The sequence below is a fragment of the Salvia splendens genome, chromosome 1, assembly GCF_004379255.2.
Source record: "Salvia splendens isolate huo1 chromosome 1, SspV2, whole genome shotgun sequence".
Classification (NCBI taxonomy): domain Eukaryota; kingdom Viridiplantae; phylum Streptophyta; class Magnoliopsida; order Lamiales; family Lamiaceae; genus Salvia; species Salvia splendens.
Genome location: NC_056032.1, coordinates 12,949,897 through 13,016,345, shown reverse-complemented (window position 1 = coordinate 13,016,345; position 66,449 = coordinate 12,949,897). Strand labels below are relative to the sequence as shown.

Here is a 66,449-nt window from a genome sequence, read left to right as displayed (position 1 = left end):
ATTCAAGACTCAGTTCTTGTGACCTTTTCATTTCTAACACTTGTTATCAACAAAATCTCTTACTTGGGTTAAGTGAGAATTTTAAAGAGTTGTGAATATACTACTCCCTCCGTTTCATCATAGTTGAGGCAAAACTTTTCGGCACGGAGTTTAAGAAAGAGATGTTGAATGTGTTAAATAAATAGATAAAAAGTAAGAGAGGGAAAAAAATAGAGAGAATAAAGTAGAAAAGTGAATAAAGTAGAGTGAATAAAGTAAGAGAGAGTAAAGTAAAAAGAGAAAAAAGTTACTATATAGAGAAATGACTCAACTATGAGGGAACTTCCCAAAATGTAAAAATGACTCAACTATGGAGAAACGGAGGGAGTACTTACTAGTGCAACAGTTACTTAGCACACTCTCTCTTTATACCTTTAATGACTCTAACTGGATCTCACACATTAATTTATGAGAAGATGATGATTTGGAAATATATAGATGAGATGAGGTGTGTTATATTCCTAACTCTATCTTAAATTGCTAACTACAACTAAATAATAGGCATTAGATCACTAAACTAAGGTACAATATCATTCCTCCACAAAATATCAATATGATGCACAAAAAAATGTCAATTAAATGTATTAATGTCAATTAACAAAAAGTTAGTTATAACCCACTTTAAAAAAATATCTCAAAACTTTAAATGATTATAACTATCTCAATTTATATTATTTTTTTCACAAAATATATCAAATTAAAGATAATTTTATAAGGATTCTAACGAGATCTTACTTGCATATGTCTGATGTCAATTTTTTTTTGAATTTTCGTATTTTTACATATAAGATAAATGTAAATGTATGTATCGAAATATGTCAATATAATATATATACAATGTCAATGCCAAATTGTATTGACATATTCAAATAATCACATTGATATTTTTTATATACTATATTGGCATTTTATTCAAAACCCTAAATTTGGTCATTCTTCTAATCTATTTAAATATAGACCACTAGAGATTTCTGGAAATCCTATGGATTTAAATTAGTTGTAGTTAGCAATTAGGGGATGAGTTAACAATTGATCACACCCCGATGAGATTGTATGATAATTGATAAGTAACATAGTAATAAACAGTTAATTCTGCTACTCTACTATTCAAAATTCTCAAGAAATAAAAACAAAGCTTCATCAATTTTCTTGAAATCATAATAAGAATATTACATTGTTAATTAAATTGTTGGGCTATTTGGGCCAATTCTTGCGTTTCGGTTGGATTCCTACGTATAACGACGAGATGGAGAAAATATAATATTGACATAAAATATTCAAAGAATATTTACTGTCCAGTTTCCAATATCTACAAATCATTTTTTGGTTATATTAAGATAGAAAGAAAAGAGGATAATATAAATTAATTAACATGGTAGGTGGGTCGATCAACAAAATAATGATAATCTAGCTGGAATAATTTAGAGAGCAATTCATTCCCCTGTCGTAGTTTTAGTATAAACAAGTAGTATTGCGTAACATGAAATTTATTCAATAAACGCGTAAAGACAAAAATACTAGATGAACATATTTTTTGGGGTAGCCGGCCGCTTTTTAAAGCTTGTTATTTTCTATGACATCACATGATAACTGTCATAACCACCCATGATCACATCATATATGACTTACACAACCAATTATGTTATGACAATCATACTATACCACACAAAATACTCATAAAATAATACCCTCAAAAACTGTAATCAACCAAATGCAATGAAAAATCTTTGCATCATCTTGATTCTGAGAATTGTTCTTGTAAAGCTTATTTGCATAAAGAATCATATAGAATTGGAATAAATTCAATACTCTCTATTAAGTAAGGATCACACTCAATGCAATCAGATATCAGTGTTCCATTTCATCATCTATATTGAAAAGCTTGTTGAATATAGCATCTTTGATAGCAGTTTCACCACATGAGAAGAGATAATATTCCATCCTCAATAGAAAGGGAAAACAAGAGAGTAACGTTGCAGTGATGGGGGCTTCGTGTTTGCAAGAGCTGAAGCCGTGAACTAAGATGACCTTGTAGTCGGCTGCGGCTGCCTCTTTGGGGACTCCATGCTCTTTCTATGACATGTGCCCCGCCCTTCGTGCCACACAGCCGAGGGGCTGGTGGGCGCGGCGCAAGGCACGGTAAGCCCATGCTATGAACCCCATCAACAATACCACTATGATCTTCCAAGACATGGCTGAAAATAGGAAAAGCACATCTTTCCAGAATCTTGATGTTCCTTTTTTGAACAATATTAGGTATCTAGTACTCTTAGTAGTAGCGTAGAAATATATTGAGCTTTTTTTTTTGTTATAATCAAATGGAGTAAGTATTTACATATTCAAATTATATCAATAATCTGGGTGGCTATTATTTCAAGCTAGATATATCAAAACTAACTAAAAATTATGTTTATGTGTGGTAGGTGTTTAAATGTTGAGTTATCTAAAAGACTATAATTTTTTGTGGCCTGGGCTTAGTATTTTAAATTATTATGATATGGTATACTGTTAAAATAATCTGTAACTTCGAATTAAAAGTTAATCATTCAACTTAGGTTATTTTTCAGGTCCAGGCCCAATAACCCGCCTAAAAAAGGAAATAGTATAAAAATAGAACCAGGCCCAAAAAAATAAAAGTTTAAAAAATTCGCCCACCGTGGGGCTCGAACCCACGACCACAAGGTTAAGAGCCTTGCGCTCTACCAACTGAGCTAGACGGGCTATGTTGACTCTTTATATTCGTTATTTAGGAATATACTAGATGCTAGGTACTCTTTCTAAATCGTTAGCATCATGAAATGGACTGGCCGTTTACATATAGACATTCAAACTGAAACATTACATATGATTATGGGCATATCAATCTCTATTTCTGTCGCTACAAAGTAATTATTGAAATTATATGATTGATTTTTTTATTACTATCCTTCATAGTTAAATGTTAATTATATTACTATCTTTAATCATATAATTAGTGAAGAAAATTTTCACACTTTCAGAATTTATAAAATGGGGGTGGCGCTGGGGATCTCCATAATAGAAAGAAAAGGTTCATAATAAAAATTCTACCATTATCATTTAACATTAATATTATTGTGAAAGTTAAAACATGGATGGAATGGTTGTGATTTTGTATTGATATGAAAGCAAAATTGCATTACTGTTTTACAATGGATCCTTTACAAAGATAGATTTCCTTGGTTTTACGCAAAAAGTGCTTCTAATACATCATCTTGAGCACTTTTCAAAGCTAAGAACATATGCCCAGTATTTTGCATCTCATGATATTTAATCCAATGAAGCTTTTTAGCAATGTAGCGTTGTAGGGTGACTGGGACCAACCCGTCTTGGTCGCCCTGCCACATATGGACTGATCCTTCGCCATCGGGAAAGGATCATTGATCTCCATAGGGTCAAATTCCCAGGCCCCAAATGCCACAATCATGTCACGGTGAAGTGACTCGTACACGCCTTGCTGTGTCGGATACTCCTACTCATATTAACACAATAAATCTCAACATTCGCATTAAAAAAATCAAAAGACTACTTAAATAGGATGGAAAGAAAGAAAAATACCATGTCAATTGAACTTGGATCAAGTTTGGACAAAATTTCAAGATCTGGTGCTGAAAAATTAGCCCTTCCAGCTATCACACTATTGGGAGGAAACCAAACCATTTCTGAGTGTTCCACCAGTAGACAAGCCAGGGGGCGTATCGTGCCACACGAGACGCCCACTGGTCCTCCGGTAATTCTTGACGGAACAATGCTTTCGCTAACTTGGGAGGAAAACTAGGCCATCGGTAGTTGATCACCGGAGCTAGCAGCGCAGCTCCGGCCAGCCTGATACAATATCACGTGAAACAAGTCCTAATACATCATCAAAAATCACTTTGCTTAGATCAAATCTAACCTATGAGGTATGTATTTGAGGCATCCCCAAACAAGTTGTCCCCCCATGGAACATCCTACCACATAAAACTTAGGACCAAAACCTAACTCATCACCAAGCTCTGCTATGTCCAAAGCAATACTCTTCGGGTCAGGGTCGCTCTCCCCGTAGCCAGGCTTATCAAACACCACCACGTGTACGCCTAGTTTCTCGACCAGCTCCTGCAAAACACACACTCATATTGAACTAGGCAGAAAAGAAACTAGAGATGGCTACTAAATGGCCCCTTTTTTTCAGTAATACCGATTTGCCAAAGGCATCATCATTTTTGCAAGAGCCAAAGCCATGAATCAAGATCACGTTTTGGCCCTCTCTTTAGGGACTCCATACTCTTTGTAGGACAAGAACCTCCCATCTTGAAGCTTGATTCTCGGACCAGTGCAGCCGTGGACGAGCAGTGGAGGGGGGCGGATGGCCTTGTATGCCCACGCTAGAAACGCCAATACCAAGCACACGAGATTCTTTACTTGTAGTATGATTTAATATTTATGTATATCGATCCTATCAAGAAAACTGAAATTTGACTAGTATCTAATGTTGCGTGGAGATTTAAACTATATGCACTATAATATTGGAAGAAATCAAATAGTAACGTTTTAGACGAATTATTAAACTTCAAACATATATATTCAAGATCTTATTAATGCTGGACTAATATCAGAGCAGCAAGAAGAATTTCGAGAAACAGGGCATACCATGAGCAAAAACTGATCGAATTAAAGTAAATACAAACACACACTACACAGAGTGAGCAAGAATACCTTACGTGAAACTAGAAGAAGGAAAAATGAGTTGTGTAGTGGAATGATTAAATGAAGAAAAGCTAAGATACTTGGAAATTCTTTAAGTATATGAGGCCAAAAACATGCGGTTGGGATAAGATGAAGCTTGTCAACACAACATATATAGGTCCCGGATGGCCTAGATGTTTTTTGCTCATTAATAAGGTGGTAAATATTTCAACGACTATTACTTATATTTTTGTTTTCAAATTAATCACATGCATATATTAAATTGACCGCGAATTACCTACCCTATGAACGAGTCATTTTGTTTTGTATAGATATAGTAGAATTTTGGTTGTACAAGAATTAAAAAGGCCTTGTTGGTAAAGTATCATGTTGCTAATCGCTTGGAAAGGAAATAATGCGGATTCAGCTTTGAATTGATCAGTCATGGTATGGAGTATGGACCACACACACAACTTGTGAACGTAAGATTTTACTTGAACAAGAAAATTGATGTATTATAATATTCCGATTGAATATGACAGTGCGATGCTGTCCCATTTAATTATAATACCCCACTAAATTCTGCTCCTGGGGATAGATCGACTGGAATTTTATATGTTGGGAGCAAATACACGTTCATCTTCTCTAAAAAATTGTCACGTTGGCATGAACTAGATGAGAGTTTGAGCACCACCAACAAGTTCTTGAACGTTGATATTTAGTCTGATATTTCACCCACACCACACAGTGACTATAAGAAATAAAAAAAGAAAAAAAAAATAAAGAAGAAAGAAGACCATGAGCTTGAATACTTGTTAGTGGTGGATTCAGAATTAATTTTTTGAGGAACAGAATAAAATTTAAGTATAATATTCCTATATATTTTACACCTCCAGATATACCAAAACAATATTTGAGATAGTAAGCAAGTTGTTATAATCACCCTCCATTACTCACGTCATTATTAAATGTAATTTAATATGGGGGTTTGATCCGCATGATTGTGACATAACATTATTGATAATTCATAATTTTAAAACATTTCCAATCACACATTAAACCCAACAATATTCAAGAAAATTCATAAAGGAAAACTGAACACGCACGTGAAATTAAATTAATCAAAGTCTTAATTTTGCATTAGTATCGATAAAGATTTTTTTTACCGTGTAACTTGTAAGTATTATGTATGTGACTATGTTTTATAATAGTAGTGAAAACGGTTGTTTTAAATTTACTTATGTAAATAAAACCTTTTATTTCTCAAAATTACCACACAAATAAATAAAATCTTTTTATTAGTCTAATTTTATTAAAAAGTGGAGTACATAATAACAATCTTGATATTTTCCCCCAAAACTATCCTTTTATATATGTAGAGATACGATATCTATAAGCACAATGTTATTATTCCGCAAATCAACAAATGATGACAGGCATGTGATTTTCTCAAGTTTTATTATGAGTTGATTTCTAAAAGATATATAATCTGATCCCTTCCAGACTATTGAACAATTCAATTCGTATATTACCGAAATTAAAACCATTATTGAACAAGTCTCATGCACATAACCATGATCATCCTGCATATCTTAATTAACGATAGTTGATTGCATTTGAGAAGTTTGATTTTCTAGATAGTGACCTGACAAATAATTTTAGAAATCGCAAATCTAATTGACAGTGTAATATGCCTAATTTATTGACCATGCCCCTTTCAAGAAAATGACAGGTGATTTTTTTATTACAGTATTTTAAATAAAAAGAGGGTGAAGTAAATGGTACAGATTTGTCAACTATTACATCAAATGTTAATTACCAAAGATCTGTATACCTGCATTGACATTTGCATGATTTTCAATATAGTAATGAACGGAAGATTTGATGCACGCGTAGCAGTGAATACACCCATTTTTAATGTTATTAGGTGAAACAGCAAGCTTCAAACTTTGTGGATTCAGTCTCGAACCCGTTTATAAGCGCGCGCATGCACACACGCACGCACACATTGATCAAGAGTTCAGATCAAATTTTGTAATTAAGCCTGGCCTAAACCAAACGCAACCTGGTTAATACTACAAAAGATAGGAAAAGAGATAACAAAACCTACATAAAAGATGCAAGGGTGTCACCAAGCTATTCATACATACCAAACCAAATGAAAAAAGCTCAATCAATCCTAAAGAATGATCAAAATGCCAGCCAAGGATGCACCAACAAAGGGAACATATAGGATTCACCATAACAATCACTTGTTGATTCACACTTTACGCATTCATGAGGAGGTGGTGTTGGGAAATAAACACAGAAAATCATGAGAAGACAAATAATTGTTTACTCAATTTAATACGATGTGTATCCACGCTAGGGGACTATGTCGAGCCAAGCCAGGAGTTTCACTATGTAATTTCAGGATGCAATTTACAGTGAGAGAGCAACTCTATATATTAGAAACATAGAGAACTCGAATTCTAGTCACTAGAAAAACTTCCCAAAGAAAATGTATATCATAAGGACACAAATCATAGCACAGTAAGAAACATATTGGCCGTATTTATTTCCTTGTTCCATATAAACAGGTGGAACAAGAGAATGGACACTTATAGGTCTGTCACCATCTGCACACAAGTTACCTATGCATTTTAGTTCCTAGCCACAAATTGGCCTTATACCTTCACTGTATCAAAACTTAACATCATCAATCAACTAGATACCATTATTTTTTATGTAACCACTACTAACTGTATCAATGTTACTTCTAAAGAGGAGTTCCATTCCTTTCTGAACTCAATAAACCATTCATTTTATCCAGATTAAACATAACACATGTGGATAATATGACACATGTTCTCATATATCCTAAGCATATGAGGAGTTCTATTCTTCTACCTCTGATCAACCAAAAAATGGCCAAAGGATTTGAAGATGGCTAACATTATGATATAAGAAGAAGGCCAGGAAATAAGTAGCACATAAACCATGATCCTTGACACCATAAACCACTACAATGGCTACCAATGCAAACACTTGCACATTACCTCCTCAACAAATTTAATAAACTACATACTTTCAATGCAAAACAGAAGCAAATTAAGCAAAATTAAGCAAATGATTTCAACCACCAATGCATTACATTATCCGGCATATCAAACCACCATTCAGCAATCACAAAGTAAACAAATTTTCCTTCACACCTTAAACAAAAATGCCGACCATATTCCCATACCATATATGTAAAAGTTAGCATCCCTGCTAAGCTAAGCTTGATACGCAAACAACATATATGATTCAATGTTGTACAATGTTCCCTCGCAACTAGAAAATCACAAGCAGCGAAAAAAGCATGTAAATCAGGAAGCAAGCATACGCTATCAGCCCTCGATGCTCATCCCCGCAGTTGGCTAGCTCAACGACCAATCCGGTGCAGACACGAGTCGACCAGATCACGAACACCCCCGTAATCACCATAATCGCCATCCCGCCTTGCGGCAAGAACAGGGACACCGCCGACAACATCACGATGGGCAGCATACAGTACCCAATCAGACTGAGACACTTGTACATGTCCAAATTCCCGTTTCTGCCCGCCAGCATATTGAACACGGCGTACAGGAACATCGATGCCATCGTCACCCAGCCGAGTATGATTCCGAAATGCAGTTTTCCGGCGAGGAGCTGGAACAATCCGAAGGCCATCAGGAAGAGGAACGGGCCTGACAGATCGGCGTCTTCGTGGAGGTAGTGATTGATCCGGAACGGATTGAGAATCGATAGGGTTTTTTGGTAGATTTGCTTGGTGTTGATGCCGAGTTCTTCGAGGAGCGGCGGCTCGTCGTCGAATCCGGTGCCGCCGACGCCACCGATCGTGGAGGGGAATTGAGGCGCGGCGGAAAAGGAGGTGGACGCGGCGGCGGAGTTGACATCGAAGGAGAGGAAGGGGAGACCAGCGTTCGAAGATCTGGGGGGCTGGAAGGGAGCGGTGGGGAGGCGCCTCTGCTGGGGGCCGGACGCGGCGGTAGCCGGATTACCGCCGGAAGGGAAAACAACCGGAGGCACGTTGAATTCCTTCGACATGGATCGGAATTGGAGATCTGGCGAGAGACGCTCTTGATTTGTATAGCCTCTTTTGTGGTGAAGAAATGAAAGATGATTCTTCGAGATTGTGGATTCAGATGTTAATAAGGGGAAATTAGGGCTTATTCGTAGAATTAAATAGAAGGCACCGGATTTTATTGACTTCTAAATATTTACTAGTATTATTTTTATTTTATAAATTGATTTAAGTTATTAATACTGTTTTATCTCTTCAAGCTGTTTACACCTTCAGCTAAGAGAAATGGCGGCCGTCACTCGATTTCATCTTCTCCAACCATCTACGCTCCTCAAATCGTCTTCGATCCTCTTCAGATATCACCATGCTACTCCGTTCTTCACTATCTCAGCAAATAACAACGCCGATCTCCGCCAATTCCGCCGCGGACTCGGTGACCGTAATTTATCCACCATTCCGCCGCTTAGGTGTAATTCCGAGGTCTCTGCATCCTTTTTTTCATTAATAAATAAAATTTATCTGTTTCATTTTTTCATATGCGTAGTTGTAATTTGAAAGTCGAAGTTGTGATTGCAGAATAGTAGTTCAAGTACTGAATCGAGATTCGAGCCACTCGATAGTCAGCGATCTTCTGGACTACCTTAATGAATCCTGGACTCATTTTCATGCTACTGGTATCATATTTTCTGGTTCTGAGATTGTGCATTCTTCGCATGATTTCTGTTTAATTGTCGAAATAACTTCTTAGTTCGTTTTCCTAAATACTAATCCCCTGAAAGTTTGTCTCATTTTTCTATTTCTGTCCGTCCTATAAAATTTGTCTCATTTTACTTTTTACTATTTTTAGTAATGGACCTCATATTTCACTAACGCATTCCTACTAACATTTTATGTATATAAAAGTAGCACTCATTACATTTCTTAAAACCGTGCCGGGTCAAAGTGGGACAATAGAGGGAGTCCTATGTGTTAAAAAGGTGTTCCTTTTCCTTTGCACTCTCCTTTTTCAAATCTAATATTGTTTGCGGCTGGGTTGAGTAATATGTGAATATCCATGTTAAAATTCCATCGTGCTCATTAATATGACTAAGCTTACAAGATACTTACTGACAAAAACAAAAGGATGTGATTTCTAAATATTGTTCATATTTATGTGCTGGGTATGGTTTTTTGGATGAAGAGTTAGTTCATAGTGGCTTTGTGCCATATAACAACAATGGAGGCAAATGTTACTGGTACTTGTAAATCACAGCAGGAAATAGTTCGTTGCTTAGTTCTTCAATAGGTCAAAGTCACTTGGTTTTTACATTATTCTAATGATTCATAATCTCCTTCCATGCAACATATATTTGTTTGCAATGAACTATGAAAATCATAAAAGCAAACCTGATGACAGAGTATATTTGGATAGATTGTATTTGTAATTGTCATGCAAAAGAAAGAAGTTCCTAGTGTGACGATGTGCAGAGTATAATTTTAAGAAGCATCTACTTGATTCTAAGGAAGATTTCAAATTAGCATAGAATCAACTGTCAGGTAGTTGTTCCGATTGTTGGGTTTAATCTAGATTTATTTTTCCTTTTATCATAACATAGTCTGTGTTGAGGGCACAAACAACTCAATACATTCTCTGGAGAAGTGTCTAATTGTAAGATTAATTTTCTTGTTTAGAGCTAGTATGTCACCCTCATTCATCTTTTTAATAGCTGAAGCAAAAAGACAACTAGTTGCTGCTGGATTTCATTTGCTGAATGAGAATGAAGATTGGGAACTGAAACCTGGTGGTCGCTATTTTTTTACGCGAAACATGTCATCTTTAGTTGCCTTTGCAATTGGGGAAAAGTGAGTAAATCGCATCTTGATTTTTCTGCATAACTAAAGCAGAGTGGATCACAGTCATGCCAATTATTCTGTGCCTTTGTATCTTTTAATGTTGAATGCTTTTCTTCTACACTTCAAATCATTTGGTTTCTTCTTTCTTTGCCTTGTAGTGAGTATACCTTTTGCTCTCCATCCTACAAAATCAGAATTTTAGTTGATGAAATGCCTATGTTAGTGTTGCAGCTATTCAATTGGCAATGGATTTCATGTCATTGCTGCTCATACAGATAGCCCATGTCTAAAACTGAAGCCAAAGTCTGCTTCATCTAAATCTGGTTATCTTATGGTCAATGTACAGACTTATGGTGGTGGTTTATGGCACACTTGGTTTGATAGAGACCTAAGCCTGGCTGGAAGGGTTATTGTTAGAGCTGAGGATGGTTCCTTTTCGCATAAGCTAGTTAAGATAAAGAGGCCTTTGCTGCGAGTGCCTGCACTTGCTATCCATCTTGACAGGTCTGTTGTTTTATCCTAATAATCAACCATATTGAAGGCTTTGTTCCTTCGGACTTTCCTGTTGTGTGTAGCTGTAATGATCGTTTTTTGACTGTTAGGACAGTAAATACAGATGGTTTCAAACCAAACCTCGAGACTCAGCTCAACCCACTTTTGGCAACAGAAGCTGATAAAATATCCGAGGAAAAAAGTGACGCATCTTCAAAAGCTGCTCACCACCAACTGCTTATGCAGGTATCTATATCTCAGATCCGGTTTTTCTATCATGTGTTGCAGAATATCCAAGAATTATATATTTTTCTTTTTTTTGCAGATCTTGACAGAAGAGCTAGGCTGTCAGGTTGAGGATATTGCTAACATAGAACTAAATGTCTGCGACACTCAACCCAGCTGTCTTGGAGGTGCTAACGATGAGTTTATATTTTCTGGAAGATTGGATAATCTGGCTTCAAGTTTTTGTGCATTGAGAGCTCTCATTGATGCATGTGCCTCACCTGATGATTTGCTTAATGAGCATGCAATTCGAATGGTTGCCTTGTTTGACAATGAGGAGGTAATTGCTGCAATTGGTTCTTTATGTAAAAGCATTGGAGTTGGATGCTGTTTGACAGATCCACATTGGTATTTGTTCTCATTGTTGATGAAAAGATGTTGCCTGTATTATCGAATGAAGGGACTCAATATGATACTTAGGATCTCTCATAGTTTTCCATTTCCTACTTCCTTGAAAAATTTACACCATGTCAGTAGTACTACTAAATTTCTGCATGAGAAGCATTCCTCTATCACTGCTCACACTGACATACATGGGATTCTGAACCTTCTTACCACGTTCCACTTCCAACAGGATGATCGTCACACTCTTTTTGATACTTCTCCTACCTAAGATATCACGTACTTAAAAGTTATGTTCCATAGGTCTTGTACACTAATTTTTTAAGTGAAGGTGTTGAAGTTTCATAAAGGTCAGTGGAAAATCTCTTACTCCCTACGTTCCACCATAGTTGAGTCGTTTTTCCATTTTGGGATGTTCCACCATAGATGATTCATTTCCGTATATAGTAATAATTAACACATTTTCTTTCTCCTACTTTTTTCTTTGTACTATATTCTCTTTCCTACTTTATTTTCTCTCTTATTTTATTATCTCTCTACTGAATACAATACACATTTTTCTTAATCTCCGTGCAAAAAAAATGCACTAGTAATTTTTATTCTTCTTTTCAAAGTATGATGTCTTTAGCGACTTGCATTGCTGTAGGTTGGTTCAGATTCATGCCAAGGAGCAGGTGCTCCAACAATGTTTGAGGCCATGAGAAGAATAATTGATTGTTTAGGTCAGAAGATTGTTGCTGAATGTGGATTTGCACGAGCAATTCATCACTCTTTTCTTGGTATACTATCTAAAGCAGTTTTTCCTAATAATCATAATACAATCTTTGGAACTTAAGACCATTTCCTTCCAAGTTATGTTGAAAAGTACTACTTCTTCCGTCCACCAAAATTAGTGTCATTTCTATTTCTTTCTCCTACTTTACCCACTTTTTTCCTATCTCCTATACTTTACCAATTCCGCATTACAACTCGTCTCGTTCACAAATGTGACTATTTTTCGTGGACGGAGGGAGCATTGGTTTAGCGTTTGTGGATAAATGACCCCCAAATCCATTAAAAAAAAAGAAACACTGACTGTGAAAGAATGCACTATTATGGTAGTGAGATTTCATATTGGTGGGGCCCAATTAAATGCTTATGTCTGAACCTATCAAAATATATGATTTTTGTTATTACGTTGATTGTTAAAGTACAAATATTTGGTAATTTGGCTAGTATTAGAAGTTGTGCAGCTATCGAGTAGCACATCCTATTCCAAGAATAACTGAAGAACTGTCTCCTCTTTAAATTATTTGCATGCTGAACATGATTGTGAAGTTGGATGAATTAACAAGTTTGAAGAGATGATTTAGTAGGCCAAGACGAGGAAGAGTTAGAGAAATGTAGTGAGGAAACTAGAGTACTATGATTTATCCTGTCCAAACATTTTGTATAAGATTGAGTTTGCAACTTCTGCAGTATCTGCTGACATGGCTCATGGAGTCCACCCCAACTTTGTGGATAAGCATGAAGAAAACCATAGGCCAGTGTTGCAGAAGGGGCTTGTAATAAAGCATAATGCTAACCAACGTTATGCTACAAGTGGAATTACATCTTTTCTATTCAAGGAGATTGCTGAACCCCACAATCTCCCCACACAGGTTTTTTTTCTCAATTATTTTCCATGTTTTATTGATTTTGTCCGATAATCAAAGCTCCTAGTTTGTTGATCGATGCCTTCAACTTAGTAGAAAGCTGGCCTTGAACTTTGTTGGCATCTTATACTATTACAGTTTACTCTGGCAACTCATTTTGTGTATGCAGAGTCTCAATTAACATCCTTGATTCCTCATATGAACTTAACATTCCTGACCTCATTGTTCAACAGTATGAAGTTTTTTAAGTTTAAAAGTTAAGGGAAATTGGTACAGTAGAAATTAAAATGAATGAAATAAGAAGCTAGTAAATAGCAGGAGCATCTAGTACAACTAAACAATAAACTAATTCTAATTGATATTTGACATCATCCTGACCCAAAACTTTTATGTTTAATTTATGTAGGAGTTTATTGTGAGAAACGATATGGGTTGTGGTTCCACTATAGGTCCCATACTTGCTTCAGGAGTTGGAATCTGTACCGTTGATTGTGGCATAGCTCAGGGCTATCCATGCACAGGTTAGCATTTGACGCGATTAACCAAACTCTGGTTGTGATACAATTTTATTTATAATAAGAAGCCATTTCATCAAATTCTTTTTTGCTTTGCTTATTTGTATGTTCATCCATTTCTTGGACTATTAGTGCTCATTCTCCTTCCTTTATTTTCTTAATTTGGCAGTGTAAGAGAAATCTGCGGCAAGGAGGATGTGGATATCGCTTACAAGCACTTCAAAGCATTTTATAGAACATTCTCAAGCATAGACAGAAAGCTAAAAGTGGATTTCTAACTGAAGAGCATATAGTTCGGAACTCTGTTTTTTAACCAAAGTTTTATTTAGCACATGTTTATCATATGCACATCTATTCCTTTTCTGTGAAACTACAGAAATAGGTATTACAAGATGTAGAATGGAAACAACAATAAACTAGAAATTATTACCAGAACATTGACATGGAATTCTAATGTCCTGAAACTTGTGTTTGATACGGGTGGGGTTTGTTTCACTTGTTGTGAGCAGAATCAGAAGTAGAGCTGGTGTTGAGTTGCAGAGCACTTGCTTCTAGAAGCTTCTGCTTCAGCTGAGAAAGCAGGACCTGCTGCTCCTGGTTGAGTAGTTCGGCTCTCTTGCGCAGCTTCTCATTCTCGATTGCCATCAGATAGTTCTCCCGGCGGAGCTTCTCGTTCTGCTTCTCCATGTCTCACTCTACAGTTAGTGCAACAAGATGAGTAAGGAGGAGGAGGAGGTGAGTTATGGTTGATATGATAATGATGTTGGTATTTATAGGGTGGAGAAGAGCAGACAATGCAGAAATAGTTGTCATTGTAAAGCCTGAATCGAGTATGCTTTAACGGTTGCTTGGCTGTGATTGTGAAGAGGGGCGTGGGAAATGATGGTGTTTGAGAGAGGAGCATTTCAGTTGCGCAAGAGACAAAATGTCATCACAAACATGTGTTCAATCAATAACTAATCCGTGCTCTTACATGCTGTCACCAAGGATGGGCATAATATAATTTTCATTTTAAACTCCTCTTCAAATGATTGGGTCGCATGTTTCATCACTTATTTATGAAAAACTTCACATATATCCAATTTAGGAAAGTGTTATCATTGTATATTCGAATTCAAAAATATATATACATTTTGTCAAACGACAATTGTGAATAAATCGTATGTTCATACTATATATTAAATCTAGGTAAGTATATTTATTGTATATTCAAACTAATAAAAATATATATTTTGTCGAATACTAGTACTATGAATAAATCACGTGTTAGAATAAATCACGTGTTAGGATATACTTATTTTAAATCGGACTCTTAAAAGATATGTTTTGTCGAATGCGACCGCACGTGTTCATATATAGTATTAAATCTAGGTAAGTATATTTATCGTAGATTCAAATTCATAAAAGATATATTTTGTTGAATACTGTAATGAATAAATCACGTGTTCAGAATATTCAATCTATATAAGTGTATTTATTTTCAATCAAACTCATAAAAAGATATGTTTTGTCGAATGCTGCCGTGTATAAATCACGTGTTCAAATATATCCAATATAAATAAGTGTATTAATTGTATATTTAAACTCATAGAAATATATGTTTTGTCGAATGTGGTCGTGGCACGTGTCCATATAAATCTAATATTGGTAAGTGTAATTATCATATATTCAAACTTATATCAAGATATGTTTTATCGAATACTGTCATGAATTAAGCATGTGTACATATATATAATCCAATGTAGATAAGTGTATTCATTTTAAATCAAACTCATAAAAGATATGTTTTGTCGAATACGGCCGTGAATAAATCATGTGTTCATATATATCCAATCCAGATAAGTGTATTCGTTGTATATTCAAACTCATAAATGATACGTTTTTCGTACGCAACTATGAATAAATCACGTGTTCATAAAAATCCAATCTAGGTAAAGTGTACTCATCGTATATTCTAACTCATAAAAAAGATTTGCTTTGTTTGACGCAGACATGAATAAACCACGTGTTTAGTTTAAATAAGTGTATAAGTGTATTCATTGTGCATTCAAAAACATAAAAAAGAATCATTTTTTGTCAAACGTAACTGTGAATAAATCGTGTATTCTCATATATATAATCTAAGTAAGTGTATTCATCGTATAACAAACTCATAAAAATATATGTTTTGTCGAACATAGTCATGAATTTATCACGTGTTCATTTATATCAAATCTAAGTATATATATCGTATATTCAAAGTCATAAAAAGATATATTTTATCGATCGCAACTGCGAATAGATGACGTGTCGATTGCACATATATGAATATGGGTGAATTTCTACTTTTATATGAAAAATGAAAAAGTTACTAGTATTAAATACTTCATCCATTCGAGATTAAACGTTTCACTTTAACATGTGTGTTAAAAATGTTAAAACATAGGTGAAAAGTTAATCTATCATAGAATTTTTTTTTATATACTCTATTAATTTTATAATAAAATATACTCCCTCGTCCCTAAAAATAGACAACCTTTGAAATGCCACAAATTTTAATGCTTAATTAGTAAAGTAAGAGAGAGATAGAAAAAAAATTAGAGTATTATTAGTAAAGAATGAGACCTACCTCATCAAAGAGAAAAAGATTTGTTAAATAGAATTGGTATATTTTTAAGGGGACATCCCAAAATGACAAATGTGATACTATATATTTTTAAGGGACGGGGAGGGAGAAAGTAGAATGAATAAGTAAAACATATAATTTATTTATCAAAATAACCATATAAAAAAATTTAATGACAGACATGGGTACTCCAATTAATAGTGGCTGTAAAACATATATACTGTAGCTCTTATCACATTTTCTTTGATTAATTCACAATTAGAGTAGAGTATGCAGTCGATGTCTCGATGCATGACTCTGAAGTCTGAACATTTTCTTTCCGAATTTGCAGACCCCTAATAATTAATACACCGTGTTACTCACTTTGTTACTAAAACTGACTGAATCAAATATTTATATTAGGGAAACGTTCATTGAATATTAACTACACTTTTTTCAGGCAAAATATTTTCAACGAACAAAATCAAATTAAATCCTTTTCTTACTTTAAACTCCCCTCCCCCTTTTATATTGTCCCAAACGAATCTTGGAAATTATGGATGGCCTAAATTAAAATTATTATCTTTTATTATTTGAATGGTTGATTATTTATTTGAAATGACTTCCCAGCTTCAAGTTTCCAAAAAAACTTATCCAATATAAGACATAGAAAAAATACGAATAACAAAATAAATTACCAACTTTGATGGTCAAGGAATTTGAAACTTTAGCAGTATTTTATTTTGAGAATATTGTCCTTTTCTTATTATTTTTTCGCTACCTACTCGATATATATGCTTACCTTCTTGATTAGGATGGCCTTTACACATGATTTTGACTTATGTACAAATAAATATAATCACATGTAAATACATTTTTGGTTTTTATATTATTTCTATATTTGCATATTTCACTAGCTGGGCATTAATAAGTGTTCCCAACACAAACGTCCATAACTAGAATCCATTTATAGATAAAAGATATAAAAAAAATATAAACCCAACAATTGATTCATACTAGTACATATAAATAATAAATCTGAGTTCCCAACCCAAACTTCTAAAACCTCATTCATAATAAAAATAAAAATAAAAATAAAAATAAAAAGTGATTAATAGTTATAATAAAACCGATTTAATAATAATGAGAATCATTCACGGCCATCGTTAGTAATTTTTAAAAGAGTAGTGATTTAGAGACATAATGTCTCTATGGCATAATGCCCCTATGTCACTTTGCCATAACTATATTTTATATTGTGACTAATCTACCCTAATATCATATTAAATGGATATGTATCTAGTTAAGGAAAATGATATCAAATTAAATACATTTATCTAAATGCATGCTCATTTATTAGAGGTAAACGTGAATCATGCATTAAAGTTATAAATGGATTTCAAAAAAAATCATATGTATATATATACTTATGTCATGTTAATTTAATACTTATTTAAAAAATATTAATTCAGATTATAAATTTATCATTATAGTAGTATTAATTAACACACTATATAACTAAAATGTTATATTTAATCATAAAATAATTTGATAACTTAATATAGTACTACTATTCTTTTATATCTTGTTCTTTTTTAAAAAATATTCTAAATATACAACAGTGAAATCATTTATTTTAATATATGAAAAAAATAAAAATTAAAACATTTTTCTTCTTCAAATTTAAATTTTATAATAAAATAATATAGTTATTATGATGAAGAATTTTTGTGTTATCTTATTTTTTGTGTTATTTTCTATAGCTTTTGTTACAGGAGAGGCTTTCTTAAGTTGCAAACTCTGATAACTTATCAATGCAGTGAATTAAAAATGTCAATACAGTGACATTAAAATGACAACAAATAATTTTGTTGACATTTCAATATACTGTGTTGATATTTTAATGTCATTGTGTTGATATTTTCAAGAAAAGTTATTATTTTTGAATAAAATTTATTATTTTAAAAGGATAAATAATAGGTTTCTATTTAACATGTGATGACTCAAATCCTTTGGTCTATTGGATAGATAGAGAGCTTGTTATTTACTATACTTCATCATAGAATAAAGAGTATTGTTATTGAGAATAAAATTTACATTTACTATGAAAAATTAGTGTTTAATATATAAAATTACTAATATAGTTTTGTTGCAAATAAAAGTTATTTATTGCATAAAAAAGTTATTTATGTTTGCTATTTGACAAGAGATTATAATTGTTAAAAATATAATCATTTAATTAATAAAATATTATTAATATAATCAATAAAAACATTATTGTAACAAATACTACCTCCGTCCCAAAAGAATATACACTATTTTCTTTTTAGTCCGTCCCGCAACAATATGCACTTTCTAATTTTGGAAAGTCATTTCTCTCTAGTTAAATGAAATTATTGTTCCAATAAATAAAATTTATTATTCTTATGAATAACATTTATTATCCTTGTAAATAAAAGTTAATGTTTTGGGAATAAAAATTACTGTTATTGCAAATAAAAGTTACTATTTTGGAAATAAAGTTACTATTCTCATAAATAAATAATTTTGTTCTAATGAATAAAAAGTTAGTAGTATTAATTTTGTGAAGAGACAAAGCAAAGGGAATTAATCAAATGCGTATTTTTATCTACCTGTGATAAAATGGTATAAATAATATTTTTTATTGTTATAGAAAATTAGAAATGAGCAAATTGGAAAAGAGATAAGTTGTTGATGTAAAACTATACTTGGAGAAAAAGATAATGAGAATTTATTGATGGAGAATTATAATGTGAGAAAAAGGAGAGAATTTATTGATAGACTTATAATTAGAGAAGAGGAGAGAATACTTAATAAAAAATGAATTAAAAATCTTTGAAATTTAATTAATTGCCAGGCACAAATCTCATTAAGACACCCACCTTCCTTAATTGAAGTCATACATGCATTTTTATACCATTAAGGGTAAAATAGTATACATGTAAAGCATTAATTTAATAATAAACATAATATAATACAAAATTACTACTTTAACCTCATTATGTCTTAGACATTATGTCTCCAAAACATTTTTCTTTTTGAAATTACACAAAGTTATTTCACTTTCGTACTTACTGGGATTTGTAGAATTGTAGTAGTACATCTTTGCTAATGCAGTACTATAAAGCTGAGAAAAATTTGCCTTCCTTCTACGATATGCCAACTAATTTGTTCACCAATTCACAATTTTTTTCCTTTTCAGCAACTTTAGGTAAGTTTGTTTTATTCATTTCTTTGAATTCTTGCAAATTGGAGTATAAAGTATTTTGTCTGCGGAGAAGTATATTTATCATATCAATTGATGTAGTTGTTTGACATACTATATAAATTAAATCATGGATATTTCTTTTAGGATTCGTATCTAAATAGTACTTCCTTCGTCTCATATTATTTGAGACGTTTCATTAGGGGTCGAGATTTTAGAAAACTATAGTTAGTGGTAGATGAATGAAAACACGATAAAGTAAAGTATGAGAGAGTAAGGAAAGTAAGATTATAAGTTTTGTTTTATCATTAAAAAAAATGAATCATGTAATTTGAAAGTTGAGACAAGTCTAAAATAAAATATGACACAAATAACACGATAAAATAAGTATAAGAGAGTAAGTAAAATGAGATTATATTTATATGTTTCGTTTTATCCTATGAAAAAATGACAAGTAAATTGAAAGTTGAGACAATTTAAAATGAAATACTATGACATAAGTAGCTTGAGACAAAGAAATGATGATGTATAGATATTCTATGCAGAGAATATCTTTAAAATCTACTATTCCCGTCTTTTAAACGCAGAAAATTTTAAAACAAAATTAATTTTAATGCACAATTTGTAAATTAAGAGGTAATGTTTATAATTTTAAGAGATAAACAAAAATAGAAATAGTTTTATTTTTAAAGAATGTAAGCAGTAATAATATTGTTAATATTAATAGAGTAATTAACCATATATTTAAAGAATGGAAGTTGGCCAAAATGATTTCGAAATTAACCATATTTGGCGCATTAACTCAACACGGATTTTAACATATTGTTTGTCTTTTCTGAAGGAAAGTGGGGAATGAGTTATGACTTTTAATCGCGGACATCATGAAATGGTAAAATGTGACAATTTTTACGAACATAGAGGGTTTTGTTTTTTAGAAGGTATACAATACTCTATCTACCTGTCAAATCGGGTACCCGCAAATACCCGATTCCAAAATTTCGGGTACTCAATCCCAAATTTCCCAAAATCTAATTTGCGATACCCGATCCGAAAATGATTTCGGGTACCCAGATACCCGACTCGGGTATCCAGTCCCGATTGTGGATTTTTTAAAATATTTTTTAAATTAATTATTTAAGAAAATTAACTACAAAATTTTAGAAATACAAACTTGTAGTTCGACTTTGATACAAACTTGAAGTAGTTCGAGTTTAGGATAAAAAAAAATCTACTACAAATTATTAGAAATAAAAAAATTCATATCATTCATCCATAATAAAGATCACAATTCATACCTTAACCCTAAATGTGACTTAAGAGTGAAGGATTTCGGGAGTACATTTGATTTTTAAAATAATACTATAGATACATAATTTATTAAATTTAAAAGAAATTAAAAAAATCGGGTAATTCGGGTAATTTGGGTATACCCGATCGGATATCGGGTTACCCGATACCCAATAATCTAAAAATCCTATACCTGAATCCGATCCCGAAACCCGAAAAATCAGCTATTGTATATCCAATTATCTGATATTTCGGGTTTGGATATCGTGTATCCAGTTCCCGATATCCATTTTGATAGCCCTAACTCTATCCGTTCATCACTAAATATTTCATAGTATTTTTTTCAATCCGTCCACCAATAAATTTCTAATTTTTTTTTTATTATTTTTGGCAAATGGTCTTCACATTTCACTATCTCACTTCATTCGCATTATATATAAAATTAATATATAAAAATAAGATTTAAATTCCACTAACATCACTCACATTATATATAAAATTAATATATAAAAATAAGATTCAAATTCCACTAACATTTTTTATTATTTTTTTATAAAGTCGAACAATCTTTTAAAACTTGAGTCAATAAAAAATGAGACATTTATAAGCTAATAAATAATATACTATGAGAAAAGCTTGTTGTTACAATGTCTAACGGTACAATAATACAATGTCTATTTTGTTATTTTAAATTTGACATATTATAGATACACGTTTTCTTGTTTGCATTATAACAAATTTAAATTAATTTTTCAAATTTTAATGTTTTGCCTAAGCATTGTATATTTATCAAACAGAAAAAGAAAGGAGGAGAAATCAACATGTAAGAAGAAGAAAAGCATGGAAAGAAAGAGCTTATAAAAAAGAAGAAGAACACGAATACACGATGGACGAGGCGCAAACGCAGATGGAGATGATACATTGTTTTAACCTAGTTAATCATATTAATATTAGGTTTGTTTAATTGTTGGCCTAATTTAGTTATTGGACTCCCTTATAAATCAGTTTAATTTCATCAATCTATTTTATGTAAATATAATTGAATTTGTGTTAAATCGAATCAGACTATGTCTTTAATTTTGAATATTATTATTTTGATGTTAATTAGTTAATTTAATAATATATTTAGAATTTCCGGCGCCTGCTGGTCTTGTTGCGCATGCCCTAGAGAAGCAGCAGAAAAATACTTGTGCTTGAATCATTCATTTGCAATTTATTTGTTGCATTGGAATAATGCTCTGATCATTTGTGTTATGCTTCTCTATAGGTTTGTTGAAATTTATTGCAGATACCTATTTATCTATTTCAATGATTGTAGGTTGTTGAGCTCAAGGTTGCGTTGGAGCTGTTAAGAGGGTTCTTGGAAAATTAGACGGTTGGTAAACTTCTCTATACGTCCACAACTCGAAGATCATGTTTATGAATATGTTTCTTTATCGTAAAAAGATCTTATGTGCTTGGTGCTTGTTTAAAGAATCAATATCAGCAATTTTTCTCTTTCAGAGTTTGGCTTCTTTTTGTTGCATCTATGAATTTCTTAGTTAGGCTGTGGATATTGTACATTGGTATTATGTTTCATTCAGCAGCATAATAGTAGTAGTAACATGTTATTCTTTTCATCCTTCAAGACAATTTGGGGCTATAATGCTATATGCCCCAAAACAATCATACACAAGGTTGGGTTTTGACTAGGAAAATCATTAACATGGTGGTCCTAATCAGTAATGTAGAGTCTAGATGGATCTTTTCTGGCCCCGATCATGACCCTGAACGTGAAGCAACGCATTGTGGATCAGCTCTATCATGGCAGTTTTGCTGTGTTTCACTCTCAGGGACTCTCATCCTTGCTTCTTGATATCTGTTCAAGACTTCACCTTAATGAGTTGTGTTTCTCATGGACTAAGTTTTCAGCATCATAGCTCTGTTGGTTTGCTGTTTACCTGCCTAAATGGAAGAGTTGGATACATCAGGAGGCTATTCTGATCAGGATATTCACAGGACTTTATGAATTATGCATGATGGTTGTGTAGAGCATTTACCTTAACGTCCTCGAGTTTAACGCCACTGTTCTGCAGGAACGCGAGGAAGATGCTGAGGCTCTCGTCTGTTGGCCGGTAATGTCCACTATAAGCTGATACAGACTGAAAAGGTGCATTTTCAATATACTCTCTTGAAGATCACTGATATGAATATTAGCTAGTTAGTCATCATATTGTTACTTTGTTACCCCACACCTTAAGCTTTCCACATTCTACAACGAGCCTTCCAGCTGCTAGAGTCACACCACCTGCTAGGAAACTCGAATGGTGAAACATCCCCTTCCTTTTCTGCACCAAGACACAAGAATATGGATCAATTCCTGCTGAGGGTTAAAGATTTTCTTAATCTCTGACGTCGGGATCACCTCTCCAGCGTACAATTTGTTACACACGCTCATCACAAATATCCATTTCGAGCCTGATGTTTGTTCCTTTGTGTCAAGAGCATTTCCAGTTTGCTTGTGGATGAACTTTCCTTCTACTATTATGTACTCGTAGCATTCTCGCTCTTGCTTGTTTTGAAAATAGACAAAGCTAGACTGATGGGAAAATCCAATATAAGCTATACTAATATATATTCACATGTGGTCTAGATTGATGCTTACAGGTCCTAAATAGTTGATGCATTCTTGATTAAGTCTTGATCGAGGGCACTCATCAAGATCAACCGTTTTCCCATCTCCGATATCCAGCCTAATAAACGAGAGATATATGATTATATAATGACAACAATTTGAATTACTAGGATCTTGAAATAGTTTGCATCAATTATGGACTTACCAGTAGAAATATGGTTGATGTGTCTGTCTTCTACACCACTCGTCAAAGTATATGCTCAAATTGTGACCATATCGATGCCTTGGATCAATCTGTGAAAAAAATCAGCAAAGAAGAAATGTTTCTTTCTGCAGGAAAGATTGATTGTAAGAAAGCAATCTTACAGCTTCAATCCAATGCTGGAAGGCCAACTTTTGAGCCTTGGCATCCTTGACTAACCCCTTCCCTACCTGTAAAACATAAATGAAAAAATTTCGTGAACCGTAGAATTCGAGGTTTAAAGTTGAATCCACTCTGCCAAACTGTCATGCCTTGGAAGCATTCCAGCTGATCCTGCTCCACCGCGAAGATGGTTTTTCGGGTTGGATGAAGTTGAAGAAAGCCGTCGTGCTATGGTTGAGACGAGCATATTCTATTGCTTGCCACCTTCGTTTTCGTCATCCGGTTAGAAGCATCCTAAGAAATAGTAGTAGTATAATGTTTACTAGTGGGGCAGAATTTATCACCAGAGCTCTTCAGCTGCAAGTACAGAATCTGCCAATCTACGACGTGTACGATAACTCCGGTAAACCTTTTGCAGCTTGAGAGCGGCATTTGTGGAATCATGATCAGTGTCTTGAGATGTGGGAGAAGTGTGATCCATTTCTTGATTCATTCTGCAGTACACAAGTTATGAACAAGATCATGTCAAATACATTAGTTGGATTCTCAAATCATTTATTGGTTAGTTACACCAGCTCATAGATTTGAATGAAATTAAATCTTGATATAGAACAAATTTGTCAAGAAATAAAAAACATGAGGTCCCAAAAGAGTGGGGTGTCTTGTAACTGTCTTAACCTGCATGCTATGGCACACCCATTTATTGCCAGCAACTCTGGATACCGAAATATGTTTGGTTTATATATTTCTTTAACTTTGGAATTGATCTTTTCTCTGAAATAATTTAATGTCTATCAGTCTCTGTTTGTAAGTTTGATACACAAGAAGCTGCTAATCCTAAATTGAATAAACTAATCAGTAATTCAAACTGTATATAGAGTAATGTGAACATATGGATTTAGTAAGCCATCGAAACTAATAAGAGAAATCACAAAACCTAATCATAAAATTGTAGGAGTATAGATTTTTTCCTTTCAACAAAAAAAAAAACAAATCGACTTATTTATCTTCTAATGAAAACAATAACTGAAATCACAAACTCTAGCAATTCTTAATAGCAATCTAAATTACCATCACAATGATGATAAGTAGATGAAACATTTTCTTCACAATCAAAAGGTTTTGGAATAAATGGTGGTTTTGTGCATCTCAAAAGTGCCCAATTTACCCTTTCAAAAAATGGATGGTGCTTGATTGCTGCAGCCCCTAGTGTGGACCCCATTCTCTTAGTTGGATCCTTATTCAATAGTTGGCTCATCAAATCCTTAGCACTGGCTGCAACCACTGGCTCACTAGGGAACTCGAGCCCATGAGCCACAATGTTGGCTAGAGTGAATTCATGCTCCTTCCCGCGAAAAGGCGTTACGCCATAGAAGAGTTCGTATATAAATATTCCTAGCGTCCACCAATCCACGGCATTTCCATGCCCTTCCCCTGAGACAATCTCCGGGGCTAAGTACTCATGTGTCCCAACGAACGACATTGATCGAGCGTCAACCGGTTCTGCCACGATTTTTAGGGTCGCACAATGTCCGCCTCCTTTCTTTTTCATAGGGGAGGATTTCCACTTGTGTCCCCGATGGTGGAGGCATGGGACATGTGGAACGATGCAACTAGGCAAAATGTATGATGAGATCGAAAATCGTGTTGGATCAGCTATAGTGCGGCCTTCGAATGCGTTGTGAGATTTCTTGTCCGTTGGATCGTGCACAAGTTGTGCCTTTGATATTGAATTATCACATTTTAGGGAGAGATCAAAGTCGGTCAACATAATATGACCATCCGATCTGACGAGAATATTTTCAGGTTTCAAATCACGATAAATTATACCTAACATGTGCAAATACTCTAGAGCAACCACCACTTCAGAGGCATAGAACCTGAATAACAAAAAAAAAAAACAAAATGATATCAATGTTTACTACTATTATCTTAAATATTTAACCTAAATCGTCTTCATTCATATTCATAGAACCTGAATAACCAAGAACCTGGATAACCAAAAAAACAAAATGATATCAATGTTTACTACTCCCTCCGTCCCACTATAAGTAAAGGGTATTCCCTTTTAAACTGTTCCATTATAAGTGACACATTTCATTTGGCACAAAAAACAACACTCTATTCATTATTCACCACTACCTAAAAACATGTGCACAAAAGAAATGTGTCATATAATGGACGGAGGGAGTACTATATAACAAAAAAACAAAATAAAATGATATCGATGTTTACTACTATTATCTTAATTATTTAAACTAAATCGTCCTCGTTCAGATTCATAGAACCTAAATAACTGAAAAAACAAAATGATATCAATGTTTACTACTATTATCTTAATTATGTAACCTAAATCGTCCTCATTCATCGTGGCGTGCAATATGCTTATGGGCATACTTATTTGTATTACTCTACAGAGTCTACGATATGGGACCATATGACCTACTACAAAATCTTCTATTAGATTTTAAACTATTTCGTGATATATAACTAAATAATTATTACAATTTGGAACATGATTAGTTACAATTAGGAAATGATATTCGAACATGATTACTTACAATTGGGAAATAATATGATACACGTGAGAACCATATGTGAGAGCACCATGCGTAATGCACATTTATCATTGTTTATTTTGTTTTATACATTTAGTTTAATTCTTAAAAGAACTAATATTGATGTTGAAATTTTTAGTTTTACAAAATTCATAAAGATCAAATTCCGATTTGTTCGTTTTTATCTAAAACTTCAAAATTACTAAAAAAAATGACAAATCGAACTTTAATTTTTATGAAATATATAAAAATTATAAATGTCAATAACAACTTTTAAATAAGTATATTAGAATCAAACTAAATTCACAAAACAAAACAAACGACGCTAATTTATCATTTAAGATATGTAGCATATCATTTTTGAATTACTAACTTGGGAATCCAGTTAAACTTGCTAGGCGAGTAGGATTATAAGATAGCAGGAAAGTACTGACCGGACAGCATCTTCGTCGAACCTTTTATCCGGCTGGCGTTGGCGGAGGACGTGGAGGTCGCCACCGGGACAAAACTCAGTCAACAAGCACGACCACCTAGGACAGTCTAAGGTTGCATAAAGGGAGGGGCAAAAAGGGTGATCCAACATTTGAAGTATCATCTTCTCAACCCCAGCCCTACACTCTTTCTTCCTATAAACCAACTCTTCTTTATCCATCACCTTTGCCGCAAAATAGCACCCTCTTTTGCCCTTGAGCTCCACCAGGTACACGGTGCCGATGTCGCCGTTCCCTAGCCGTTGCATGAAGTGGAAGTCCTCCATCACCAGCTTCCTAGCCCCGAGATCTACGCTAGAGCTTGCACAAGATGTGGTGTCAGAACTTGTCGAATCGACAAATTTCTTCACATTGGATCCGTAACAAGTGGTATCAGGGTCTGAATTATCAGCTGACTTCATATCCACGTCAAGCATTTTCATATTGGTGGAGATGCTTGTGTTGTCCACGTGGATATTCATTTTGGTGATTATGGAGAAAGATTGATGAGATATATATAAGTAGTTTGTGAAGAGATTAAATAATTTGAAGAAAAGCTAAGGAAATGGAGTGGGGAATGTTTTGGGCCGGCTGGAAGGTAGGCTGGGTCGTTATGCCGGCTAGCTAGGGCCCAAACACGCTCTTAAATAATTTGTTTTGTTTAATTAATTCGTTTTTCAATATCGATGTTGCCAAATACTTCGAGTCAAAATTATTGATTTCAATCAGAATTGGTGATATGTTGGATTATGTTGTTGAAAACAACAGCAGGAATTGATTATTGCGTTTAATTTAATTTATTGTTCGAATTTTACAAAATCATGGAGAATATTCAATTACATCCATTGTGTTAATAACTGGGAGTATATTTTGTATTTTGATTATTAGCATATTTAGTTATATACATATAAAACAGACACTAATACTAGCCCATTGTCACTGTCTAGCCATTTGAGATCCATATTTACACTTGCAATTATACTAGCTCCCACTGACTGACACAGCCTGTAGGTAGTATTGCAAGTCTTGTAAAACATGTTGTCTATCTAAGATTGTAGTTTGGAATCTATCACCTTTTCAAGGACGAATATCCAAATGAACCAATTCTACATTGTATTTAAAAGGATTATGTTCAAGTTAATCTAAGACCGAGTCTTGCGACACTCTTAGACCCATGAACTTGTTATGTTCCTAGGAACGCTCCCACTACGACATGGTTCATACAATCTTAGGTGTTGAAGTTGATTTTATTATCGCAAAAGTTTCTAATGGTATGACTCTTTGGTAATATGGAAAATTCGATATCTCTCTTTGTCCTGAGAGTTATCACGTTGTTAGGCTTTTAGTTCCTCTCTTGATCTTCAAACAAGAGTTCTATCTTTGAATATTAAAGAACTTATAATCTTACATCATTTGGGACAACCTTAAAACATGCCTGATCAGTACTCAACTCTAATTACTTGGATACCTTTCCAACATGCATTGGAACAACATTACACCTTGAGATGTGCTAGACTAGGGTCGCTCTAGTCCACAACTCGTGTTTTGTAGAAGGTACTGATGATGGTAGTTTCTTTAAGGTGTATCCCGTTATATCTAACGCTTATCCTATCAATGATAAGATTTTCATGAGTACAACTCATCACTTAATCAAACTTGTCTTAGAAAGACTTTGATTCTTTCTTACATAACTATCACATTCTTCTGAAGAACGCTTGGATTCGTCAATGGAGGTTAGGCTCCCACTACTGATTATAACCCATTGCTTGTCTCCTTATGGTGTAAATCATTGAGACTTGCTAGTCTTTCTATGTTGCACTTCCGTAAGCGATCTGAATCGAATGATTCTCACTTATAGTGCATCAAACAGACATTCTCGACTTTCAAGCTATTTAACAAACAAATCGTTAAAATCTTGATGGTCTGGATCAGTCTGAACAATAGCTAAGTATTTTCTTGGCCTTAAGACTAAGAGCCATAAATACTTTATCATTCATTGTTTAAGAAGTTGATGTGTTGTTTCATACTCAATCTTGTTACATTTGTATCGTTTCAATACTATGATGCCTTAAACATCAACCATAAAATAATAATTGAGCAAAAATAGCTCCCACTGCAACAAAAACCTAACTGGCTCAAGATCTCTTACTTAGAAGTTGCATTTCCATATAAGTCATTGTCCTTCTTTAAAAGAGGTCAATCCAACTTACAAAACATCTTCACTCGCTTCAGACAAACTTTGATGACAATTCAGGCTCTCCCATTTCCATATCTAGTCTTTTGTTCAAATGAACTAGGACTTAGGAAAAATGCAGCCTTCATGAATTCGTCATCTATCATGTTACTTTCCTCTAACAGTAATATAACGACTAATATTCTGAAGGTTTTCTACTTTTCAGTTAAACCTTCTTGTAGTCATTTCTTATTAATTTAGGCGATGACTTGAGTCAGAAAACTATTTGAGTGATCAAAAGATTCCTCAAAACATTCTGTCCCTCTAGGATATTCCAATCGAATCATCTTGACAAATTCTATTGACACCCATCTTTCATCGTCACTAACCAAGACTTGTCGTGCTACTTAAAAGAAAATAGTTTGACCTTATTCCTCAAAGAACTTGTCAAGTACATGCAAGATGCATTCTCGAACAATCTTCGTGGAATTATGTCGAGGAAATGGAGGACATGAATCAGTGAGTATAAACTCCAAGTTTTAGCGATGAGAATCTTATCCATTTACGTTTCCAGTCTACATAATTTTGGTATTCGAGTTTATTTCTTTAAGGATCGCAGACAAGATACTGAATGACATAATGAAGATTTGGCAAATAAACTTATTATCACATACTTATGCTCAATACATAATCACAAATAACCACAAAACAATTATGTATCTTGCAACTGTAAAATTAAAATTTTGTATCCTCCAGAGGAGGTCAATACGCATTAAAATCTTATATTTTTACTGGTCACAATCATCGACGAATAGTCCAGAGACCACCAGTGTGGCATGACCGCCTAATGTTGCCTAAGCAAGACCACCGAATTTAGCATTACAGAGTCTCATTTCTACAACACACTTCCATAACAATGCTCATGTGCTGCCAACAAGATCAAGCTATCTCATAAATCCTATGTGAACTTCTGAATCTCGCAGTTTCTTAGGATTATTGTCCCCACAGAGCAGGTGGCGATAATATTGGAAACCACATTCACATTCTAGTTCATACTATTTATTTTTTAGAAGTCCGCCCTCATGAACTCGCTATTTCTTAGGATTATTGTCCCCACAGAGCAGGTGGCGATAATATTAGAAAAAAAGCTTCATAAATTGCAGACCAATTGATGGAGACCATATACAACGCACTTGTTGTAATTATCGCTTAGATATTTTGTATGGTTTTTGCATAATTATCACATAAGCAGATAAGGCAGATAATCCACTTATAAAGGTAAACACCAAATAAATAGATACATCCATTTAATGCAAGACATTTAAACACATTGGATAATTAATAATAATTATTTAATCTAGTCAAGGGAGAATCAACTAAATAATTAAGTTTTATCTTGGATAATGATTATCCAACTTCTTTTAGGATTTATCAAGATAGTGTTAACTATCTAAATCCATTTAGGATCATTCTAGATTTTATTTTGATAAAATCAAATCCTTTAATTCAAGATAACGTTGATCTAGGATTATCATTATTTAAATCGTTCTAGGATATTACTAGATAGAAACGATTCCATCATAATCCATACGATAAATAAAATCCAATCAACTAAGATTTATACAAATCTTAATTCTATTTAGAATAGACATCTAGAATATATCATATATTACTTAGGATTTCTTAGATAAATAAGTTTATCTAAATCCAATTAAATAAGGATTTTTTATATATTATCTTTATCCTAATCTATCTAGGATATAAATCCAAAAGATAAGGATAACTTGGATTAATGTTTATTTTAATCCATCTAAGATTTGTCTTAATAGAATTAAATCTATTCAAATCAATAGGATAAAATAAATTAATATAAATATTTATCATAATCATCTAGGATTTATCTTGGAATAAATCCATATAAATCCATAGAATTAGATAATATTATATTATAATTATTCAAATCTATCTAAGATTTACCTAGGAATAAATCCATATAAACCTATAAGATAAGAATAAAATATTATATTATCACTATCCAAATCCATCTAGAATTTATCTATGAATAAATTCATGTAAATTCATAGGATAAGAATAAAACAATATTATCATTATCTAAATCCAACTAGGATTTGTCTAGGAATAAATCCATATAAATCCATAGGATATAGATAAAATATTAGATTATTATTTTCCAAATATAACTAGGATTCATCTAGAAATAAAATCCATATAAATCCATTAAATAAGGAAATAATCTAATTAATTCATGATTTAATTCATAATCAAATCTCATATAATATATAAAATCCACAAGATATATTCAAAACTTATTTCCATGTTTATCTTAAATTATTTCCAAAATTGAATCCAAGGATTTGGAAAGCCTAATCAAATTTGGAAAGCGAGGTCATGGAACGAGACGATGCGACGTCGCGCGGGTGAACCCGCGCGAGCGTCGCGCATAGGGAAATTACCTTAATTCAGCGTCGCGCACTCCCACCGAGCCCGCAGCCGCTGCTGCTCGTCTCCGTCGCTATCGCTGCGTCGTCGTCACTGCTGTGACGTCGCTTACGCAACCGCTGCTGCCTCAACACGAAAACTGCTGCTGCGTCATCACCGTTGCTGCCAGCGTCCCGTCGAGACAGCCCATCCCGCAAGCTTGGGCAGCCTGAACTCCGATCGCCGCCGCTGCCACAAACGGACTGTCGCTGCTGTTGTGTCGCGGTCCGATCAGCGCTGCAACTTCTGCTCGCTGATCGCCTATCGAGTCCGGGAGCTTCCCTTGAAGGGCTCCCACTCGAACCGTCACTGCTGCTTACGTAGCCGTTAGAGGCTCCCACTGGCCTGCTGCGATTTTTCCGCAGCCGTGGGTGTGCAAATTGACGATTTGATTATCACATTTTAAACAACGTACAAGAATCATACAAGAATTGATTCAAACATCCAGTACATACATATAACCAATTAATCAAAACATGCAAGTAATGATTACTCTATTGATTAAAAATCACGTACATACACAAGAGATATACGCGCAGCGCCGAGGCTTGAATTTACAGCCTCGAGCAGCCCCGACGCAAGCGCCGGCTGCTCGTGCCAGCCGAGTACTCCCTCGCCATTGGTTCTCATTCTTCGTCGTTCGTTCAAACAAAATTAAACAACCACACGACAAAGAAAAACATGCATTCAAGCAATTCACATAACATGAAATTAATCCACATAATCAGAGCAAAAAATTGGCTCTGATACCAATTGTTGGGGTTTTGGAGCCCCTTGCACAGCGGAAGACTTGTACAAAACAAATAAATCAGACGTAGGATCTATTTGACCAATTATGAGATTAATATATTCACATGTTAACATAGAATTGCATGCTAGAAAGCAAATAATTCATGCTCATAGAATGTAAATCCTAAACATGAATACTACGGTTTAGAGTTACCGATTTGATTCTCCAAAGAATCGTTGATTGCTCGCGCTTTCTCCACGATGATCTTCAATACTAGACGACGGATCTTCTGGCTGGTGTCCCGAACTGTATCTCAACATCAGGGTGGGCTGATCTTATCGAAACATTAGGACTCGAATATAGAAGGAACTTTCTCACGGAGGAAAGCTGAAAATTTCGATCTCCTCTACTAATTAGAGAGGGACGAAAATTTCATTATGAAATCAATTAATTTTCTGTCTCCTTTATTCTCCTATTTATAATAATTCATATTGGGCGCAGTCAGGGATCTATGGATGGTTTTGGATATGGGCTCCCCAAATTAGCTTTTTACTAATTAAATTGAACCCACAATTTAATACAAGCTTATATTGGAATATTACGAGCAGCCACTACAGACGTAATATTGACCTCCCCATCCAAATCCAAAATTATAAGTAATCCGGGTTTCCGTTTTGTTTATTATTTATTTCTCGCGCTTAAGATATAAATGTCCATTAATTAATTAAAGTCTGCTATGGACTTAATTAATTAACATCTTATTAATTCAAAGAGTGGACTTAGCAAGAAACACTTATTTATTATTCATGGAATAATTAAATTCCAACTGGCCAGTTTCCGAATAATAAAACCTTGTTCAAGCTCCTCTTGAGGACATTATCAAACGAGACTCACCTCGTGCACGATCCAACATAATAGCAATCCTAGCACCGCTAGATAATGATCACCACTACCCAATATACCTGGATTGTTGAGTGACGAAAAACCCGCACCTTTGGTAAGTCAAAGTAGTAGATACTCAATGTCGTATGCTCAATGCTAACGTATGTAGATTAAGAAATTAATTATCAAGACCTCGTCTTTCAGTAGATAGCATAAAAACTCGTCTTGCTGTTAGATCCATTCAGTGCTATACCACACCAACGTCATCTTATTTCAATAAGGCTTAGAAATAATCGGACTGACATTGCAACCTTTCACGATAGGTAGCCAAAGCCTATCTAGGTTGTGAAATTCTCCTTTTCTTTTGCAAAGCATTGCTTAGAACAGACTGTAGTACCTTAAAGTGAGCGCAGCCCACGACCAGTCTACTAAGCAAAAGACATAGGTTTTGTTTACTTCTTATGCATTTAAATGTTTAAAAAACATCTTATAAACGCACAAGCAAACTGTAATGCCCTAAAATCCACCTTAGACGGAAAAGTTAATTTTTGGTGCAGTAAATTACCGAAATTAGGGTTTTCGGCGAATAATTCGAAATAAATAACAAAATAAATTTTGATAATTCAATAAATCATGAAATACTGAAATATAAGTCTTAAATAAGTGTTAGAAAGGATATGTGAGCAAAGAATTGAGTTTTAATGAGTTTTAGTACGTTTTTGAGAAAAGTCGTCGATTAGGGTTTTTCGACGAATTTGCCGAGAAATATTAGGAATTTCCATTGGAAAATAATTTATATGGAATCTAGAGATCAAAATAAGTGTAATGTGAGTAAGATTGAGCAAGAAATTAGAATTAAATCGGTGCTCGTATAGGAAACGCGATAGAAGGGCATAATGGTCTTTCTAAATGAATTAAACTAACATAATGTCCTATATAAAAAGTGACGTTTTTTTTTAAGTATATTAGGCATGAGATGAATTCATTTTTTTTAAGTGTGAAGCATAAAGAGAATTCTAGAGAACTTATATAACAAGTGGCTTAATAAAAAGGTGCCAAATGGCAAAACTATTGCCATACATTACAATAATTGATGAAGACTAAATTAAATACCAAAAACTATCTTCTTCTTCCTATTTTTTCTAAGAAAAACCGTCCACCATGGGAGAGGAAAAGTCGTGAGGTTCTCAAATAAGTCTCACCCCGATTTTCTGTCGAACCGTCGATTTAATCGTGTAAACGTTATGAAATCAACTACACCCAAATGTAGCAAATGAAAGGAAAAAGATCGGCGAAAGAAGAAATGTCGAATGGAAAGGTTTGGAAATATCGTCATCCAGGTAGCATGCTCAACACTTAAATGGCCTAATTCTCTTACGTGTTTCTCCGTGATTATTACGTGACTTATTGTCTAAATAATTTATGATTAATTATGTGATAAAATATTCATGAAGTAAAATATAAAAATATGATGGATTGTTGATTGATTTGATAATGAAATATGTGAAAAGAGTATACGTTGAGGAGATGGAAATAAATGTGATTAAATGTGATGATGTCTGATCTATCTATCTGTGATGAGGTCTGATTTGTCTGTCTGTGTTGATGTATTATTATCTTAGTAGATTGTGAGTAATTGTGTGATAAAAGATTTATGAAGTAAAACATGAGAATATGATGAATTATTGAATGATTTGGTAATGAGATGTGAAAAGGGAAGAATATGGTTGTGACTGTAGATAATGTGGAAATGAAGAATATGGTTGTGACTGTAGATAATGTGGAAATGAGCATTAAGGAGGATATGATAAATGATATATGATGATGAGATGTATACAAATATGATTAAATGTGATGATGCCTGATCTATCTATCTATTTATCTGTGATGAGGTATGATCTGTCTATGTTGTTGGAAATTTGGAATGGTTTTGAGAATGTCGGAATTTAATCAATAAATTCGATATGATATGGTGTGAAAATAAATTGTTGATGTGTTATATTAGAAATAGTTGAGAATATGTATTGAGATGAAGATGAGTAGATTTGATTGTGTTTACGCCCCGTGCTTGAGTGTATTCTGTGGGTACAATTGGCATGCCATAGGACAACAGCGCTGCATTATCTGTGATCACTCGTCTTCCGGATAACCGAAGCGAGGATCGTCTGTTATCTGATGGGCCCCTATCTTGTTTGTCTGATCTGTACCCTATGGGTGGTCTGTTCCCGGGATTATCTGTCTGCATCCGAAATGGATGGTCTGATTATCTGTCTGCACCCTAATTGGGTGGTCTGTGCGGAGTCCTCTCGAGGACAAAATCCGCATCTGTATCTGATTCTGATTCTGATCTGGTCCGCGTACCCTAGTCTGTCACTAAGTACATTAAGGGGTCATGTGTGAAATTATGTGATAATGTCGATCAAAATATTCGTAATGATATATGTGACAATAAGTGTGTGACAACATATGATTTATAATATGAGATTATGTGAAACATCTGTTATAATTTGATACGATAATATCTTATACGAGAAAATGGATTCTGTTACATGGTTCTGTTGACTTTTGTTATAAATATTGAAAATTTGAGACTTGCAGATGTAGTTTATGACATATGTGAGGTTTTGTATTATTATACCCCTCTGATGACATAGTTTGGAAATTTGAAGTCGTGGACGAAGATTTGACTACTGGTACGGGTATGTTGATACGTGTGATGACATCTGTGATTTGTCTATGTTAATGTGTGGATATCATTTGGAATATTAGATGCTTCATATAAATGCTGATGACTGTTGATAAATTCTGGGTTTGATATTGCCTATTGTTGGATTCTGGGTATGTGTTGGTTATAGAGGAGATGCTGTCCAATGTATGTTAGAAATTAATAAGCAAATAATAATATGATATATGCAGTAATGATTGGTAAATATAATAATAAGAATTTAAGTTGTATGATTATTGATTGTTAGAGAATTGTGGCTGAAGTGTTGAGTGTGCTACAGGTTAATTGGATCGGGGATTCCTTTGGATATTTCTTTCGTTTCTTCGCCAGCTCTGCATCCTCGGTGGGTCACTGATCACTGCTTGCGGCGTTTGTGTCCATTTCTGTTAGATGTGGCATGTATAGTATTTGAATATTTGTAATAGCTTCCGCTGTGTTTGTAAATAGTGTTGGAACTTTTGCTGATAGGTTAATGAATTAAGTTTGGTTTTTAATTGACCATAATTTATGGTACCGTAATTGTGACATTTCCTATTCGACCGTTCGCCGATCGGGTAGGGGGTGTTACACAAACACAATGTAATAATATATTGATTCTATTCGTGCAAACTGCTCGAATGATACTGAATCGGGTCAAATGTGGATTGTAGAGTTTTTCCATACACAAGCAAGATTCTATTCGTGCGAACTCGCTCGAAACATGCTTTTCAGTATACTAAACCTAACATGTTTTAGTAGACCGGTTGTGGGCGATGTCCACTTTAAGGTAACACGGTCAGTTCTGAACAAAGAAAAATGAGAATTTCACAACCTAGATGGAATTAGACTGCCCATCGTGAAATGTTGCAATGTCAGTCCGCATATTTCTAAGCCTTACTGAAATAAGATGACATTGGTGTGGTAAAGCATTGAACGAATCTAACAGTGAGACGAGTCTTTATGCTATCTACTGAAAGACGAGGTCTTGATAAATGTTTATTTCTTAATCAATGTATGTTAGCATTGAGCATACGGTATTGATTATGCACTGCTTTGACTTATCAAATGGTGCGGGTTTTTCGCAACCCAATAATCCTGATATATTGGGTAGTGGTGATTAATATCTAGCGGTGCTAGGATTGCTATTATGTTGAATCGTGCGCGAGGTAAGTCTCGTTTGATAATGTCCTCAAGAGGAGCGCGAAACAATGTTTTATTATTCGGAACCTAGCTAGTTGGAGTTTGATTACTCTATGAATAATACATAAGTCTTTCATACTAAGTCCACTCTTGGAATTAACAAGAAGTTAATTAATTAAGTCCATAGCAGACATTAATTAATTAATGGACATTTATATCTTAAGCGCGGGAAATGAAAGTTAAAACGGAAACCCGAATTACTTGTAATTTCAGATTTGGATGGGGAGAGTTCAATATTACTTCTGTAGTGGCTGCTCGTAATATTCCAATTAAAGCTTGTATTAAATTGTTGGTTCAATTAATTAGTAAAAAGCAAATTGGAGGAGCCCATATCCAAAACCTTCCATAGATCCTTGTCTGGGCCCAAAAGGAACTTAATATAAATAAGAGAATAAATGAGACAGAAAACACACTTTAATTTTTGCACAAAATTTCGTCCCCCTCACCTACTGGAAGAGGGCGAATTTTTCTCCTCGGCTCTCCTCCGTGAGATCGATTTTTCTGTCCTATTTATTCAAGTCCTAGTATCCCGATGAGATCAGCCCACACTGATATCGGAATACAGTTCGGGAACCAGTCTGAAGATCCGTGGTCTAGTACTCAACGCCTCACGTGGAGAAGTCGCTAGCCATCGTCGATTCTTGGGAGAATCAACAAGGTATTATTCCTACTCCGTAGAAAAGCATGTTTTAGGTTTCAATTATACTTAAAGCATGTTTAATTCAAGTTATGAGCATGATACATGTGATAATTACGCGAATAGAATTTGTCTAAATAATCTGCTAAATCAATCTGATTAATATGTTTTATGCACGCTTCCGCTGCCAACCCCTCCATTGACCTCTCCACGCTGTCGGACAATTCTTCCACTCCCAGTGCATACAATCAATGCTCCCTAACATTCCAGGAAAGTTGTGCACCCTATCGTGCATCATCATCAGGAACTGACAATCTTCGGCATTGTGCAAATATGTGGCGCCGAAGGCGTCAATCACACCCTCACAAAATTTTGCCAGACACTCCTGGCCAGTTGTATCCCTGACGTGAAGATACTCGTCGAACATGTTCGTCGTGGTGCCATAGGCCAACTGACGAAGAACAATCGTGCACTTCGTAAGCGAGGATAGACCGATTCTATTGGCCGCATCTTGCCGCTGCTGGAAGTACTCGTCGCGGGCCTCCATCGCGTGAACAATGCGCAGAAACAGTTCTCGCCTCATCCTAAACCGTCAGCGAAAAACTGTCGGTCCCCACCGGGGCTCATCGGCGAAGTAGTCCTTGAACAGACGTTGATGAGCTAGGCCATGCTCTCGATGGGCGGATGGGCCTCGGGACCTGTTCTTGCTCTTCGACCTAATCTTGCTTTTGTATTGCACGAATACCTGCGAGAATCTGGTTCCCGAAAGCAAACATTGCACATTCCATAGCCCGATTTATATCTTCTTCGGGAAACATTTTGGAAAAATGAGTGAAAGAGAGATGTTTGATTGGAGAGATGTTGTGTGAGGGTTGAGAGATGTGTGAGAGTTGTGTGAGAAATGAGTGAAAATAAGGTATATTTATAGATAGAAATTTTAAAAAAAATTAAAACGCAAAATCGGGCTCGGGCAGATCCGATATTGCATTGCAATGGGCGCCCGATGGATCGGGCGCCCGACTGGGATGACCGATCTTTCAGTCGGCTCACTTGGGCGCCTGCAATGGAAGCCCGAGGACGCCCGAGCCCGATCTCGGGCGATCGGCCCCCGATCAGGCGTCCATTGTGGATGCTCTAACTTATAGTCAAGAAAAGATAAAAGTGATTTGAGATTGACATATTATCTACAAAAATAATATGACTTCCTTCTAACTTAGAGGAACATGTACACCTCAAACTTACTAGCCATCTGAGTAAAGATTTAAGATTGACATATTATATTTAAAAACAAAATTACTTCCTCTTAACTTATAGGAACACCTCAAACTCATTATGCACCTTAGAACTTGGCCGAGTTTTGAGAATCGAATAATTTCTAAAGCTGCTAAGTGATGCATAAAAGACGAGAGACTACATACCAGTTTTGAAAGAGAGAATGCATTGCGATGTGTATTTTTTTTCCTTCCAAAGTCCATGCGTATATAGGCCTAGAAAGGAGAACTTGGAAACTACTACCATTTTATGGAGTACTCCTACTACAATATATTTAGAATCCTTTTTCTCTTTGTTAATCTGGTATAGTCATATAGTGTACTCATATACCATGACCTAACACCAAAACTTCAGAAAAATAAACGACGCATATATGGCATGGACCAAACATTGGGTACTTTAATTGTAGTATGAGTTTTTTAGGGAGCTTAAACATGAATTTAAACTTTTAAATTTTGAAACATAAGAAAATATTCCAATTTTTTTCCGCAATACGCAAAAAAAGATTGATATAAAGAACACCAAGCAATCGGGACAAAGCCACATCCATTAAAAGATATGGTTTGCATTTATTAGAAATGTTATTTTCGAAGCTGCAGGCGCACCCGTGAAAAAGTGATATATATAATATAAATTGGCATTCAATACATATGGACCAATGTAATTTATTTAAAATGACTTATATGGTACGTAGTGCACTAAATAATGGAGTATTTTAGTTACAACTAATATTGGATGTAATTTGCAAACAGCATTTGGATGCTATCGAAGAATATTCTAATCTGTTGATGTTTTTGGAAGTTTATAGGGCACGTGATGTTTGTCAAAGGTGATAAATCTACCTTCAAGTTTTGGACTTAAAATACAAAAATGAAAAATAGGAATGCTGTAATTACCAAAAAATAATTGTAACTAAAACGTATGATATTTTATAGTACTGGTGAAAAAGGTTGTGTAAAAATATGGTGATTGATCATATAGATTAATGGAAATTAATCATTAAAGTACAACCAATAAATAATCAAAATGGGTGTGCGGTTTCTACGACCGAAAATGAATTAAAACTTTAAGATGTACTATTATAGTAGTAGTAGGCGGATCCACGATCCACACTCCGAAAATGGCGGGGCGGAATTTAATATTAAAATATTAAATATTTAATTTAATAATATTTTTATTAATAAAATAAATAATATTGTACTAATATTTAAGTAGCACTAGTTTTATTAATAAAATATAAATATACATTAGCTTGCAAATATGTATTGTTCATTTAAAAATATAAAATTATTATAAACATTATATACATTCAAAATCATTGTAGATATTATATAGTACAAAAGTGATATAAATAGAGCAGTAAATATTTAGATTTCGAAAATATTTAAAATATTTATTTTGTTACATATAGAATAATTAAGATGGTTAAAAATTAAAATGTTTATTTTTTTATTTCAAAAAATATGTTCTTGTTGATGGTTAAACCCTAGACCTACTAGTTAAAAATCCAACCACCAAACTATTGGACTACTACATTTTATATGACATTTATTGAAAATAAATACATTTCTACATTCCATGGAGGGGGTGGATATGCTATTTTCGGCTCGATTTAAGGGAAAGTTTAGGCTTTCCGAACCCCAAATCCACCGGTGGTAGTACTAGTAGGACGTATAGAATAATCAACGTGGTAGCCATGCCATGCATAGAAATCATTATTTACCTGCTACGTAATTGTAAATAAGTCAAGCTATAGCTAAAATTAGTCCATTGCAATCAGTGGCGGATCCAGGATCCGGAATCGGAGGGGGCGGAATATATAGTATTAACTTGATTTAGTGTGGACATGGCTATTCTTTTCGTTGTTCGGGGCAACGCCAGAGGCAAACGGGGGGGCGGACATGGTAATTTTACGTCCCGATAAGGGGAAAATAGTCGCACGGAGGGGGCGACCGCCCCCTCCTGCCCCTAGATCCGCCACTGATTGCAATGCTGCATATATAGTTACAATATGTTTTTGTTAAAAACAAAGGTGTTATATCATATGTATTGTAACGGTATAAGTCAAGTTTAATTTACAAATACTAAATTTAGTGGCCAGATAATTAAATGTATTTAAACAAAATTTATTCTCAATGCATTACATACTGAAAAGTTTTTTTTTTGTTTTCTCTTTTTTTCATTTTAATTTTATTTTACTGTATTTCTAAGACAGAATTAGTATGGACGACTATACTAAAATACTAGTATTGGGACCTACATTCATTTATCCGCCGCAATAGTAAGTGTTACATTGATGGTTACACAGTTAGGAGTAATTTGACAAAATGGGATCTCTTAAATTGTTTTCTTCTACATTAAATAATAAAAGCATTATTAACATATGCTTGAATCAAAATTTCAGGATTGGTTAGGATTGAATCAAAATTTCAGGGATTACAACACTTTACTAACCTTTGACAATTCATATTGCTTGATTATTACTCTTTCTAATTCTTTAATTCCATCCCTCACAAAAGTCTAAGAAAACCATCGGTTGATTAAAATTGCGAAATAGCATTGGAAACCAAATTCAGTTCTAATTCAATCCGCAGTCTTGATCTTTTAACAATAGTAGTAGTAGTAGTATTTAATAATATGGAGTATTAGAAACCACGAGTTTATAAGTTAAATCTCTGGATTCGTAGTCAATATCAGTTGAAACAAATTAACTGGTGGAAGCTTCTTTAACTATGATTTCATATCATAATTATCGATGATTACAGAGTGAGGAAGCGTAGGGGTCCGAGGAGAGGAATTTGTAGCATGTAGAGTCTATTGGAATGGTTCATTTAAGCCTGCAAAAAAGAAAAAAGAAAAGAAAAGAAAAGAAAAGAAAAGAAAAGAAAACTGCCGCCGTTAAAACAATTTTTCTATCCTCACTCATCAGTGTACACACTGGGACCAACACTGGCACCAAAAAAATAAGTGTAAAACTAAAGTGAAAATAGACAACTTGTTATAAGCTCGGCAGCTCTCTCTTTCAATCTGTAAGTTTTTTTTAACGTATTCATGATGATCTGTACCATATGTAAATTGCATATGGAGATAGAGTGTCCATTCAAATTTTGATGAGTGTTTCAATCAGATTAAATTGAGTAAAAAGAAGGGGTGAGATTTAGTAAGAGGAAGATGGCGTCGCCGCATGGTGCTGAGGAGAAGGCGGCGGCGAGGTCCCTGAGCCGTGGATCCACCAGCAGGCGGATCAGCTTTGCCTCGGTGAGCACGAGGAGCTGGGCTTCGGCTAGTGTGAGGGAGGTTTTCACTGCACCAGGGCAGGATGTTTTCCATAGAAGTGGGAGAGAGTATGATGATCAAGATGAACTTATGTGGGCAGCCATTGAGAGGCTGCCGACGTATGATCGGACGAGGAAGGGGATTTTGAAGCAAGTTATGGAAGATGGAAAGATTGTGAGAGAAGAGGTTGATTTTGCCAATATGGGAATTCAAGAAAAGAAGCACCTCATGGACAGTATACTTAAAACGGTTGATGATGATAATGAGAGATTTCTAATGAGGGTGAGAGAGAGGACTGATCGGTGAGGCAACACTTCTTTCTCTCTCTCTCTCATCTTTCACTCAGATATGAAACTTTGATTCTTGTTTCTGTAGGGTTGGAATTGAGGTTCCAAAAGTAGAAGTTCGTTATGAGCATTTGTCTGTTGATGGAGACGCGTATGTCGGATCAAGGGCGCTTCCAACTCTGTGGAACGCTGCACTCAATACGGTGGAGGTAATTGGATTTCATTTTTACTGTTTTCTAGTATCTGCCTTTATATATAGACAGATATAGTGCATAATTTGATTTGAATTTTGAAGTTTTTTAATCTAAGAGCTTCAGCTTCTGCTGCTAGAAGAAAATGCTCTTTGCTGCTGCACTATAGTGCAGATAAATCTGTTTCTTATTCTCAGAGATTTTGTTATCCGCAGGGAATTTTAGAAAAAATCAAGATTTTTCCTTCAAAGAAAAAGTCTATCAAAATACTGCATGATGTTAGCGGAATTGTGAAACCTTCAAGGTTGGTTTACTAAAACTCATAGATGTCAGAAAGAGACATTAATTGATTAAATCAAGATGCTGTACATGTTTCTTGTTGCATTGTATTAGAATGACACTACTTCTCGGACCTCCGGGCGCTGGGAAGACCATATTGCTCAAGGCTCTTGCAGGGAAGCTAGAGAAAGATCTCAGGGTATGCGATCGCTCCTCTAGTTATTGCATTGCCATTTTCTTCGTCTCCAAAGTCACCGATCTCTTTGCCTTTCAATGATAGGTGAGTGGAAGAATCACTTACTGTGGTCACGAGCTGTCAGAGTTCGTTCCTCAGAGGACTTGCTCATATATCAGCCAGCATGATCTTCACCACGGGGAGATGACTGTCAGGGAGACATTGGACTTCTCTGGGCGTTGCTTGGGAGTTGGCACCAGATACGACCTCCTTGTAGAGTTGTCCAGGCGAGAAAAGCATGCGGGAATCAAGCCCGACCCTGAGATAGATGCGTTCATGAAAGCCACTGCAGTTGCTGGCCAAGAATCCAGTCTAGTAACAGACTATGTTATCAAGGTTTGCTTCTTGTTATGTTTTAACTAGGCCAAAAAAGCATTAAGTTTAAGGAATATTTTCATGATTGCAGATATTTTCATGATTGCAGATTCTTGGATTAGATATATGTGCTGATATATTGGTGGGAGATGAGATGAGAAGGGGGATATCCGGTGGGCAGAAGAAGCGGCTCACAACTGGTAAAACATCAGTTTTCACCTAGGTCTGAGCTGTAGATTTCCATCTGCAACTGCGTTGAGTAGTGTTGTTTTGGTTGATGTAGGTGAATTTTTGGTCGGACCAGCTAAAGTTTTCTACATGGACGAGATCTCAACGGGTCTTGACAGCTCAACGACGTTTCAAATTATCAAGTACATGAGACAGATGGTTCATGTCATGGATGTGACGATGATAATATCACTCCTCCAGCCTGCACCAGAGACATTTGATCTCTTTGATGACATTATTCTTCTTTCAGAAGGGCAGGTTATCTATCAAGGCCCTCGTGAGAATATCCTCGAGTTCTTTGAGAGCGTTGGATTCAAGTGCCCGGACAGAAAGGGGGTGGCTGACTTTCTACAGGAAGTCACTTCAGCAAAAGATCAAGAGCAATACTGGTGCAAGAAAGACGAACCTTACCAATATGTGTCTGTGGGTGAATTTGTGGAACGCTTCAGCACTTTCCACATAGGGCAGAAGATTTTTGACGAGCTTGCAGTCCCTTATGATAAAACTAAGGCCCATCCTGCTGCATTGGTCACTGAGAAATACGGCATATCCAATATGGAACTCTTCAAGGCCAGCTTGTCAAGAGAGTGGCTTCTCATAAAACGGAATGTTTTCTTGTATGCGTTTAAGACGTTTCAGATAACCGTGATGTCAATAATTACCTTCACAGTATTCTTTAGAACGGAGATGAAGTCTGGCCAGCTAGCTGATGGTGGAAAGTTTTATGGAGCACTGTTTTTCAGTCTCATCAATGTCATGTTTAATGGCACAGCTGAGCTTGCTCTTACAGTTCTACGACTTCCTGTGTTCTTCAAACAAAGGGATGCTCTGTTCTACCCTGCTTGGGCTTTTTCTTTGCCAATATGGCTTCTTAGAATACCCCTTTCTGTTATGGAATCATTGATATGGATTATTCTCACCTATTACACTATTGGATTTGCTCCTGGAGCTGATAGGTGTGTTTTCCTTGTGACTCTCTCTCTCTCTCTCTCTCACACACACACAATAAGGAATTAAGTTTTTACATGATACATTTCAGGTTCTTCCGCCAGTTTCTGGCATTTCTCGCTCTGCATCAGATGGCCTTATCGCTGTTCAGATTCATCGCTGCACTTGGAAGAACACAGGTTGTGGCAAACACTTTGGGCACCTTCACTTTGCTACTGGTATTTGTTCTTGGTGGTTTCATCATTGCAAAAGGTTAGAGTTTATGTTTAAGTTTTTCTATTTGTTAAAATTATCCAAACTATATTCTCCAAATGTCTTTGCATCATATATGCTATTATAGATTTGACATTTTAATTTGTATCCTACTTCTCAGACGACATTGAGCCGTGGATGATCTGGGGCTATTACGTTTCTCCTATGATGTACGGTCAGAATGCTGTAGCAATCAACGAGTTCCTGGATAAAAGATGGAGCACTGTAAGTTCTCTGTATTATTTGAATTCTACAACTTGAATTCCACTTGTATTGATATCTTGCTATCTTGTTTCGTCTCAGCCAAATACGGATCCGAGGTTTAATGAACCAACAGTTGGCAAAGTTCTTCTTAAGATGAGGGGCATGTTTGTTGAGGATTACATGTTCTGGGTTTGTGTCATCGCTCTTTTCGCCTTCTCTATTCTCTTCAACATCTGTTTCATTGTGGCGCTGACATACCTTAACCGTAAGCATGTCTTCTGTTGTGTTTTTTTTACTCAACAATATCTTGGCATGTTGTGATGAATCGGCTCAAAACTGTTTGCAGCCTTTGGAGATTCGAAATCTCTTATCCCAGATGTGAATGCCAATAAGAAGAAGAAGGGTCTTGCCTCTGATGGAAGCTCAACTTCTGCAGCTCCCGTTGTTGAAGGTCTGATTTCCCAACAAAACTCCCTAGTTTGGAGTTTTCTCCCTTTTAATTATGAGAAACATTACTGCAGGGAAAGAGATGACTGCAAGAAATCTATCTGAAGGTAATAGCTCTGTTGTGGATGGATCCAGAAAAGGAATGGTGCTCCCTTTCACCCCGTTGTCACTAGCATTCGATCACGTGAACTACTACGTTGATATGCCTGCTGTAAGCCCCTTTCTTTTGATATGATCCAAAAATTCAAGATGTATCACTAGTTGATCAAGGCTCCTAATTACAACTATTGTGTGTTTATCTAGGGAATGAAGAAGGTCGGGATTGAAGAAACGCGTCTGCAACTGCTGAGAGACGTTAGTGGGGCTTTCAGGCCAGGCTTGCTCACTGCATTAGTTGGTGTCAGTGGGGCGGGCAAGACCACGTTGATGGATGTGTTGGCTGGAAGGAAAACAGGTGGATACATTGAAGGAGCAATCAGTATCTCCGGCTTTCCAAAAAATCAATCAACTTTTGCACGTGTCAGCGGCTACTGTGAGCAGACCGACATCCATTCTCCACATGTTACAGTCTATGAATCTGTAGTGTACTCTGCCTGGCTCCGTCTCTCTCCAGACGTAGATGAGGAAACGCGCAAGGTTTGCAAAGTCAATCAATCCCTTTGTGTGGCTTTGAATGAGCCTTTCCTTGATTTGTTTTGTTTTGTGGTAGATGTTTGTTGAGGAAGTGATGGATTTGATAGAACTGAATTCTCTGAGGAATGCCTTGGTTGGCCTTCCTGGAGTGGACGGTCTGTCGACTGAGCAGAGAAAGAGACTGACGATAGCAGTGGAGCTGGTTGCCAATCCATCTATAATCTTCATGGATGAGCCTACATCGGGCCTCGATGCACGAGCTGCTGCTATTGTGATGCGGACTGTGCGGAACACGGTGGATACTGGACGGACTGTGGTCTGCACCATCCATCAGCCGAGCATAGACATCTTTGAAGCCTTTGATGAGGTAAAAACTAAGCAAAACACCATAAAAGTATTTTTCTTCTTTTCCCTTTCCGACTTTTTCTAGAGTTTCTCAACCTACCTGTGTCGTCGCGTAGCTGTTGTTGATGAAGAGAGGCGGGCAGGTGATTTATGGAGGGCCTCTTGGGCATCACTCTCGCTTGTTGGTGGAATACTTTCAAGTAAGTATTTCTGCTCCAAATGCGAGATTGCAAATCATCAACATCAAAAAACATACTTCGTATATATGAACTAAGCATGCTATTGTTTATTCTACTATAGTCTGTGCCTGGGGTGCCTGAGATCAAAGACGGCTATAATCCAGCTACTTGGATGTTGGATGTTAGCACTCCTGTCATGGAAGCTCAACTCAACGTTGACTTTGCTGATATCTACGCGAAATCTGAACTCTACCGGTAATACTATAAGAATGTTGGTTTCTTGCTCGTTTAATCCCTTTTTTGTAACGCAATCTTGTGTCTCCATCTTCACAGGAGGAATGAAGAGCTCATCAAAGAACTCAGCACTCCAGCCCCGGGATCACAAGACCTGCATTTCCCAACCAAATACGCGCAGTCTTTCTTTAGCCAGTGCAGAGCTTGCTTCTGGAAACAGCACCTGTCTTATTGGAGGAACCCTCAGTATAATGCCATCAGATTCTTCATGACAGCAATCATCGGTGTCATATTCGGTGTCATATTCTGGAACAAAGGGAATCAAATGTGAGTGTTGATAAGATAGATATGTTTGTCATGTCACGTGTGTTTTGATAGGAGTTTGGTGGATAGGTCGAAGCAGCAAGACCTGATGAACCTGCTGGGGGCCATGTACTCTGCAGTCATGTTTCTGGGTGGCACAAATACGTCTGCTGTCCAGTCTGTGGTGGCAGTGGAGAGGACGGTGTTCTACAGGGAGAAGGCTGCAGGGATGTACTCGGCATTGCCTTATGCATTTGCGCAGGTGGCAATCGAGACAATCTATGTGTGCATCCAGACGCTGGTGTACAGCCTGATCCTCTACTCGATGATTGGATTCCATTGGCGCGTGGACAAGTTCTTCTGGTTCTATTTCTTTGTGTTCATGTGCTTCATCTACTTCACCTCGTACGGGATGATGCTTGTTGCCCTCACCCCCAACTACATGATTGCTGCCATTGTTATGTCCTTCTTCCTCAGCTTCTGGAATCTCTTCTCCGGCTTCCTCATCCCAAGAACGGTGAGCATCATACATATATATATATATAGTATTACAACATAAAAACACATGAGTTTTTGCTGATATCTATCTTTCTATGTATCTATCTATCTTTTAGCAAATTCCCATATGGTGGAGATGGTATTACTGGGCATCTCCGGTGGCATGGACAATATACGGGCTGATCACGTCTCAGGTGGGGGACAAGAGCGATGGCATGGTGGTGCCCGGGGTTGATGAGCTGGTTCCATTGAAATTGTATCTAGAAGAATACCTAGGATTCAGGTATGACTTCCTAGGTGCAGTTGCTGCTGCACATGTTGCATGGGCGGTCATCTTCTGTCTCGTTTTCGCCTACGGCATTAAGTTCTTCAACTTCCAAAGAAGGTGAAGGGAATCACTGATTTGCTGCACACAAGCATCTACAAGTGTGAAAATACACATTTTCCACAGTTTGTTTGCCAGATTTCTCTTACACTTTTTTTATGTAAATTGCTACTGTTCTTTGTATTGTTTTTTTACCTCATTTTTATCATGGTTGCTGGGTTGTAGACTTGTAGTATTGCCCAATGCCCATATTCTTGAATTATTATTGGAATAGTATATCTTATACGAGCAAATTCGTGTATGGATATCGTTGCCTTATTACCAAAGGCATATAAATAAATAATGCTATCTTCATGGATCTTCATTAGGGTGGTGTAGTTAGTTAGATATGGCAACGATTAAGATCTCGGACAATCGATAGCTGTCATTTAATAAACAAAATAATTTATGTATGTAAGTAATTTATTAATGGCGGAGAAAACAAGAAATATAGCTGTCATTTAATAAACAAAATAATTTATGTATGTAAGTAATTTATTAATGACGGAGAAAACAAGAAACATAAATAAAAGTAATTTATGTTATATTGCTAACTCAATACTTAATGGTTAACTATTACTAAATAATAATCATTAGATATTCAAATTAAGGGCCTAGATCATTAGCCCCGGAATGTCAATACGATCAACAAAAAACGTCAATAAGGGTATTAAAGTCAATTTACAATCAATTAGTTTTAACTAACTTTTGAAAAATATCTCATAACTTTAAAACGCATATAACTTTCTTGATTTAAATTATTTTTTCGCACAACATATATCAAATTTTAGATAATTTCATAAGGATTCTAACTAGATCTCACTTGCATATGTTCCGATGTCAAAATTTGAATTTTTTTTTTGAAAATTTTCAATTTTTTTGTATAACAACAAATGTCAACATGATATATAAAATATGTCAATATAATACATGTAGAATGTCAATATAAGCATTGTGTTGACATTCTCAAATCATTGTGTTGATATTCTCAAAACACTATATTGACATTTTCATCCAAAACCCTAATTTGGTAGTTTTTTTTTATCTTTTTCGATTTAATTAATAAAAATGAAAATTCCACATGACAAATTATAGACCACAAGTTTTCTAAAATCCTATGGTATTAAATTAATTGTAGTTAGCAATTAAATGACGAGTTAGCAATTGATCACTCCCTATAGGGGTGTGATCCGTTGTTAACTTTTCTTAAGTTGTTAACTTGTTACCTCATCAATGCTATGTAATAAAAATGTCAACACGATGATACTGAAATGTCAACATAAACTTAAGTTGATGTTTTAATTCATTATGTTGACATTGATATTTAAATGTCAACACAGTTTATTAAAATGTCAACATAAATATGTGTTGACATTTATTGTGCTCGTGTTGACTTTTTTAATACACTACGTTGATGAGTTAGCAAGTTAACAATTTAAGAAAAGTAAGCATTTTAACGCACCATTTTCTCTATATACTTCAACTAACCCAACTTCTAAATAAATTAATTACAAATTTTATTAAAAAGAATTAATAAAATTATTGAGGCTGAAAAAGTACTGAAAGAAAATAAGAGAGATAATGAGGGGAGACGTAATGATTTTTTATATACCATCAATAAACTTATATAAATATTGAAAAAAAAATGAAATTTATACGAATTCCAAACTCCTCGACACAATGTTAACGCATTATAAAATTTTAAGATTTTAAGGTCAATACATTGTCAACACAGCATCAACAGTTGATGTTGGGGAAAAACTGAAATTACAAGAGATAAACAATACCTGGCGTAATACAACCCAAGAAGGAAGAACTAAAAACTGAAAATTACAATGAAATCGAAACTGTAAACTGGAAATAAAACTTAGCCGAGTCGAGGAGGCCTCTTTCCGCAAGACGGGATACGCCCCGGTAGTGCTCTCGGTTTGGCGTGTCGTCCCCAAAGATAAAACGGCTACGTCTCTGGTGAAGCAGCAACGCAATCAACAGAGCTCCGGCGAACTAGAAGAGGAGAGGGCAGAGCTTCGGGAAGAAAGACAATGCAAAGAGTATGATGCTTGTGTTCTAATTGTTCTATATATCTAATGCAAGGAATGACTAGCCTATTTATAGGCTTGGTCCACTACGGGGGTCAACTCAGCCTTGATGGCTGTCATCATAGCTCATTATGGTGGGGCTGTAACCGCCGGCCGTTACGAGTTTGAAAGCTTGAGTGGTTGACGTTGAATCTAGACGATGTACATGCCCTAGTTCAATCGTCACATGTGGACTTCGTGAAGCGACTTGATCAAGACACTGATCAAGCCATCGCTCAAGGCGCAGCAGGCCGAGTTGATCAGGCTGTTGATCAAGGCGCAGCATGTCAAGTTGATCAGGCTGCTGCCTAAAACTGAGGTGGTTCAAAACATTAAGTTTGGATCCAGGGACAAGCCCAAAGATCACCCAAAGACCAATTGTCAAGACCAAGGGCAAGGGCGCGGCTCGGCGCGCGTGTGCGCATGTGTGGGCTCTTTCACCCATCTTAGTCCACGATAATTACTAAGTGCAATTTAGTCACTTAATAAATACACATTTAAAGATGTGTCTCATCTCCTATGTGGGATAATTAACACTAGTTAATTACTCCCTACACTTTCAACCCATAGCTTTATCAAAAGCTACAATGTGACCAACTCTTATCCACTATTTCTCACTCACCGGGAATCGGATTTGAGAAAGTGAATATACTACGATCATCTACCCAGAACGTAGATCGACGCTATATCATTTAATTCTCCAAAATTAAATGTCTCGTCAGATTTATTATTGGTCAAACTTTATTGACCGGACATCTTAAAATCAAGATTCCAACAGTTGACACTATATTAATATTTTTTGTTTGTTGTTATTTTGTATATGTTGACAATATAGTTTGGAGTTTGTATACTATTTAGAGTTTGCATTTGATTATCAAACTCTATGTACTATAAATTATAACATTTTTTTCAAATTTTTTTATAATTAAATGTTCTACTCCATTCATTCCATAGTAGTAGAATCATTGTACCATTTTGATAGATTTCATTTTTAATAAAAGTCAACACATTTTTTCTCATTTATACTTATATTTTTTTCTTAAACGCCTTTGCTACCGTCGAACGAATGGAGAGTAATTTTTTACTTATAATTATAATTGAAATCAGAAAATTTTCTCTACGTTTATAACGTCGGAATCAGATGACGGTGACCGTTAGGTCCACAAGAAACGGGTCATAAGTCATAAACCCATATCCGAAACCATCTTGGAGGCATTTCCAGTTACGCCTACGGAGATACAAAGAAAGAGAGAGTTAGATGAAGACTCATTTCTGGGTTCGAGCTTCTGATTCTGATTTTACTGGGCCACTTCCCCAACCTCGAAGGTAAATACACATCTCTCTCTCTCTCACTTCTGTCTCTACGAAAACCAGATTTTACCTGATCAAATGAAGATTGAATCTTGTTCTATTTAATTAATCCTACTACTTATTTGTGCCATCTCTTGGAATTGCAGTGGCCACACAGCTGTGAACATCGGGAATTCGAAGATCATATTTTTCGGTGGCCTAGTAGACAAGAAATTCTTAAATGACGTCACTGTTTATGACATTGGTATTTTAATCTACATCTTCTTTTCCTCCAATTTTCTCTACTCCCAACTATTTGCTCGATACATACATCAAGTTTCGCAAGTGCCAACTGTGATTACTTGTTTTTTTCGCTATATGATCAGATATAGGTGATCGTGGTGGTTAATTAGAACAATTTCTAGTGGAATTTAAAAGTTGAGAAGCTTTTTATGCTGTTATAGATTGAGGGTGATTACAATTTCAGACAGTACGGGTTTTGTAATATTGAGTATGTTGAACAAAGACTGGTGCTGATAATTCAAATGGAGAAGACAATTTCTGCATTCGACATAGGATTCTAACACTAACACATATACATAGATGAGCCTTTTATATTGAATTGTTGAGCACATATAGCTCAAATTAACATCCAGGACAGAAGAACACAAACATGTTTCTTGATGTACTAGGAGCATCTTATTCTTCGTTATCCTTCAATAGGATTGGATTATCTCAAAGTCAATATTTCGAAAGCATTCAAGCGAAGCATGCATCTTTTAATAATGCAATTATATCCAAAATCTTGTGTGGTTTACAACAGACATTATCTTGTCTTAAGATATGTATTTGCGCTGTTACAGACAACGATTTGTGGTTTCAACCAGAGTGCACGGGCAGTGGTTCTGATGGGAATGTGGGCCCAAGTCCACGTGCTTTTCATATTGCTATTTCAATAGATTGTCACATGTTCATATTTGGTGGGAGGTCTGGTGCGAAGAGGTATCTAGTAGATTACAGTTACAAAGCATCCCTGTAGCACAATTACGAAGCTTGTTAAAATTGGTTTTACTCATTTGTAAATTTGATTTACAGGTTAGGTGATTTCTGGGTTCTGGATACTGGTAAGCTTTTTTTCACTACCACTTTGGACCACGAGCTGACATTGGGAACGCGACATGAAGATTCTAATTGATTCTTGTGGTCACAGATATTTGGCAGTGGTCAGAACTTACCACATTTGGCGACTTGCCTTCATCTAGGGATTTTGCAGCTGCTTCGGCTGTTGGAAACAGTAAAATTGTAATGTAAGGGGTGATTCTTTCTTGTAGCTGTATATTTGGATTCCTACCCTTGTTATTCGGACTATATTATTATTATGCAGGTTTGGCGGCTGGGATGGCAAAAAGTGGCTCTCAGATGTCTATGTCCTAGACACAAGTAATTTTTATGTTATTGTGATGAAAATTTAGTTGTTTTTAGCTATTTAGAATGATTGCACGCTAATACGCTGTTTCTTCTTGCACAGTTTCACTTGAGTGGATGGAGTTGTCCATTTCAGGAACATTACCTCCACCGAGATGTGGCCATTCTGTTATAATGATTGAGAAGCGGTTACTCATCTATGGTGGCAGAGGTAATTTCGATTGTCTTACTACTTGGCTACTTGCTCCTTCCCAATTTTGTAGTAAAATACTACTCCACTTTATAGGAGAATTCCCTCCAAAAATAAGATACTGGTGTCTCTTCTATCAAATACTGCTTGTTGTGCTAGTTCAGTCTTCCATTTTAATGTAGATACTGCTGTAATTGAATTGGACATATTTGTGCTACCCCTTCTGTTTTCTCCATCAGTTCAAGCTTGAATGTTCTAATTTAGTAACTAATTTCCTATTGATCAACTAGTTTGCAAAAGCAACATTAATAAGCATGGATACCAATATATGTTTTTCTTTGTATTTTTTCATCTTTTCAGGTGGTGGGGGTCCAATCATGGGTGATCTATGGGCTTTAAAAGGACTCATTAAAGAAGGTACCTCATCTTTTATGTTGTAGAAGGAATAAAAATGATAGAAGAGTTCAAGTGTGGCATTGTTTCCTCGTACTCCCTCCGTCTCACAAAATAGTGCACCCCCAAATGTGGTACAAGTTTTAATAAAAGTTAGGTAGTGTGTTTGTGAGTGGAGAAAGTATCCCAATTTATTACTCCATTTTTTATGTTAGTGTAGATAATGGTGGGCCGTGCGTGGTTTTTTGTAAATAAGTGTTCGAAATGAGGCTGAATGGTAAAAGAATTGTGTCCAAAAATTGAAAGTTAAGAAGTGTTTACTCTTTTAGGGGACACCCAAAATGGCAAAGTGTTCACTATTTTGTGGAACGAGGTGAGTATTATTCTTAATCGCATCATCACTCAGCTTTTAGCTTTTCAGCTCTGGTACATACATAAATACGTACTATAATTATGGTTTCATATCCAAACTCATTGGCTAATTATGCTTATTCTTGTACGCTTGATCGGTTTCCTGATGGTTGGATATTTTTTGTGGAAGGAAGAGAATGAACCACCTGGATGGACCCAATTAAAGCTTCCAGGACAAGCTCCTTCACCCCGTTGTGGACACACCATGGCTTCTGGAGGGCCTTATGTAATCATCTAATCCCATCTTTTATAAACACTCTGCATTCTCTGTAGCTTGTGTGCTCATTAGACTAACTATAAGAAATGGAACTGAATTCCATAAAGCCTTCAACTCTTAGATCAATCGGTTACATTATAGCAAATCCCTGCTTCAACTTGCCGAAACAAGTTCTAGTAGGAGTATTTAAAAGCTTTCCTGACCTGCACTCCTTATAATAAGGCTATTTGAGCAAGCACATTAATGTTTTAAAATCTTTATAACCTACATGCCTATATCATGGTTTTTCCTAGATTTCATTTATTTTTAGCTTCACTCATCATTTGAACCAAATATGGTTGGAGAATACTAACTGTTATATGTGATTCTATGAAGATGGCATGTGCTAACATTCTGAGTCAAATATGATTTGGTTAGTTTGACTGTTATTGTCATTGTTGTCATATATTATGCTAATTATGGACAATGTTTCCATGTTGCAGCTTATGTTATTTGGAGGGCATGGAACCGGTGGTTGGTTGAGCCGTTATGATATTTATTACAATGACTGTGTTGTTCTAGACAGGGGTGAGTTTATATTCACCATTTCACTTCAAATGTTATTGCAATATCATATTTTTGGCCGTGTTTCCAATTTCCTGCATTGATCATATTGTGACTGTTTACTTTGATTTTGTAATGCCGTTAGCCTCGCCTCACTATTTTCTCTCAGTAATGTAATCATTTGTCTCTGTCTCATGTTAATGAAGTTGCCCGCTTCTATAAGTCATGCAAAAACACGATACTGAAAATTGGGGGGGGGGGGGATTCCACAAATCAGTTGTTTTATTCATTGTCAGCACACGATTGATCTTCCATGAATGTTTTGCATTTTCCCACGAGTTTGAGTTTTGACAATATACTACTTTCATGTTATTTAGTGTCTGTGCAATGGAAACACTTGTCTACTAGCAACGAACCCCCAGCTGCTCGAGCATATCATTCGATGAACTGTGTTGGTTCTCGGTACCTTTTGTTCGGTGGCTTTGATGGAAAATCAACTTATGGTGATCTCTGGTGGCTTGTACCTGAAGGTATTACTCCATTTCCATTTATGGAAAGTTCTCCGTAATTTAACATCATTAGCTTTTGATAGTGTTATATTGATTTTCCTCATTACAGATGATCCTATTGCAAAGAGGCCTGGAGTATCTTCTTCTGATGTTGTTCCAGAAAGAGATACAACCATGGAAGAAAAGGTGTGAATATGAAGATGATTTTCCTCCCTCTTTTTACTGTGATGAGCTGTGTGAGCATGCATGTCTTCTTTGAAGAATTCCAAGTTGATTATCGTGTTCGAGTTGACATACATTCTAGCTAAATGCATCAATAACGTGAGAGGCAGTACAAATATTTTAAAATGAGCCACATATGCTGCATTAACGTTCAGGATATTCTACAGAACGCTTACCCAACTGTATAGCGGTAGAACCTATTGAGTATATTCATGACTGTGTAGGAGAACTAATATAACCAAGTTTTTCGCAGGAAAGCCGAAGAGAAGGAGATGCAATAACAGAGTTGCAGAAACGATTAGAAATTTCAGGTTTACTTTCTAATTCTATGCACATTGTCGATGAAATGGAAGACAAAGAACTTATCCAACAGGCATTAAGAGTTGGCGGTAAAGAGGCTGTCAGTAACATGCAGGTTTCTAACATTGCATTTGTCTTAGCAGACATTAGCATTCTAGAGTGCTTCCTGACTCTATCTTGGTAAAAGGCTGTGCAGGCACTCCGAGACCACTGGATGCGATCTGGTCCTGAATCCATAACATTGAAGGAGATTACCCCATTACTCCATGATTACCAACGCTTAATTACCCGCCATCATATGTGAGATTTGTCTCTTTTGCCTTTATTATTTTGTTCACTGTTTGAACTGTGTTTTTGGAATGAATTTCGTACTGAATCAATTTTTTGTATTAAATGACTAAATGTTATTCATGTTCCTTTCTCTGGCAGAGAGAAGGATGGATCTAATCTTGAGCTTGTGCTACTTGGTTTCGCTGGAAAAGGTGCATCATTTCGCTTCTACCACATCAAAACTGCTTCTCAGGTACAATATTTAATTATACATCATTCTTTCTTTCATGTTAGCAAGAGTTGATGCATTTGTTCATGTTTACCTGCATATGAACTTTAAAGCATTTCTGTAACATCCTGTTGTTTTTCTAATTTCAGCTGCGCTTGAACGACATCCCCAATTTATTAGCAGAGTACAAAGAGCTTCTCTCATCTACAAATATAAGTTGACAGACTGACAGCTTTCTTAGGTATAATCAGTAACTATTTGCAAATTCAGTTACATCTTTTTTTTTCCTAGAGAAGATTTGCCTGAAAGATTACCTATAAATCTATACTACAAAGCTTCCGATGCCTGTTTGGCTCCATTCCGTTATCATGTTTGCTGTTCTCGATTACATCTGTTGTGAATTGTATCAAATCTGTTGAAACTTTGGTAATTTTGGATTGAACGCTTGTCTTCTGATTGTGATGCACCAAGTTTAGAATGAATTGTTTGATATACTCCGACATTGAAGATTTGAGGGGATTTGATCGAAGAAAATGTCCATACAAAATATGCAATGCTCAAGCATATGATGCTTTTAAGTTGTAGTTTTGAAGACCAAAATTACAATAGTCCCTCTCGTCCTCTCTTAAAAATATGAACATTTGGAGATGGCGCGAGAATTAATGCACAATTGGTAAAGTAAGAGAGAAAATGCTCAAAAGAAAAATACTCGTATATTTATTGGATGGAATGAAAAAATTGGCCCATGCGAAAGGGAATATTTTTTATATAATATTATATAAAATGTGGATAAATGAGTTTGTGAAATATTAAATTCATCATAAAAAATTGTAGTAATTGTAAAAATAAAATGAGACAAGTAAAAATAAAAATAAAAATAAAAATAAAAATAAAAATAAAAATTAAAGTTAGAAGAAGGGTGTAATAAACTTTACAAAATATCATATTGTACAGCATACAAGAAACGAGTGTTGCTAAAAATGTAATTGATGATGAAACAAGTACAGAAATGAAGGCGTAGTCTAGGCCTAACCTCAAGTATTTTCACTCAACATTTTTTCTCTATTTTGTTGAACCAAAAAGTCCAACCTATCCATTGAATTCTCGGAGACGAGATTACATCTCTCTCTTCTCCTACACAACCCCTCTACCTCCTCCTCCACCCCATCCACCTCTGCCTCTCCTCTCTCCCTCATCTTCTTGCTCATCTCCTCCGCCCTCTGCCGCACCCCCTCCCCACTCTTCTCCACCACCACCTTCCTCACCACCCTCGCCACCTCCCCCCTCTCCAACCTCCCCGCCCTACTCCTCACCACCTCCTCCCCAATCCCCACCTCCTCCACCACCCTAGCATTCAACGGCTGGTCCAAATGCATCGGCACCGCGATTATCGGCACCCCCCAATACGCCCCCTCCATCACCGAGCTCCACCCGCAGTGGCTCATGAACCCCCCAACGCTCTCCCGCGACAGTATCCGCCGCTGCGGCACCCACCCCTCCACCACCATCCCCCTCCCTCTCACCCTCTCTACAAACCCCTCCGGCAGCTTCTCCCCCACCGTCTTACTCTCTCCCGCCGGAAACCTAACCACCCACACGAAGCCAACACCGCTCATCTCGAGCCCGTGCGCTATCTCTTCCATCTCGCTCTCCGATAAGAAATACTCGCTTCCAAAAGAGGCGAACACTGTCGACTGCTGATCTCTCCGATCGAGCCATTCCACGATCATGTCTTCGTCGACATTTTCTCCTACCTCTTGAACAAGAGGGCCAACCGGCACGAATTTCTTCTGCGTCAATTCCGACAAGAGATCAATGTATTTCCCTTCCATCTCTCGAAATGTTTTGATCAAGACGATCTCCGAGGATCGCCGGAGGCAGTCCTGAACCCTAATATGGTCGTCGGTGTCGCTGCCGGCGGAGTTCACCAAGCGGTTGAAGATCTCGTGCTCGTTCTCACGAAAGTATATCGCCGGGAAGGGATAACTGGAGGCGTCCCCGAGCCAGTGGTGCACGAGGAGAGAGGTAGAGGCGGCGCCGGTAGGGAAGAAGAGAACGGCGGGGATGTTGAGGGCGGCGGCGGCCTCTTCGGGTGCCCATGGCATGAGGAAGTCGTAGAGGACGAGGTCGGGCTTGAGGGTGGTGAGGAGGGTGAAGAAGGTGGGGCGGGCCTGGTCGAGGGCCCTCTTGAGGGGCGCCATGAGGTGGGGCGGGAGGCCGTTGGTGGTGTGGTGGTGCAGCGGGAGGTCCGGGGTGGCGGCTATTTGGAGGTCGACGAGCTTGATGGAGATGGAGTCCTTTGGGGAGAGATGTTTGCGTATATGGTCGAGATTTATTTGTGAAGAACAAATGTAGGAGACGAAGTTTCGTTTTGCTAAGGATTTGCCGAGCTGTAAAAAAGGTGAAATGTGGCCATGAGCAAGCCATGGCAACATAAGAACTCTAATGCTTTTACTACTTGTATCCATCTAACTGTTTTTTGGTAAATGGAGGAGGAAGAGGATTTTGTGTATTTATGTGGTGTGGCCGGAGAAAATGGCTTGTTTTTTGGACACGTGGCAGGTGCATAAGCTATGTGAGTTGGAGAAAGGTGGAAGAAACACCTAATTAAGAATGGATAGAGCCTAAGAATTTGGATTTTTGGAGTTTAGTAGGAGGTCCCCCAGATTAGTACTACTATGAATTTTGGATATACACAATTCTTGGGCAAAAATTTGATGCATGCATGCATGCATGCGCCTCACAAATTAAATTTACACTATTTATTTATGGTCATCTACCTTAATTTGGGTTCAGACTTTAGCGTACTAGAAATTCTACACTGGACTAGCATCACATAATTATTACTACATCAATTTATGTCCAAAACAATATATATTTGTTTGCCCTCCTTCAATATATCTACTAAAAATAGAAAAGGGCATGTTTCTAGATTGTACTATCATACAAGTGAAGAAACTCTCTTCATTGCTCAAATTAGCCATATACAACATATGCATCAATTATGCTCCCTACATAACTAAACAGGCTGATGAAAGTTGATGGTGCTACAATCCTATTTACTACAACAAACAAAGATGTTCACTCCCAGAAACTGTTTCTTAACGTATCTAAATAATTAAGGTGAAAAGAAGCAAAAAGAGTTTATGTAATAATCCACACCTGCCAAAAGGAGCAATTCAAGGCTACCGGTACATGCTTGGTCCGGCATGTCCATCATAGGAAGACAAGCGCATGAATGGAGGGAGCCCCCTCTCGGAGCTCAGCAAAGTTCTTGAAATCTCTTCTTCGTTCGAAGGTATATTGGGAACTGAGATATGCGGAGAAAAAGGATACAACTCTTGAGATGGTGGAACAAGAGGATTAAGATGGTTAGTTGAGGTAGAGGGGCTGGGGTCGCCTCCCTGTAGCCAAGGCTGGCTGAGAAACCTATGCGGAGGAGCTGCAGCAGACCTCATTTCTGGAGTTAAGCTTCTGCTGGAAGCAGTGTGGAATAGGTCACCTGGTACAGCACTTCTTGGCTCTACATATGGTACAGTGAGGAACCTATCAGCAGCATACTCATAGGGAATGTTGGTTAAACTTGGTCGCACGCCAATGCCGGGATTGACACTAGCAGTTGCGTCAAACTCATAATCCGTTGGCAATCTGAAGGGGCCTGAGGTACCGAAGGGAATTTGGAAGCCATCCATTGTGTTTGTATAGACGTTGGGAGGTTGAACGACATTGCCAGACTTTCCTTCTGCTACCTGAGGTGAGCTACTTAGCTTCTCACTCAGTGATAGCTTGGCACGCTGGAGTGCTTCCAGAACAGATCCTAAACTACTAGAAGTTTCTTGAGGCACGACTGCAAGCTCGAGGGATGAAGAGCTCCTAGAGAGCAGGGTGCTTTTCCCTGCATAAGATGGAGATGTGTTTCGCAGCGCATGTTCAATCTGACTAACTGTGGGGACATATTGTTGGGGTCTGTGTCTGGATGCTTCATCTGCTGCTCTTCCTGCGAAGTCTTCGAGACTTTTCTCTGACTTGGGGAATGAAAACTCGGATGCTAGAGATTCAGGGGCAGCTATGCTGGTGCTGTATTTCTGATCCCGCAAGCTTCCCTTGTTGTCGTCTGCAGCAGGTGGTGAAACTTTAGAAATCTGGGGGAGTTCACCGGCATGAGCATTCGCTGGCTGTTCCTTTACTTCTTGGTTGTCTGAATCCAATTTCCCAGCAGCACCCGACTGCTCAAGTGACTTTGCCTCGTATAGTTCTTCAGTCATATCCGAATAGTTACCAGGATCACATGAATCCTGGTGGTTATTGGAGAAAATGAATTGTCAGAAAACATGAACAGTATATAATACAGTTGTAATGAAATGCAAGACTTGCAAGCGCAACTACAGATGGGGAAAAATGGTTTCAGAACTAATTATAGAGCATATAAACAACATAGGGAAGAAAACATTCTAATAATGGCATTGAATTGGTATTCTAAACTCTATCAATAGGAGAAGTTCCAAAAGGTGTTTGTAGGCAATTGAAACTATAAATAAAAACATAACGATCCCACATCGGCGTAAAGAAAGAACTGAAACCACTATATAGGTCTTATGAGCCTCTCCTCCAATCATCAATTGGTTTTAGGATGGAACCACATTGTGCTCGCTCATTAGCTGATGGATAAAGCAAAGGAACGAACTAGTGACAGATAATTTCTCATGATCCCGTTAGGATTCACAATTTCCCCCAACAAAATTCCCGACCACATTTCTCAAGATTAGCCACAACGATCAGAGGCGCATGCAAATTGATGCTGATCATCTTTCAGGAGGTAGTTCAGAATCTTCAGATGAATCAATTATACAATGCCATATGGAATTGGTGACTCTCATTGTGACTTATTTCTGAATTATTCTAGAGGATTTAACACCCCCTTTAATGAAGACACTTGAATTGCTTTGCTTAAATTATCTCCTTGGATCAAACTGTTAAGAGTTAAGGCCACCGGAATATACGAGCACAAGGAGTGCTCAAGGTAATCAGTTTAGGAGAACTCAATATATGCTGAAAACACAGAGTAAACCAATAAATATAGGAAAGGAGAACTCGGCTTTATTGATTTAATGAACTGGAAAGGAAATGAATTTGAAAGAACAATCCTCACCGAGGAGGCCTGCGAATACTTCGCCCAAAATATTGATCCCCAAAGATAATTTCTCCTCTCTCGGTTCCTCAATATATATAGGCTTACAATAACAAATAATGCTAAAAAGATGCAACAATAAATTAGGATATAACAACTAACTACTGCCGAGATTTTCTAGCTTTGACTCCTTTTACTCAGCCGTTTGGTTGGGCCAAACTACCTCCCTGCTTCCGCGCTTGTACACTCTCCAGCGCGTATCACAAACCATTCAATCCAAAATGCAACCCAAAAGAAGATGGCAAAGGAGAAAGTAGTCCCCCAAAAAACCATTATGAAAGATGATATTTTGATGGATCAAAGTAGACATATAAGGTGCTCAAAAAACTGATAAAGCATACCTGCGTGCCACTGTTATTCTCTCTGAACTTCTCTTCCCAATCTCTTTGGGCCTTCTCCTCTTCTTCATGTCGATAGATGAGCTGTGCCTGATGCAACAATGCACTTTCCATGTCTTCGTCTTTTTCCAGTACATTAAAATAGTGGCCACTATTTTTTTGGTTTCCATTACTTCGCCCTGACAATGGGTCTTTCCCATTAGCATATCCAGAACTCTCTGGTGATGCAATGGCCTTGCCATCAGAGCAGTTTGAAGAGCATTTGGAGTATGCAGTCTTCTCAATGCTGTCATTCTGTAACCCTTCTACTGATCTGGCACCACAAAATAGAATCACATCATTATTGATAATCTGAGGAACCTTATTTTCAGCTCAAGCAAATCCCAGAATTAATAAAAGCATGTAGCAAGATGAGATATAAAAGTGATGTGCAGATAGCCAAAAGAAACAGCAGATTAAAAGAAAGGGCAGAAAATGTGTATTCTCAGCTATACTTGGTATTGCTTTATTTTGATTGTCCATTTTACTTTTACCAAAACATCTATTATTACAATTGAAATATTCCCAAAATAAAATAAGCATACATCATTCCATGTATAAACTTCATAACACCTAAGAACAACACACTTCTCCTCAAACACCAAAAGCAAAAACATAAATAGCCAATTTTATCAAACTAACTGTCAGATAAAGTGGATTTTTCATTGACCCGATCACTATACTGAAAGGTTTGTTAAAGAGTCCATTTTTTTCATATTTTACCAATTATGTTCAAGATTTTCTCAAAGTACATTCTATGCAATGCTTACCCCCACTAAGATGTTAGAACTAACAGTTCGGATTGAAAGATTATATCTCATGATTGAATATTATGTTTGGTTCATGAGATTGAATCTCACAACTTAATCTTATTTGGATAATCATATGATAATGAGTCATAGCAACCGAATAGCACTTCGTGTATTAAACCTATGACTCTAATATTAACTCCATAAGCAAAATAAGTATCAAATGTTGGAAGGAACTGCATATTGAAAAATCATGGAAAGCAAATACTACCTAGTGTCTCTGCGCCTTATCCTACGACATGATTTACCGATCCTTCTTGATGACGAACTATTGGATGGAAAACTAGCTCTTCTCCTGACGGGATCAATGTATTTCTTCTTTTCAAGGGAATGCTGGGAATCTCTAGTACTTTTCCAGGACAAGTTTCTACCAGTTGATGGACAAGATTCAATTTCGGAACTGGAATATGCCTCCTTTTCATCATTTCTTAATTTCAAGTTCGTTGAAGTTTCTTCCATCTTTAACGAACCATTACGAGCCTCAAAGTCCTGTGAGTTTCCCTCATGCTCGGAAGATGAATCAAATTCCTCAGATACATCACCTATTTCATGGTTTTTCAGAATTATGAGAATATCTGATGTTGCCTTTTCAGCCTTTTCTCTCTGAAGAGATACAAACTTTAGCTGCTCTTCAAGTTCGGCCACCTGCATCGTATTTACAAGTTTAGAGAGAACCAATTGTCTAAAATGGTAGGACGATGGAATGAAGAGGTGCATCCACATCCTAAAATCCATTATTAGTTGTAGTCAACAAGATCCGCGGGAACAAATCACTAGCCTTTTTGAGGGTATTGAACTCATTGCATTTTTATATTGCTTTCATTCCTCAAAGTCATAAAATGGGTGGAAAATGCAGACCAAAAAATCCATGTGACAGCCAATGAAGTAAAAAAGAGCTAAAAACTTACTGCAACTCACCCTGTTGGCCAAATCACGGGCTCTTTCCCTTGATGCTTTTGAGACAGATCTTTCAGATAGCAATCTTGCTCGTAGAAACTCGATTGTCATTGAATCTGATTTTTCCATGTTATCAGTTTTCCTGACAAAGTAGCAGTTGAAAGGATCAGTAAACTCTCTTTCCTTTTTCCACTATACCTAATTTCATGGGATATCCAAAACAATGGAAGTGCATCCAATATTATAACTAAATGAATTCCAGCAATCGTCTTCAGTTTTCCCACGGCCTGATTTTCATGAAAATACGAAGAAACTAAACGCAAATTTAAGGTGGTAACTCGCAATTGGCATGGGGTGGAAGCAAACGTGGAGTTATGGTAACAGGTAGATTGGGGGCAGTGTGGCCACCCCCCACAACACATACGTACAATTTTTTGCTGACTGCATACATATGTATCTTTAATGCATAATAATAAATTTTCTTAGTTCTTTTAGTAAAGAGAAGTGCAAACTTTAGCTGCTCTTCAAGTTCTGCCAACTGAATCGCATTCTACAGGTTCAGAGAGAATCAATTATCTAAAATGGTAGGACTGGGACAATGGAATGAAGAGAAGTAAGAAGTGCATTCACATCCTAAAATCCATTTATAGTAGTAGTCAATAAGATCCAAGGGAACCAATCACTCCAAATAGTATAAAATTTTAAGCAGTTTTCCCTTTCTAAACCGAAATACTGAACAAGCTGGAAATTGCCTCCAGCAGTACACTGCTGTAAATATATGAAAGTGGCAAGGCCAAATAATTACACCACCACAATGAAGGATGAGGAGAATAACGGAAACCGTTTGCTACTTACTATTCTTGACCACTTAACATTTATGCAGTTTCATATTCTTAGCAGAGTGATCCAGAAACATCAATATCCTGATCCCTGAGCTACTAAAACAGGTAAATCACACAAAAAAAGTAACTTTAATTTCCATATGCAAGCCATAAATTCGACACATTATTCACACGAGGGTCGAGTACTATAAATAGTGTTTCGTCTCTGATTCCACTTCATTGTGACATATCATGATGAAGATACCATGGGTCTCAAAACTAGCACAGGACAGCATTGATTACTTAATTCAAACTCAGTTAGTTCATCATGGATTTGGCCATTGAATTTATTGAACATGATAAAGAGGTATACAGAAAATCACAAAATGCGCTAACCACCGAAATTTACAATAGAATCCCCCCCACCACCCCACCACCACCGCCGCCAAAAAAAAAGAACGGTAGCATAACTTGCTAAAAATATCATAAAATGAAAAGTAAATATATGGAGTACCTCTGATCTCGATCTTCATTCGCAGAGCTTGACATTTTCGAGCTCTCTCGGCCTCTACAAGAAGTAAAACTACAAAAACAGAAATACTAAAAAATATAAAGAGGGCAGACGGTATTGGTAGTAGATTTAATCACCACATTGAGAGAAGATAAAAACCCATCAAAATTGTGATGAAAAGAACCAATTTTTAAGCCAATTTCGCATTCTTTTACCTTAAGACGCACGCTGACCACTGAAGTCAGTTGAATTCGCATAAAGTAAAAGTAGGGTCCTCTCCTGGAATGCAGTACGTTTATCAGATCTCAATAACGAATCATTAAGGGGGGCAGAGATCCTCTGCTGTGGGATGAATCACAGCATTGCATGCTGCGCTATTATGCGACGACGTTTTAGATTTGATTCAAGACAAAAAAACTCAAATTTAGTTTTAATACCACTATACTAGTATATGCATATGGGTTGATATGATTACTTTTATGAAGATTCAAGAAAATAATTTTGGATTTTCACATTTCTTTTAATATTTTGGATTTTTCATTGTGATTGGACCCAGAAATAGATTAAAAGTAAAATTAAAATAGATTATATTTTTGTGCACTGGCATTGTCAGAGATCATTTGCTGTGGGTAGACCTGCCCACGGTCCGGAACCGCCGTTTCCGATTTTGGGAAATATGGAACCGAAACCGAACCGTGAGGTTGTTTCACGGTTTCAGTTTCGGTTCGAAAACCGGCGGTTTCGGTTCGTTTTTTCCTTAATTTTTTTTGCCATGTAGTTTGAAATTATAAAATAAATTGGAACAAGAAAATGATAGTTTAAATTGAATTAAGACGAATAAGGTGAAATTGATATCAAATTTACAATTTACATATACGAATTACAATGTGATAAAATTTATAAACAAATTACAATGTGATATAGTTTACAAACAAATTACAAAGTGATATAAATAGGAGGAAATGAGATTTCAATTTGAATTTCAAATTAGCATTTAAATAAATAAATAAATAAAAATAAAAGAAATGGTGTTTTGTGCAATCAATTTTGAATAGTGCAACCATCACCCACCTCCAACCAATCAATTTTGAAGACTCAACTAATCAATTTTAAAGACTACAAATTCATTAACCAATGTTAATTAGAGTATTATGTTTTATTTAAAGTAATCAATTCTTCTAAGTTTTATTAAACAATGTTCAATAAATATTTATTAATAATGATCCATACTCCATAGACTGCATACGTAAAAAAACTGTGTTAATTAATAAAATCGGAAATAGTATTATAAAGTTATTACCATAATCAATGGTCCATACTCCATAGACTTCATCTTGTAATCTAATCTATTTTTTTTATTATCTTTTCTCTTATGTTTACCAAATTACCATCCAATTTTACCAAATAGTATTATATTATACGACGCCGTTTTGGCATAAAATTAAGCACCCATTTTTTAATTCTTTCGACAGCTTTT

General features: G+C 36.1%; 8 protein-coding genes, 2 long non-coding RNA genes, 1 other non-coding gene and 2 pseudogenes across 16 annotated transcripts; 5 read left to right on the top strand and 8 right to left on the bottom strand.

The window, feature by feature from the left end:
• Positions 1-2,687: 2,687 nt before the first annotated feature.
• Positions 2,688-2,760, bottom strand: TRNAK-CUU. The gene has a single exon. It is a non-coding gene; the product is annotated as a tRNA-Lys (tRNA).
• A 389-nt stretch (positions 2,761-3,149) lies between these two features.
• Positions 3,150-4,470, bottom strand: LOC121797955 (annotated as a pseudogene).
• Positions 4,471-7,812: 3,342 nt separating this feature from the next.
• On the bottom strand, positions 7,813-8,932 carry LOC121742941 (protein YIPF5 homolog). The gene has a single exon (XM_042136092.1). The coding sequence runs from the start codon at positions 8,794-8,796 to the stop codon at positions 8,038-8,040; it is 759 nt and encodes a 252-aa protein (XP_041992026.1). The 5' UTR covers positions 8,797-8,932; the 3' UTR covers positions 7,813-8,037.
• Positions 8,933-9,057: 125 nt separating this feature from the next.
• LOC121742951 lies at positions 9,058-14,322 on the top strand (annotated as a pseudogene).
• Positions 14,323-21,804: 7,482 nt separating this feature from the next.
• LOC121742938 lies at positions 21,805-23,369 on the top strand. Of its 2 annotated transcripts, none has more exons than XR_006038168.1 (3): positions 21,805-21,925; positions 22,290-22,346; positions 23,047-23,137. It is a non-coding gene; the product is annotated as an uncharacterized LOC121742938 (long non-coding RNA). The 2 variants fall into 2 exon arrangements; XR_006038179.1 differs by lacking the exon at positions 21,805-21,925 and adding an exon at positions 23,241-23,369 and having other exon boundaries at positions 22,216-22,346; positions 23,047-23,120.
• On the bottom strand, positions 22,802-24,653 carry LOC121742929 (IQ domain-containing protein IQM3-like). 2 transcript variants are annotated; one of them, XM_042136067.1, is made up of 9 exons: positions 24,294-24,653; positions 24,099-24,213; positions 23,952-24,017; positions 23,791-23,879; positions 23,616-23,703; positions 23,376-23,549; positions 23,206-23,298; positions 23,011-23,112; positions 22,802-22,915 (listed from the first exon to the last, which is right to left on the bottom strand). In XM_042136067.1, exons 1-9 carry the CDS (start codon positions 24,440-24,442, stop codon positions 22,871-22,873), a joined length of 921 nt encoding a protein of 306 aa, XP_041992001.1. In that variant the 5' UTR covers positions 24,443-24,653; the 3' UTR covers positions 22,802-22,870. The 2 variants fall into 2 exon arrangements, with proteins under 2 accessions (XP_041992001.1, XP_041992012.1); XM_042136078.1 differs by having other exon boundaries at positions 23,376-23,522.
• LOC121742920 (serine/threonine-protein kinase D6PK-like) lies at positions 24,341-27,410 on the bottom strand. Its single transcript, XM_042136056.1, has 3 exons — positions 26,942-27,410; positions 25,118-25,829; positions 24,341-24,443 (listed from the first exon to the last, which is right to left on the bottom strand). The coding sequence occupies exons 1-3, from the start codon at positions 27,397-27,399 to the stop codon at positions 24,396-24,398; spliced, it is 1,218 nt and encodes a 405-aa protein (XP_041991990.1). The 5' UTR covers positions 27,400-27,410; the 3' UTR covers positions 24,341-24,395.
• Positions 27,411-34,367: 6,957 nt separating this feature from the next.
• On the top strand, positions 34,368-36,480 carry LOC121796105. Its single transcript, XR_006049699.1, has 2 exons — positions 34,368-34,601; positions 35,860-36,480. It is a non-coding gene; the product is annotated as an uncharacterized LOC121796105 (long non-coding RNA).
• A 1,491-nt stretch (positions 36,481-37,971) lies between these two features.
• LOC121797870 lies at positions 37,972-38,385 on the bottom strand. The gene has a single exon (XM_042196667.1). It carries the CDS (start codon positions 38,383-38,385, stop codon positions 37,972-37,974), a length of 414 nt encoding a protein of 137 aa, XP_042052601.1.
• A 3,729-nt stretch (positions 38,386-42,114) lies between these two features.
• Positions 42,115-48,617, top strand: LOC121742912 (pleiotropic drug resistance protein 2-like). The gene is made up of 19 exons (XM_042136044.1): positions 42,115-42,652; positions 42,726-42,846; positions 43,044-43,132; positions 43,222-43,306; positions 43,388-43,678; positions 43,767-43,857; positions 43,941-44,841; positions 44,925-45,085; positions 45,207-45,310; positions 45,389-45,554; positions 45,636-45,740; positions 45,811-45,947; positions 46,040-46,372; positions 46,446-46,736; positions 46,831-46,914; positions 47,015-47,148; positions 47,227-47,454; positions 47,521-47,947; positions 48,045-48,617. Exons 1-19 carry the CDS (start codon positions 42,246-42,248, stop codon positions 48,315-48,317), a joined length of 4,428 nt encoding a protein of 1,475 aa, XP_041991978.1. The 5' UTR covers positions 42,115-42,245; the 3' UTR covers positions 48,318-48,617.
• Positions 48,618-51,553: 2,936 nt separating this feature from the next.
• On the top strand, positions 51,554-56,822 carry LOC121796093 (protein GLUTELIN PRECURSOR ACCUMULATION 3-like). Of its 2 annotated transcripts, XM_042194831.1 has the most exons (17): positions 51,554-51,696; positions 51,828-51,925; positions 52,524-52,662; positions 52,756-52,784; positions 52,871-52,967; positions 53,045-53,100; positions 53,189-53,296; positions 53,636-53,692; positions 53,998-54,041; positions 54,210-54,305; positions 54,779-54,863; positions 55,217-55,369; positions 55,458-55,534; positions 55,824-55,985; positions 56,058-56,170; positions 56,300-56,393; positions 56,519-56,822. In XM_042194831.1, exons 1-17 carry the CDS (start codon positions 51,629-51,631, stop codon positions 56,588-56,590), a joined length of 1,548 nt encoding a protein of 515 aa, XP_042050765.1. In that variant the 5' UTR covers positions 51,554-51,628; the 3' UTR covers positions 56,591-56,822. The 2 variants fall into 2 exon arrangements, with proteins under 2 accessions (XP_042050765.1, XP_042050770.1); XM_042194836.1 differs by lacking the exon at positions 53,998-54,041 and having other exon boundaries at positions 54,214-54,305.
• A 455-nt stretch (positions 56,823-57,277) lies between these two features.
• Positions 57,278-59,106, bottom strand: LOC121742904 (UDP-glucosyltransferase 29-like). Its single transcript, XM_042136032.1, has one exon. It carries the CDS (start codon positions 58,835-58,837, stop codon positions 57,404-57,406), a length of 1,434 nt encoding a protein of 477 aa, XP_041991966.1. The 5' UTR covers positions 58,838-59,106; the 3' UTR covers positions 57,278-57,403.
• A 213-nt stretch (positions 59,107-59,319) lies between these two features.
• LOC121742882 lies at positions 59,320-65,332 on the bottom strand. Of its 3 annotated transcripts, XM_042136006.1 has the most exons (6): positions 65,188-65,332; positions 64,976-65,044; positions 63,662-63,782; positions 62,955-63,388; positions 61,899-62,208; positions 59,320-60,664 (listed from the first exon to the last, which is right to left on the bottom strand). In XM_042136006.1, the coding sequence occupies exons 2-6, from the start codon at positions 65,008-65,010 to the stop codon at positions 59,555-59,557; spliced, it is 2,010 nt and encodes a 669-aa protein (XP_041991940.1). In that variant the 5' UTR covers positions 65,011-65,044; positions 65,188-65,332; the 3' UTR covers positions 59,320-59,554. The 3 variants fall into 3 exon arrangements, with proteins under 3 accessions (XP_041991940.1, XP_041991945.1, XP_041991954.1); XM_042136011.1 differs by lacking the exon at positions 65,188-65,332 and having other exon boundaries at positions 64,976-65,180; XM_042136020.1 differs by lacking the exons at positions 64,976-65,044; positions 65,188-65,332 and having other exon boundaries at positions 63,652-63,784.
• Between the last annotated feature and the right edge of the window lie 1,117 nt (positions 65,333-66,449).

Bases quoted from the DNA above. Each gene is read 5' to 3' on its own strand.
- LOC121797870 (XM_042196667.1), bottom strand. From the start codon at position 38,385: ATGAGGCGAGAACTGTTTCTGCGCATTGTTCACGCGATGGAGGCCCGC.
- LOC121742904 (XM_042136032.1), bottom strand. From the start codon at position 58,837: ATGGATACAAGTAGTAAAAGCATTAGAGTTCTTATGTTGCCATGGCTT.
- LOC121742941 (XM_042136092.1), bottom strand. From the start codon at position 8,796: ATGTCGAAGGAATTCAACGTGCCTCCGGTTGTTTTCCCTTCCGGCGGT.
- LOC121742882 (XM_042136006.1), bottom strand. From the start codon at position 65,010: ATGTCAAGCTCTGCGAATGAAGATCGAGATCAGAG. The intron at 63,389-63,661 runs GTGAGTTGCAGT...AATACGATGCAG, and splicing joins CCCGTGATTTGGCCAACAGG to GTGGCCGAACTTGAAGAGCA. The intron at 62,209-62,954 runs GTAGTATTTGCT...TTGTGGTGCCAG, and splicing joins ATAAGGCGCAGAGACACTAG to ATCAGTAGAAGGGTTACAGA.
- LOC121742929 (XM_042136067.1), bottom strand. From the start codon at position 24,442: ATGAATCAAGAAATGGATCACACTTCTCCCACATCTCAAGACACTGAT. The intron at 23,550-23,615 runs GTAAGCATCAAT...TTTTCCCATCAG, and splicing joins GCATCAACTATTTAGGACCT to TCTAGCTTTGTCTATTTTCA. The intron at 22,916-23,010 runs GTAAATGCTCTA...TCTTCCATTTAG, and splicing joins TTAAACTCGAGGACGTTAAG to GCAGGTAAACAGCAAACCAA.
- LOC121742912 (XM_042136044.1), top strand. From the start codon at position 42,246: ATGGCGTCGCCGCATGGTGCTGAGGAGAAGGCGGCGGCGAGGTCCCTG. The intron at 43,858-43,940 runs GTAAAACATCAG...TGGTTGATGTAG, and splicing joins GAAGAAGCGGCTCACAACTG to GTGAATTTTTGGTCGGACCA. The intron at 45,311-45,388 runs GTAAGTTCTCTG...GTTTCGTCTCAG, and splicing joins TGGATAAAAGATGGAGCACT to CCAAATACGGATCCGAGGTT.
- LOC121796093 (XM_042194831.1), top strand. From the start codon at position 51,629: ATGAAGACTCATTTCTGGGTTCGAGCTTCTGATTCTGATTTTACTGGG. The intron at 52,968-53,044 runs GTAAGGGGTGAT...ATTATTATGCAG, and splicing joins GGAAACAGTAAAATTGTAAT to GTTTGGCGGCTGGGATGGCA. The intron at 55,370-55,457 runs GTATTACTCCAT...TCCTCATTACAG, and splicing joins CTGGTGGCTTGTACCTGAAG to ATGATCCTATTGCAAAGAGG.
- LOC121742920 (XM_042136056.1), bottom strand. From the start codon at position 27,399: ATGAAGTCAGCTGATAATTCAGACCCTGATACCACTTGTTACGGATCC. The intron at 25,830-26,941 runs GTCAGTACTTTC...TTTGTTATTCAG, and splicing joins TTCGACGAAGATGCTGTCCG to GTTCTATGCCTCTGAAGTGG. The intron at 24,444-25,117 runs GTAAATTGGGCA...TGTGTACTGCAG, and splicing joins ACCATCCATTTTTTGAAAGG to AATGAATCAAGAAATGGATC.